The 72,089-nt window shown below is 36.0% G+C and overlaps 3 protein-coding genes, 2 long non-coding RNA genes and 1 other non-coding gene across 10 annotated transcripts; 3 read left to right on the top strand and 3 right to left on the bottom strand.

The window, feature by feature from the left end:
* Positions 1–16,074: 16,074 nt before the first annotated feature.
* LOC124439046 (protein ALP1-like) lies at positions 16,075–17,091 on the bottom strand. The gene is given in 2 exon segments (XM_046989247.1): positions 16,075–16,491; positions 16,494–17,091. Coding segments are annotated over 2 exon segments (780 nt in total). The 5' UTR covers positions 16,948–17,091; the 3' UTR covers positions 16,075–16,165.
* Positions 17,092–21,455: 4,364 nt separating this feature from the next.
* Positions 21,456–21,800, bottom strand: LOC124439225. The gene is made up of 2 exons (XR_006946318.1): positions 21,561–21,800; positions 21,456–21,489 (listed from the first exon to the last, which is right to left on the bottom strand). It is a non-coding gene; the product is annotated as an uncharacterized LOC124439225 (long non-coding RNA).
* Positions 21,801–22,511: 711 nt separating this feature from the next.
* Positions 22,512–41,173, top strand: LOC124438833. Of its 2 annotated transcripts, XM_046989046.1 has the most exons (12): positions 22,512–24,311; positions 24,895–24,954; positions 26,129–26,188; positions 27,627–27,905; positions 30,086–30,130; positions 31,079–31,159; positions 32,773–33,051; positions 35,212–35,256; positions 36,214–36,444; positions 37,162–37,197; positions 39,520–40,226; positions 40,355–41,173. In XM_046989046.1, the coding sequence occupies exons 1-11, from the start codon at positions 22,706–22,708 to the stop codon at positions 40,161–40,163; spliced, it is 3,366 nt and encodes a 1,121-aa protein (XP_046845002.1). In that variant the 5' UTR covers positions 22,512–22,705; the 3' UTR covers positions 40,164–40,226; positions 40,355–41,173. The 2 variants fall into 2 exon arrangements, with proteins under 2 accessions (XP_046845002.1, XP_046845004.1); XM_046989048.1 differs by lacking the exons at positions 37,162–37,197; positions 39,520–40,226; positions 40,355–41,173 and adding an exon at positions 36,513–36,632.
* Positions 38,757–38,831, top strand: Trnaa-ggc. The gene has a single exon. It is a non-coding gene; the product is annotated as a tRNA-Ala (tRNA).
* Positions 41,174–45,509: 4,336 nt separating the features above from the next.
* On the top strand, positions 45,510–46,251 carry LOC124438756. Its single transcript, XR_006946163.1, has 2 exons — positions 45,510–45,891; positions 46,101–46,251. It is a non-coding gene; the product is annotated as an uncharacterized LOC124438756 (long non-coding RNA).
* Positions 46,252–48,798: 2,547 nt separating this feature from the next.
* LOC124438813 lies at positions 48,799–61,137 on the bottom strand. Of its 4 annotated transcripts, none has more exons than XM_046989026.1 (13): positions 56,827–57,134; positions 55,946–56,086; positions 55,747–55,866; positions 55,352–55,556; positions 54,966–55,063; positions 54,601–54,621; positions 54,068–54,143; positions 52,896–53,203; positions 52,322–52,667; positions 50,982–51,151; positions 50,486–50,705; positions 49,871–49,941; positions 48,799–49,583 (listed from the first exon to the last, which is right to left on the bottom strand). In XM_046989026.1, the coding sequence occupies exons 4-11, from the start codon at positions 55,446–55,448 to the stop codon at positions 50,586–50,588; spliced, it is 1,236 nt and encodes a 411-aa protein (XP_046844982.1). In that variant the 5' UTR covers positions 55,449–55,556; positions 55,747–55,866; positions 55,946–56,086; positions 56,827–57,134; the 3' UTR covers positions 48,799–49,583; positions 49,871–49,941; positions 50,486–50,585. The 4 variants fall into 4 exon arrangements, with proteins under 4 accessions (XP_046844982.1, XP_046844981.1, XP_046844983.1 ...); XM_046989027.1 differs by lacking the exon at positions 48,799–49,583 and adding an exon at positions 49,701–49,758; XM_046989029.1 differs by lacking the exons at positions 48,799–49,583; positions 49,871–49,941; positions 50,486–50,705; ... (4 more) ...; positions 54,601–54,621; positions 54,966–55,063 and adding exons at positions 57,418–57,521; positions 57,816–57,966; positions 58,056–58,180; ... (4 more) ...; positions 60,857–60,907; positions 60,981–61,137 and having other exon boundaries at positions 55,426–55,556; positions 56,827–57,139.
* Positions 61,138–72,089: the final 10,952 nt, after the last annotated feature.

Genomic DNA, 72,089 nt, shown 5'->3' with positions numbered 1-72,089 from the left:
TCTCCAGAAGTTCTAAAGCAGATGGAGTAATTGTGTAGAAATGACTGTTAATAACAATATATAGAATCAAATTAGGTACATAAACATAAAAAGACAAAAGATATGGTTGAGGTTTGATTAAGTACCTGAAAAACGTTCTCTTTATGGACCACCTTCATCTAATGATGGCTCTCCTGAAAAAATGACCTTCACCATCCTTTTTGGAGATGGGTTTTTCCACTGTGCTCTTTTAAAATCCTGCCAATTAAACTTCCACCTCACCGTAATCCACTTTGGTTTTTCATCACTCATTTCAGCTGCAACAACACTACAAACAGCTTCTTTTTTACATTCTCCCAAGTCATCAAGAGGCAAATTAGACAAATTGTGAGAGCAGAACAAGTTTTTTCTGTTGTTGAATCATAAGTGCCAGAAGGCTTCTTTTGACTGTGTTCCTTATCTTCAACCAGCCACGTTGAGCAGCTGTCAGCATGTCTTTCAATTTCATGAAAAGTATAGTATTTGCAACAAATGGGGCTTTGGATATTATCTTTTAATCTTGTGGTTAATGGAGGTGAATTTAATCTTAAAAATTCATTTCTTTTGCAATAGATTCGTCACAATAAGATTGGGTGACTTCCAGTTTTGCTGTGTTCAGCAAAATCCCGCTATATTCTTTGCCTGTCAATAGTGGAGATTTGGATTGTTCATCTTCAATTTTGTTTTCAGTTGCAGCAGATTTAGAAATACAAAATTCTTAAACTTCCTCGTTTTCCACTATTGATTGATAAACTGTTGTGTTAGCTGTTGCATTGTCTATTGATAGGGCAGATTTTGATCCTTGGTGCTCATTTTCATAATCAGTAAGTGTGACAACATTGTCAAACTGAGGTAGTGTGGCCCCTCTTTTTATAGATAGCTTCGCCCCATCTTTTAAAACCATTTTATCGACAATGATTTTAACTTCAACATTGACTTCACTTCCTTCTTCGACTTTTTTCTTTCAGCTTAAAGAGTTTGGATCTTTCTTCCTCTTTTCGAGCGCCAAATGAACTGAACGAAAGCACATTGGAATGATTCTTTGAGTCTGTCGACTCATCACTTGCAGTGCTTGTGCTGAAATTTAAGAGTACATCAACATGTACACCCCTTCCACAACTATGACAAAATTTTGCTCTTTCAATCAACTGCTTACCACATCCAGAACAAAACATTTTTTAGATAAAATGGGAAACAAAATTTTGCAAAACTTGGTGACCGAAAATTACGATTTATTCACAACATTGATAATGTCTCCAATATACCATAGATTAGATGGTTTAGGTCTAAGTAAGCCTGTGCGGGTGGGCTCATATCTGTTTAATAAAAATGCATCAACGATAAATAAAAATAGAGAAACAATGAACAAAAATAAGTACGCGATGCGTACACGTGGATAGCCTATCAAGTAAATAGGGCTAAATGAAGTTGGTAAATGAACATAATTGAAATAAAATTGTATATTTAATATCATTTACACGAAACTCGTTCAATATTTAAATATTGATTTTAGTTATATGACTAAGTAAGTGTTTAACCATTTCTACATTTTTCGAACGCTTTAGCTCAAATTGCACATAAGTGCATGTGCTCACATGAATCGCACATTTCCTTAGAAAGTAACGTCATTTAGATTTCTTGCGACTTTTAAAGTTTTTTTCTTCACTGAAAACCATTTTTTCAAAAATTGTGTTTCAAAAACGTTTTCTGACTTGTCGTAGATGTCGTTCAGAGAACGTTTTTCCCCGTAACGATGAATACTGTATTTGTTGGAACAAGTACAGCAGTGTGCTAATTTTTTTCACCACGCGTGCGGCGTTTAATGGAGGGCAACGCTAGCTAGGAGGCGGTGCTTGTTCGAACAAGTAGCGAGTTTCCGAAATCACAACCGTGACGTCGGCGGCGACGTGTGGTCTGTAATTTTTTGAAATTACACATGCGCGAGTCAGACGAAACCCCCCAAAAGACGTTCTTGCCTCACGTGACTGACGTGAAATGAGTATACATCATGTTTCAGCGACGACTGGAGGCAAAGGAAGTAAACTTTGATACAACTTTTAGCAAAGCATAATGAACTCAAGTAAATTTTCTATCTTATGATTTCTTATTTATGTTTTTGTTGGATAAATTTTGAGAAACTTCGTGAACTGTTGATATTAATGCATATTTTTAAGAAATAAGACTGTAAACATTTATATTTCATGAAGTACATTTAAGGTGTTAATAAATTTATAATGTAACCAAACTATTGTATTTTTAAGGCAGAGGGGGCTAACTTGAAGGCCTTTGGGAGCGTACTACCAACTTGTATGTATAAAATGTGTCTTAAAATATGTCTTGATAAAAAAATTATTCAAATGTTTCTCATGTAATTTTTTCATAAAGTAAATGGTTTGAACCCGGGAGTAAACGCATGTTTACGGAATTTAACAAACATGTAATTTTTTCATATTATGTAAATTCAGACAAACATGACATAGTCATCCCAAAGAAAAGAATTGAAATATTCTTGACTAATGGTGCCTTACACTCAAATTACATGGAAGTGGTTGAACCATAAAAGCAAAACCTTGCATTTTGCAAAAGTACATCTTACTCGCAGCACTTAATTGAATCTTCAGATTTTTATGAAAATCTAAAACTTGAAATAGTTTATAATATCACCAAACACCTATTCAACAAAGTAACGAACAGCACTCATAGCTTTGTTCCAGTTCTTCTGCTGTTTTGTTTCTTGTGCCCTCCTAAATGGTGCTTGGAGTTGCAAACGTATGGGTAAGCTGGATCATCGTAAATGCAAAGAACAGAACCATCAAGTGCTCTTGAATGTTGTTGAAGGGATTCTAATAATGCTGATCTTGTAAGCATGGTGCTCTCGTGTTATTTCCCTTCTACAGGTCCATAAAGATTAGCACACAATACATTAGGTGCAACGACAGATTTGAATTTAATTGCATGTACTTTTTTATGTCCATTGTATAACACCCTTTGGTGTTGACCTGGTCGACACACTGTCCTTACCGTTCCATCTATAAATCCCCAACAATTTTGCAAAGGTGCACCATGATCATGAATTTTCACAGCATATTGTTGTAAGTTTGCAGGTGAAAGCCATTCTTGTTTGAAGCAAATAACCCCAACGTTCATAGACAAAGTTTATGGCGAAGTTTGTCATCATTGAAAGTTGTTGGACAGATAGAGCAAACCTAGGAATAATATCCAAATACCTGCAAGGATATGCAAATCTTCTAAGAACACAGAGTGCATTCAGGCCCTAAACTTTAAAACCATTAACAAATTACATTTCGTCGGGCATTTGTAGAACTTCGTAAAGTGTGTATATGTCATTTTTCCAAAAGCGAAACTCAGCTTTGCACTCGTCGTTACATAGGTTATCCAGGTCAAATTGATCGTTGTCCCAATATTGCAAATCATAAATTTTTTTGATCTGTTAACGTCATAGAACATCAAGAACTCTTCATCGTCAATGAAATTCTGATCATGAGAATGCAGCAAAGCTATTCTATTTTTTTTAAAACTTGCCATTTATTCTAAAGTATAAATAAAACCAATGAGTGTCGTACCACATCGTTTTTACGTTTTACAACAAATTAAACATTTGATGGAACGAATAACTTCTGCGACGGCGACGGCAACGGCAACGTTATGCTTTCGGAAACTCCCTAATACCGTAAACACAAAGTGGGTTGTGTTTTTTTTTGCTACTTTTCTTTCATCATGTTTTGAAAAGTCAATATTTCTCCAAAGATTTTGGGCTTATTGCGAACCATGGTTGATAGTAAACGCTTTGCTCAATGATTGCAAGTGATCGAAATTATTTTGTGTTTCCTGTTCTTGGACTTTATAGTTTGACACATATCATATTTCACTAGATGTAAAATTGTAAACCACACAAATAATACTTATATTTCGCACAATATTCGAAAGCATAATTAATTTATTTGCTTTCGACATTTGTTTAAGCTACTCTAACTCTGGTGAGTAAATCAAGCGATGTATAAGCAATGCGAATCAGGGGCGGATCTAGAAAAACGTCGGATGTGCTCCGCACCTGAGGGGGTCTGAGGGATTCTCCCATGAGAAATTTTGAATTTCAGAGCCTTAAAAATGCCATTTTCAGCATTTTAGAGCATTACAAAATGTATTTTTGGGCATCGTTTCTGCGTAAAAACAACACATTTTGTTTACGTTTTTTTCAAAAAAAAATAAAGTGAACAATACTTGAATGTTTTGCCAAATATTTAGGCTCATTATCATGCTAAATATATGGCACAATAGCATGTCTAGGAACGTAAAATTTATTTTACAATAAAGCTATTAAAAAACAGATATAGTCTTTAAAAATTTCTACCAAGTTGTAAGGCATAGACCCCCCTAGAGACCCCCATTCAAACCTCTATGTAATGAGTTAAGTTAGAAATTTGGTACTACAAATGACAGTTCATAGATATAGAAAAGCTCAGACTTCAAACCATGCAAGTTTATTGTAACCCTTTACCCATCTCCACATCAGTGCCAGCAAATTCACCTTTTGAAAAAAAAATCATAATTTTTTTCTGCCAAAGATTAAGCAAAATTTGTCAGAGTGAAAATTTGCAGTTAATGCCATAAATGTTTATTAGGTATTTCACTAGACTATTATCTTCTGCAAGGTGTGCTATATAGCAATCACTAGTAGCATTGTATTATCAAATACAAATAGAATGTAACTAACATGTCTTTAAATATATAATTACATGAATGTTAAAATTGGTTCATGTGTCATGCTTACTGGTTATGATAAATATCTTTTCATATGATCAAAGTTGGTTTAAATGTAGATCTGAAATAATTTAGTTTAGAAATTATAATGATCATCAGAAAAATTACCTAGTGATCATGAAAAATACTTTGCTGTTTTGCCAAATTTCAAAGTTTATCTGCATACATAGGAAGACATTTTTACTTTATAGAAAATGCTTTTCATACATCAATAGCCCTTTGGTTTTATACCATTCTAGTCAAATTGTCAGAATAAAAGGCTTCATGGATCAGAAGACTCAAAATTACAGGTTATAGTAAACAGCTTCTCATGTAATCAATGTTAGTTTTCTCAAATCCTAAACAATATGTAGTATAACTGTCTAATGATTGAATGATCAATGATCATAAACTGAAAAGCCCCGAACATTTGTTTATGATAAAGTAAATAATAGTATGGCGCCTTATGGCTACAGATTTTTTGTCCATTGAAATATATTTGCAGGAATGTAGGATTTCGCTGCTATATAAAGGCTACGATTCCCCAAGCACTAAAGAAATCATAGCTAAAAGTCCTGTCGGCAACAACAATTTTAAAAGCATCAATCTGCTTACCATACGCCATATTAACATAAATCGCATCACACACTCGCATAAATTGACTTTGATATATTACATTCATGCATACACTTCAATAGTCCTTTACTTACGATTTTGGATGTAAATTTCTGCTGATAAAACTCAAAACAATGTTGGCTTGCTTTTGAACATCAATGACTGTAATGTCGCTCGCGAGATCGTCTTTGCCAAGCATTTTCAATTCATCCATAAATTTTATGCCCTCTTGAAAAAATTCCCAGTTTGGAAAGCAGCATTCATGTCAATATATGAATTTGTAAAAGAAATCCATAAATTCCATCTGATTGTAGTTTAGTTTCTATCATGCTTTAGAAAATTACTATAAAACGATCAAACATTCAATTCAGACAGTGAGCTTGACTATGTTAGTTCAGTTGGCTATCAGTCGAAATCGGTCATACCAATCACAGTAAGACAAAAATTTAAACGAACCAATTACACGATAGCAATTGGACTCCCTTATGGGTCCAGCCACCCCGCTTATCGGTCGAGATTATTCCAGATAGTCCACTGATCTGCCTATTGACCAATGAAATAAGTGTTTTGGCGTTCATAGACTCCTTTATCAGTCGAACCAGTCAAGCCACCCCGCTTATCATTCGGTTATTCCAGGTCAATTAAAATTCAACTGATCTGGTTACCAACGAGATATTCATTGCATTAGTCATTAGTTTTCAATAATAAATAAAGCTGGATTTTTATCACGAAGTAAGTGCGATAATAAAGTAAGAATAATTAATGATTTTTAATTAATATGTATAAGTAATTTTTGAATTTCAAACATCAGTCGCGCGACGGATTTGACATGCTCTAAATCCGCCCCTGATGCGAATAATGCCAATTGGACCTTTTACCAGACAGTAGATTGTATTATATACATGAATTGCCTCTTCGCCAGTCAGCCAGCATTTGTATGTTTTAGATGTTATTTTTTTAAAAAAGTTTCATATTATTGAAATTTCGTTGGTATAATCGATGAATCGGGCTCATGTTTAGTTCCGCTTGACTGAGTAAATAGCAACAGGCAATAAAATACAAGTCAATTTTTGAGTCGTAATATTTCTAGATATTCAAAATAACAACATTTTCACATGATTATGTCACCAATTCTTTGCTTGTTATATATAGCTTCACAGTTCACATATATCTTATATATTACATACGTACTATATGTGCGCTCTTAATCACTGTCATATTGACCTTACGCACATTACAATTTCACCGTAAACTTTCGATTAGAAAGTAACGAAATGAGAAAACTTAATGACAAAATTCCCTTTGATACTACACAAACTCATCGGAAAATTCGGCGAGCTCATATGAAACAAGCAGTATGGCTATAAATCTTAATAACGATTTGTCTCAAGGAAGTGTCGCGATGTGCTGTGCAATCGTTAAGTGTTCGTTCATTCGGAAGATTGCCGAAGATGATAATTTATGCCGCTCGCAATGATGCCTAGGTGCGGACACTTTTCGACTCTCACTTAGCTATCGCATACGCTGCGGCTGAACAACAAAAACGCAGCAACGATGAATAAAATATTCCTGGTGGGACATGGATAGTCGACTCAGGTGCTACCCGTCACATGGGCAAAAACAAACATCAATTAGAAGACTTTTAAAGTATGAAGATCATATGCATGTAATGATCGGAGATGAAAAAATCCTAAGTGAAATCGGAATTGGTATTGTAACTTTAAACACAAATGTTCAAAATGGAATGGTAAAAGAATGTAAATTGTATAATGTACTGTATGTACCACAACTCAGCTACAACTTGATAAGTGTTGCAAAAGTCGCTGATGCGGGAAATTCTATCAATTTTAATCATGCAACATGTAAGATTTTTCGCAAAGATAGAACAGTGATTGGTACTGCAAAGAAAACTAGAAGTTTATTTGTATTGAATTGCAAGTGCACGTTCGAACACGTAAATGTAATGAATGAAGAAATTGGAATATCTAATGAGATACTGTGGCATCGACGTCTGGGTCATCTTGGAGGGTACAGATTGAAACAAATGGTGAATAAAAGTTTAGTGAAGGGATTAAATTTTGACATCAAGAAGAATTTAAAATTCTGTGATGAATGTGCAAAAGGAAAGCTTCATCGTAGTTCGTTTCCTCATGGTGAAGCGAACAGAGCATCTGATCCTCTTGGTCTAGTGCACAGTGACGTCTGTGGGAAATTAAATGTAAACTCCTGTGGTGGTGCAAAATATTTCTTAGCGTTTACTGATGATAAAACTCGATCTGTTTGGATTTATCCTTTGAAACAGAAAAATTAAGTATTCAGCAAGTTTCAAGAATGGAAAGCTTCATTCGAAAAAGCAAGTGGGTATAAACTTAAAATCTTAAGAAGCGACAACGGCGGCGAATTCACGTCGAATGAATTCAAGAGCTACCTAAAATCAGAAGGAATCAAGCAAGAGCTCACCATACCAAAAAACTCCCGGGCAAAATGGTGTAGCTGAGCGTCTTAACCGAACGCTAATGGAGTCTGTTCGTACCATGTTGATTCAAGCGAAGCTGCCGCAAAGATTTTTGGTTGAAGCACTTACGACAGCCGTGTATCTACATAATAAAAGCCACACGAAAAGTCTATTGAACATGACACCATTTGAAGCTGGGTCAGGTGTGAAACCAGACGGCAGTCATTTAAGAACATTTGGTTGTATTGCCAATGTTCATGTACTGAAGAACGAGAGAAGAAATCTGGATTCAAAAGCTAAGAAGTGTATTCTGCTGCGATATAGTGCAAAAACTAAAGGTTATCGTTTGTTCGATCCAGATTGTTCTAGAGTCATTTTTACACGTGACGTCAAATTTAATGAAATGCAGTATGGATTTGAGAAGGAGCCTGAAACAAATGAGAGTCCACCTGGACGCGTGATCTTACAGCTTTCTGATGATGACGAGAACAATGACGATGGTGAAAACAGCGTAGTTAATGACGCACCACTGGTTCTTCCTGTAAGACAACGACGCCTACCGGATCGTTACGGAGAATGGGTTACCATTGTCGACAAAAATAACACAGAACCGAAAAATTTTGGTGATGCACTTGCTGACCGAAATGTCGATAAATGGAAAAGGGCTATGCAGGAAGAGATTGACTCGCTCAATTTATATGATGTTATGGAACTGACAAAACTACCTGAAGGACGTAAGGCTGTTGGATGCAAATGGATCTACAAGATCAAACGCAATTCAAATGGCGATGGTAAAAGATTCAAAGCTCGATTAGTGGCGCAAGTCTATGCACAAAAATATGGAGAAGACTACGACGAAACGTTTTTTCCAGTAGTGCGATTCAAATCAATTAGAAGTGTAATTACCTTGTCAGCTCAGAGAAAATTGCAGTTGCATCAAATAGATACCACAGCAGCATTCCTGAACGGTGAGTTAAATGAAAACGCGTATATAAAGCAACCGCAAGGTTTTGAAGACAACAATAGAAAGGACTACGTGTAGAAGCTAAAGAAGAGCTTGTATGGGCTCAAACAATGGTCTAGATGATAGAATTCTGTTCTGCATGAACACTTGAAGTCTATGGGATTTTGTCAAACGGCTGGCGATCTTTGTATTTACATCAGAGATGACAATGGGGACATATTTATTATTGTAGTTCATGTTGACGATTTAATTATGGATGGCACTAAAACCTACACTAAAACCATTTTAAACAAATTTGGAATGGAGGATTGCAAACAAGTGAAAACACCTGTTGAATCATGTTCGAAGCTTATGAAATGCACAGAGGAGAGTGAAATGTTTGATAAACACAAATATTAGTCACCAATTGGTAGTTTACTCTATTTATCTTCGGTTACATGTGCTGATATAACGTTTGCAGTAAACAACGTCACAAAATTCAGTTCCAATCCTACACAAGAGCATTGGACAGCAGTAAAGAGAATTTTCCGATATCTGAAAGGAACATTCCATTATGGCTTACATTACACACCCGAAACAAGTTTGGACTGCGTTGGATTTTCTGATGCAGATTGGGGTGGAGATATTAACGATGGAAAATCAACGTCTGGTTGTATTTTTCTAATGAACGGTGCTGCAGTCAGTTGGAAAAGCAAGGAACAAAGCTGTGTAGCATTGTCGACTGCAGAAGCCAAATATATAGCGTTGGGATCAGTTGTTCAAGAAGCAATTTGGATTCATCAATTATATAAAGATCTCGATGCTGATAAGAAAGATCCTTTGAAAATTTACGAAGATAATCAATCAGCCATCTCCATGAGAAAGAATCCTCAATTTCATGAAAGATCAAAACATATAGAAATAAAGTATCATTTTCTTCAAGATCATATAGAAAAGAAATCCGTGAACATTCAATATTGTGCTACAAACGAGATGTTGGCAGATTTGTTGACAAAAGGAATAAGTAAAGAACAGGTTAAAAAACTACGACAAAAGATTGGAGTCGTATCAGAAGAACAATTAGATATATAACTGTGAATGAGAAGGAGTGTTGGTGTTATTTAAAGTAGCATTCTTATTAAATATATTAAGCGCCGACCATATACCACATATGGTGTTATGAACAAAACGCTCGATATACGTATTTCTAGAAGAGTTAATGGTTTTCAAACGGTGTTTGGGTTGGTTTGTGCGACAACCTGGACTGGACTAGTATTGTCACTAACTAGAGGAGTAAATCGAAATTTAACACAAGTGAACCAAGAGAGAATGTAACTTAACAATTTTTATCTCAAACAGCTGCACCTTTCTAAATATCAGGATTTTTTCAAAGTGTCATAAATTTCACTGATAAATTTTGTTATCGGCGAATGAGCTAACTTGTATTAACTTACAACTTCTCAACAACATCGAATGAAACGAAATAATTGAATTTTTGGTGTTATTTGAAGTTTATCCAGACATTAAAGGAAAGGTTGCTCAAAGATCTTTATAAATGATACAAGACTTTAACAAAATAAGATTTACACAACATTTTGTTATATACATTACTGAGGAGCTAGTGGGAGATTAGAGAGCCCTGGGTCAAAAGTTGGCGATACGAATTTTCGAATTGGACAAGATGCACGTTGATTAGATATGTGTGAATGAGAATGCATCTTAAATGCTTTTACAATAACAGGGTAAAAGGATAGTAGCCACAAAAAATTAACTGTTTACTATGTAAGACAAAGTCTAACAATAGATTTCAATCATTAAGAGGAGCGACTTAAATTGCTGCATTGTAATGCGGAGTAAAAAGAATACTTATAGAAATGTTTCTTATTATAATTTCACATTTAAAGGGTGAAGAATAATGAAATTTGATGATTTGAGTTTTTAATCTGCCTACTCAGTCAGCAATCATACTTAACAGCAGACAACGTCACAAAAGGTTGTAAAGAACATAATTATAGGTTTATAGAGAACAGAACAAAATCTTCATAAACTCTGTTGCCTGTTGGAATTACAATTTTGGTATCAGATATGACATTTTAGTAGGCTTTTGTAGGCCAGTAAGACCTTATATCATACCAATCAAAGTTCTAAACGCTGACCTTTAAAAATTCGAGTTCATAGCTTGTTGACATAAAGTTCTAACTTTCGGGATGTTGTGAAAATAGTGTGTTCAATTTATGGTTGTAAAGATTATGGGCATATAGTTTTATTTAAAGAATAAACTTTTAATTTTACGCTTATAATTTCGCGTTTTACTGATAAAATGCTAGTTTTCTATGGCTATGCGGGTGTTACCCTAAACAACGGTAGCTGCGTGACACAAAATAATTTGTATAAATCGCCTCATAAATTTCTAGCCTGTTATATAGTATTTCTTGCATAGCTGTCATTTTTCAAAAGTTTAGTTTCAAATCATTTTCATTTAGCTATATTGATGTTCTTAGTGAACCAAAATTACATGACTGCTAAACATTTGAACAATTAGATTAACGCATTGACGTGCCTGTCAGACTATAGAGAGCCATAAATATTTGTACGTATTTGCAATGCAAATTCAGTGCAAAGCTACACCTGCTTTAAGCCTAGTTCTCATTCATGGCAAAACGTCGCTAGTATCGCCGATGGTCGGTGTCGATGGCCTTGTGTTCTCATTAATCGGAAAGCATCGCTCACCATCGGCGATGGTCGGTGATTGCTTTGAGAAAAAAAATGGCTCCTAGTCCAACACATTGAGTTCTATAATAACTGGAGCGGCTAAGTGGACTGGGAACTGTTGTAAAAAACATGGCGGCCAACAGACGTATTTCCGCTGAAATGATTGCTTTGCAGAAAAATAATATTCTCGACCTCCCCCTGGTGTCTATAGTAAATTATAAAGAATTTTTCAAAAACAAACACGATATCACAGAATATGGATATCGTTAGTTCCTAATCTGTGACGATTCTTTTGTCATTTCTTTATAATGCCAACACTTCAATCGTTCAATTGTTGGATGTCGTAGTTTCCACAAAAAGGAACATATCGCTTCTCACAGGTGAGGTAGTTGTTTGTTTTGTTAGTCCGTCAACGATTGAAAAGCAATTATACATGCACTTGAAAAGCCATAAAATACATATTAAAGATCGTATTTTTTAAGACAGACTTGAACGCCAAATATACTGATGTTTTCCTGTTTATAAAACTCTGTATACTTGTAAATTCTTATAAAATTCTGTATACTTTTCTGTCATTTGTTAATGCATGAAATCGTAAATTTACCCATCTATTTGCAAAATAGTTTCCCTAAAGCAAAAAAGACACTGCACACATTTTGCTCTGTATCAAAAATGTGATCTGGTATCAAAAAGAAATGATCAGCCCCAACGGTACCCATGATTTGGAGCAGAGCTTGTTATGTTCTATTTGCTGACAACATGCAGGGAAGATCAAGGAGTAAAGATGACTGGAAGATGTTATTGACCAGGCAGAGTCTTAAAAAATGATAATGCTGTAAAGATAATTGATTTATTGTCTTCCCTCTCCAGAGTTATTTAATTTGATTGTGGTCAAATTCTATGGATGGAGACAATGGATTCACTAAGGATGCCTTGAATGCTTTGAAGTTAAAGTTCATGATCCAAAGAAAGATGGCAAGAAGGTTGTGTGTGTTTTGATGCTTAATGAAATGTCAATTCACAAACATGTAAAATGGAAGGCCATAAAGTTTGTGTCTATGTAAACATTTGTACTGAGATTGATGATGATTCGATGCAGATGTGAAGCTTCAAACTGTATAAGCCATTGGGTTTTATGTAACTTAATGTTTAAATCATGTGATATCTTTATCAAAATATTTTAGTTGAGTGTTGTTTGAATGTTACTAATATCTAATGCACTATACTGAAGCATTAAAGATTCAGTGATGAAACCTTTAAAGTTATTGTACTGTATATTTCTTATATATTTCTTATATTTCTTCAAGAAAAATTTGAGCTTATTTACCTATTAGAGTACAGAATGGAGATTTATCATATGCATTATTGCTGCTTTTTTAAAGAAAAGTTTTTCACTTTTCAAAGCTTTTCTACAAATTTTTTGCTTCTTATTTCTTATCATGAAATTGATGATATAGAGGTAATATAATCCAATAACTTTCTAATTTCTAAAAAGCTTTTAAGCTTCTAGCATAAAAGTACACTATAGGTATGTAATTCATTTGGTTTTATTGCCTTGCTATGACATATCTACTTGCACTTCATCATTCTTGTATGAACAAAACACCAGATGTGGATACTCAGAGAACAAAATGCACTACCAACTGCTTATGAAATTTATTATTGAGGTGAAGACTGTGTTAATCATTCAAATTATAGTGCACTTATATTGCAAATATAGGAAAAACAAAACAAAGTGAAAAAGTAAGATAGAAGTATTAAAACTACAAATGAATTATAAACACCATTGGAAGCATAAGTGTTTTGATGATTATTTGCATTTTGCCCAATTCATATATCAATACAACAAAATCAAAATGTGCTACAACTTCACAAGTATTTGATGCAGTTGCACTTCAGAACATCACAAAAAGGTTACTTAAAGTAATTTCTACACAATATTGTTTGTTTTATTTACCAAACCTATGCAGACTTGAGTCTTTTTGAAATTTCATATGAAACTCAATTACAGAAAATCCGTAAATATCCAGAGATTTAATATGTACTTTTTTAAAGAAACAAGTAAAAATCCTACAATTGTGGCGAAAAAAGCCATTGCCCATTGCATGAAAAGAAGCAAAATAGCAATGATAACAAATAAGCTGACTTCTCTCGTGAGCCGTGGAGATGAACTATGATATACTTTTTTGTATAGACTAAAGAGTTTAATCGATCAAACAAATTTGACGCTGGTAAGAAAACGACGCACATCTGCATTCATACATGTGTAGCCGACATATAGGTCTTTCGTCGATAGTTATAAATGCATCCTCGTAGGAGCAGATAACTGACAACCACAGTTGACTCGCTGTTATGAATTTAAGGTTTTTACCTTGATTTTCATCAAAAAATTGCTTGCCGAATCCCAAATACACATATACATTTTCCTCACTCTTTCCTCAGGAGGGAGTGTGAAATTGTGAAATTTTCGGAAAAGCGGTCAATTTCGGTAAATCTCAGCGGCAACGGACGAAATCCGCCATTTTTTTTACAACATCCGATATCTAAGGCCGCGCTTGAGATAGCCGCTCCAGTTATTATAGAACTCAATGGTCCAACATGGCTGCTCTTGAAAAAAGACGAAGAATCAGACTTTGTTGAGTCATGCTCATAAACCACAAAAACATGTTAAGGAAATAGTATGTGCGTAGTTTAGTTTATCAATGTATCCGTTCCCACACGGCTAAGAGCCAAGGAACAGTTATTGACGTTAGTTAAATTTCCTTATGTACCATATATAGCTTAAACAGAGGAACTACTCCGACCAATAATAATATTTGTTGTTTGTAATAAAGACTATAAATACTGCTCTGTAAAACAATAAAAATCAGTTCGATCATTAAATTCACTCGTGGTTGTTACTGAAGGTATAGAGTATATTAAGAAATAGATATGGCGAGTAACTCGAACACAACAGACTTCGATTCAGTGCAAGCATTAAATGTTCTTGCTGTTAAAGCAAAGGACAATGATAGAAGCTTTATGGAAATTATTCGTGAATTTCCCACGATATACGACAAGCGAACAAACGGTTTTCGTGACAAACGAAAGAAAGCTAACTGCTGGCAACGAATAGCTGAATTGCTTGAAACTACAACAGAAGAAGTGGAAAGGAGATACAAGACTATTCGTACTGCATTTTCTCGTTATCTTTCAAAACAAAAGTTAAAGTCTGGGTCTGGAGTAAGCGATATTCCGAATATTGATCAAAGGTTCGAGAATCTTGGATGGCTTACAATCCATATGACTTCAAGACAAGGGACAAGTAACTTGAATGTATCACTTAGTCAACCAAACATAACCAAAGACAGTGTCTCAAATATAGTTACACTTGGTGCAGAAGATCCCGACTTGGTTGAAGAGTTATCAGATAGAGAAAATGATCAATATGAGGAAACTAATATAACATTAGATATATCTGTAGATGACAATTTTCAAGGCGAAGCAACTGAACAAATTTGTGATGTTGCAGAGGAAATAAGAGACACAGAAAATGGGACCCACCAAAAGCAGCCAATAAAAAGGCAAAAAAGAGATGGTAGTGGTACGAGCTGGGTTGGAGCTAAAATCAATAACAAAATGCAATTGAAAAAAACTGATGAACAAATTAAAGAAGCCATGTCAAAGTTGGACAAGTCCTTAAAATGTTTGGAAAACAGCCAAAAAGATAAACCTAATGTGGAGAATGATGAAGACTACTTTTACTGTTTGAGTTTAGCCCCCAGACTGAGAAGGCTTGATGGAAAAAAAGGCTTTAATTAGGAACTTAATTGAGAAGGCTTTCATGGAAGTTGAGTATGGAGGTTTTCAAATCCAAATTACTTGAATTCATTTCCAACTTTTGTTGGTTCTGTGCCAAATAGACAAGCAAATTATGGGAATAATTAAAAGTTTCATATCGGCTATTGTCAAAACAGGTTTATATCATTTAGTTTGTTATTTGATGGATAAGACATTTACTTTATTTAGTTTCAGAAGAAATTGTTGCTTACAGTAATAAAACTTCATTATTTTGTGTGATTACCATGAAACTACTCAGTGCACTAACTTTATCTAATTTTCCCAAAAATACAACTGTAGAACTTTCAAAGATATTAAATCAAATATAAGCACTTCCAGTTGCTCTAAAATAATCATTTCCACACAAAGTAAGTTACTGCACTGTTTAGTTTGTTGATAACTCAGTTTTTAGCAAGTAGAGTAAGATACTCATTAACTCATTATTGTTTACATAGTTTAAAATTAATGTTCATAATACATGTTAGTTTCAAATATATATTTTACAATGTCTAAAATCTTGCAATGCAGTGTAAATGTTGTAGATAACATTGGAGTCAATAGTCCTGGAGCAAATAATTTCATTTGCCATCAAGCATAAAAAGATGTTGATAGGATAAATTTTAACTCAAATGCTTATTTGCATACACACAACTATGCTAAATTATGCTGCAATGAGGTTGGCTTTTTACAAATAACTATCACTGATCTGTGAATAAAAACCATGTGGTCAACTATTGTAATAACAAGGCTATTAACAACTTAATAATTTTATTTATATGAAACCTGAAATTAGTGGTGCAGATTATGGTTAGACTATACTCCAAACAATATGTCAGTTAACTTTAAAAACTATTAACATAAGTGACTTGCCAAGACAAGGATCCCTCTTTGCTTGTGAAATATTTCTTGAATTTTTCTCTAACTTCAATAGCTTCAAAGGAAGATCTATTATTTGCCCTTCCAACTGAGAATGCTTCCATTGCACCATTATCACCTGATGTAATGCTTCTCCAGTTACCAGGTACGATATTACCTGTAGTATCTTCAGCATCTACAAAACCAGCTGGGATGTAATGGGCATTGTATGTTAGCTGTAAATAATTATGCAGGCATAAGCATGCTTTTATAATCAAGTCAACTGTTTCAGGCTTGGCTTTGATTGGCGAAAAATCCTCCACCTTGCTGAAAGGATGCCAAAACTGTTTTCTATTGTTCGTCTGCAACGACTAAGTCTGTAATTAAATATTTCTTTATCTTGTGGTAATCCTTTACCACCATATGGCTTCATTAACCATGGTTTGAGTGCAAAGATTTCATCGGCTACAACAACATAAGGCAGTGTATGGCCAACAATGGAACTGCAGGATGGAACATTTAATTCATTATTTGACAAAGCTTTGCCCATTGCTGAATTATTGAAAATTTGTGCATCATTGTCTCTTCCATTATTTCCAATATCCACCAATGTAAAACAGTACCTAGCATCACACATGGCCATCAATACGATACTATAAAACTTTTTGTAATTAAAAAAATTAGATCCACTATTGGCAGGGCATTCAATTGCAATGTGTTTTCCATCCAATGCACCTATGCAGTTTGGAAAATTCCACTGAGTAAACATTTCATTTGCGATCTCTTTCCATTCATGCTCAGACTTTGGAGCCTTCAGGTATGTGGTACATAAAGAATTCCATATTCCACTACATGTTTCTTTTATGATATTACAAACTGTGCTTTTTCCCAATCTGAAATTAAAGGCTTGGGATTGTTGGGAATCCCCGTAGCTAAATATCGCAAAGTAACGACAAGTCTTTCTCCTGCAGAAACTGGTATTCTGCTGTTGCATTTCTTTTTTGTAATGTAGGGGGCAACAAGATTTAATAGATGCTCTAGCCTCTCTGGACTCATTCTTAAAAACTTGAAAAAATACTCTCGATCGTGCAATTTTAACTCTTCAACCAAAATATGAAATTGACTTTCCTGCTGGCGTTTCTTCAACATTTCTCTTATCCAAAACCTTCTCTTTCGTGGTTTGTTTAATCTGAGTAAAATTTGCTTTTTCCTTATTAACAAAGCCAATAAATACAATTGAAGCTGCACAGAAATTACAATATTCAATTGCAAGCTTCTATCGAAGTCTGTTGTGTTCGAGTTACTCGCCATATCTATTTCTTAATATACTCTATACCTTCAGTAACAACCACGAGTGAATTTAATGATCGAACTGATTTTTATTGTTTTACAGAGCAGTATTTATAGTCTTTATTACAAACAACAAATATTATTATTGGTCGGAGTAGTTCCTCTGTTTAAGCTATATATGGTACATAAGGAAATTTAACTAACGTCAATAACTGTTCCTTGGCTCTTAGCCGTGTGGGAACGGATACATTGATAAACTAAACTACGCACATACTATTTCCTTAACATGTTTTGTGGTTTATGAGCATGACTCAACAAAGTCTGATTCTTCGTCTTTTTTCAAGAGCAGCCATGTTGGACTAGATTATGGAAAGTTGTCGGTAATGATCGGCTATGATCGCAAGAAACAAACCGTTTTGTTTCTTGCGATGGCAGCGCCGACGCTCGGCGTTCGTCACAAAAAATCGGCGACATAAATTTTAACGCGTTCTCATTAATAGTAAGCGCTCGCCGACGTCGCAAAAGCTCTATCGCCGACGTTTTACGATGAATGAGAACTAGGCTTTACGCCACTTTCTGATCGTGACTCAGTTAGTTCACTTTCAACTGTTCGATTTTCTTGATTAAACTTCACCGGTCACTGTTCAAAACTTTCGTAGCTTTCATGCGTATATTCTTACTTGGATTTATAAATGTATTTATAATGTATTTCCCGATAAAATGTTAGTTTGCCAAGGTCGTGGGTGTAAAACAATTGATGCTTGCGTGCACCATACTATTTATATAATCTTTTAACATTTTAATGTATTTCTTATACATCATTGTCTATTTTTAAAATTTTAACTCCAGATCATTATCATATTGTTCAGATATTATGTTCTTATGGCGAGCAAAAATTATGACTGCTAAATATTTGGACGAAAAATGTTTTAGAATACAATGACTACAGCAAGCATGAATGATTTTTATGTATTTGCAATGTAAGTTAAGTCCCAAGTTTATTTTAGAGAAAAAATGAAATAGCGAACAATAACAAAATAAAGTTAAAATAATAGCCAACATTTAATAAACTACATACATATCATATATCAATTTAAAGTTAATATAATGAAGAATTTAATTGTAGTGTTCAAAATAGGATAAAAATCGTTTCCATGGCGACACATAGTGTCAATTGCCGAAGTGATAATATTTTCAAACTAAAACATTCAATGTAAAGATAAAGTTCTCGGAATATTCTTTAGATGTAATTGCTTACTACTGCTCACAAAAAAGCCTGTATTATAAGCTTTCAAATGATGTATAACTTTTCTTATTTAGATACTAGAAAGCTCAAATAATTGGAAAATTGCAATTGTACTGTGCCAGCAAATATAGCAATAAAATGAGAAATAATTTCAAAACTATCTACGAGCTTGAACAAACTTATAAGTTGCACTAACTTAGGGTTTTATTGCATAAAATGTGTAATTTTTAATACCATGCTTATATTTACCAACAATTCTGTTGGAAAAAACTACTGCCTGGAGTGGAAAATTTTAGAGCAAGGTGCTACACATAGTCCCACGTCGCAGTCTTCACAGAAATAGGAAGTCCTTTTTGGTTTTTCTTTTGTGGAACATACTTTGCACCTTCTTTCCTTAGTCTTTCCTTTGCTGTTGGATGGAAGTATGCTGGGAAAATGTCTATCCCGAAATCTAGCAGGCGATTCAATAGCTGGTCGAACAGCATGTGTCCGAGAAGAAAACTCCCCAATAAGAAGTTTGGAGACTTCTAGGCGGAAATTCTTTGAACTCCTCATGTTATGGTTTGGTGACAGCCTTTCCAGGATGTGACTGTTTACAATGCATCTGTGCAGTTGTTCAAAAAATATTCTCAGCCACCATTTCTTCCACCTACAGTTGATACCATAATATGATTTCACCTGGTCATTCCCGCCAACTCCACCCATTGTATGATACAATGATATTTGAACATCATCTGTATTGCCATCCTTCTTTCATCGCTTTACTGGAATTGTAGCAGTATCAGATGGTATTGCTTGAGATGAAACCATATTCACAACACGGTTGTCCATCCATGTTACCGCAGTAATGGGTCCTTTGAATCGAAAAACAGATTGCCCTTCCGAAGACAATCCTTCTGGAAGAATAGTAGCAGGACCAACATCTTGTGTAAAAGCACCACGTCGTATTTCTCCCTCGTATTCATCGTTCGACCATCAATTGTTTGAAAAGTTGTATGCCAGTATTTTGCCAGACTGGGCGATCGTTTCCTATTCCTCATCAGTTTCAATTAGGTCGACATCATGTACGTTGCTGAGGATTTCTACTTGTTCATCTTGCACAGAAGACAAACCTTCAACATCAGGTTTCGAAAAGGCAGAAAGCTCGCAATCAATATCCGAGCACACTCCATCATAAGAAATACCATAATCTTGCTCTAGGAAGTCTACAACTTCGTTCAATGTCACGCTGTTGGGTTTATCCGCCATTGTTTATGTCTTGCCAAAACAAAATTTAAAGGGCAAGAAAAAAACTTCACAAAAAATCGCCCAAAACTAGTTTCGTAGACAAACTATATATCAAAATGCTCGCAAACACCTCCGAATGGTGTACTTTAAAGCGCATGTCCGGCTTTTGTTTATGAGTTAGCTGGGCAAAAGAAGCGCTGGCACGTGGTGTTCGATATATCGGACACTGGGACTTAAAGGGTTAAGGCACAGAATAGATAACATACAGAAGGGCCACTTGGCGAAAAATGCGGTCCTAAATTTTAATGCGCATGCGCTACTCCGCCATGTTGGCAGCAAGATAAACTTGCTACATTAAATAAGGGTAGCAATGTACAACTCAAAAATCTTGGCGTTATTACTTGAAAAGTTGAAATATTTATCCTGAGACGACCAAATCAAAGCTGTTGTTAATAAAGGCAATCAAGACCTACCCTCAGCATCGTGCTGAAATGGGAACATACAATCAACATATTTTTATGCTTTTTCATGTACAACCAATGTGTACAATTCTATCGAGACCTGTATGAGAAAGGCTGTGCCGTGGCCGTGTGGTCAAGGTTATTCGTATTTATTTATTTGTAAAGAACGGAAGCGGAGAAGCGCTTAACGAACGTCTTTAAATCAGAAACAAGAAGGAACAATAAAAAAGATATTTCGTATGACATTGGATTTGGTGCTTTAGAATTCAGACAAATTTAGTTATATCCCGAACACTCGATAAATGTTCATTGAGAAATTGCAAACTTGTGCAATTGTATTTAATGCCAATGCCATATTGTGTTGGGAAAATTCTTATATTGTATGATTGTAGCTAACTTCCAGATGCTCTTAACTATATGTTCCTAATATTTGTCATGTTTTAGATAATATAAAGTATTGATTCCGTTGTAAGGAAATAAAATTGTCCTCTTGCTTCTATTAATATATATATATATTGTTATTTTCGTTACATCGCTGTCGCTGCATTAATTCAGATTAATTTTTCAAGTTAAATATGCTGCACAAATATTCAGCCACACCGTTGCTGCATCAATTTGCACATATTCATCAATTGGAGCACTACCACCATCAGCCTTGGGTACAGCTGAGTTGCTTTTAAAATTTGATTCGCTTTTCGATTGCGTCAATAGTTCCACACTGAAATCAGCAAAAGAACAAAGAAGTGCAATAAGCAACAGCAATAATCACATTGCTTTTCTCAAAGAAGCAATGTCCTTTATCCAGGGAATCAAAGTGGTAAAAGATGGTAAAAACATCACAGGCAGAATCAAATCACTGAAGGGATGGCTTATATCTATAAAAGCCATTATCTGCCTCTGGACCTATCTTCATGCCTCACATAATTTTGCATTCTTGCTTACCAGAAGATTAAACACAGATGCTCTAGAGAATTTTTGGAACAATATGCCAGCAAGGAGGTAATTCTGACAATCCCAATACAATTTATCAGAGCTTTTCGAAAGGTTTTTTTCAGTTCACTTTTGACCTCTTCCAAAGGAAACTGGTCTAAAGATATGGACACTCTGCTAACACAATTTTAAAAAAAAAAAGCCCAAACCATTTAGTATGCTACTTACCCATGCAAAAGCTCCAAGTAACTCACTGTTGATTGGTGAAAATGACTACCGAGAACAAAATATTAGCAACAATTTATTGCTCAAAAATGCTGCTGCCTATGTTTCAGGATATTTGCTAAGCAAAGCATTCAAAATCCACAGCTGTCTCCAATGTAAGAACGTTTTGACTTCAAATAACATAAACAATGATGGTAATTTGCTCTGCTATTTCAAGGCATATAAAGAACTCAACTTTGGTGGGCTGACTGCTCCTTCATCGTGCTATTTAAATTACATTATGCAACTTGAAGACACCTTCGTGGATTGTTTCTCAGTCACAACCAAAAATCTGAATGTTGGAAAGAGCATCTTGAAGAGTCTTAACATGATACCAGTGCCATTCCGTACATGTTCACAGTTTCCACTGCAATATTTGGTCAAACTTTTTTTAAGAATGCGAATTTATTACGGCATCAAATTTGCAAATCGCGAGTTTTCCTCTTCTAATAAAAGATCGCGAAAGTACATTAAAGTCAAGCATTTGTAACATTCTACAAACTTACTACAAGGAAAATTCCATAGACAAAGTTGATGATCCTTTTCATTGTAACTCGCAATACAAGCATAACCATGATTGAATGTTGGCAAGTTGGCAAAAGCATCAGACCACAATAACAAATTTTGACTCTAAAACGTGTATTCTAACGATGCGATTCGACCTAAGTTGTCAAAATTACCTTCTTTGACATTGCTCGTGATGGCATACACAAAACAAAAAAATGGAATAGCCATATAATTATCGAGGACGCGCCGAACTGTTTCTCATTACTATATTTTCTATTACGAACTTGCTGGAGTTATCTTGCTGCTAACATGGCGGCGATGCCTGATTGCGGGCGAAAGGTTGACAACAAAATCTTCAAAGGTTCCGACGAGAGTGGCCCTTCTGTATGTATCTATTCTGTGGTTAAGGGTTAAAGGAACACTTGCGTGACGCCATTTTTCTGGTGACTCAGTTCATAACTTTCTAAAGTTCGTTTGTTGCCACGTATCTGCCACTTTTTGGTTTAACTTTGGTGTTCATGTTCTTATGCTTTAGTAGCTTTAAAAAGACGTTATAATCTTTGGGTATATTTAGCTTCTCTTTGAGCGTAATTCTTTTAGTGATGAAAGCAATAATAAAATCAGCTTTGGGCATAGTTGTGGATGTCGAGGAAGGCCAAAATGGAACGCATTTTTTGGATGCATTTAACGATGAATTAAAGAAAATATACGAGGAATTGGCAAATGATCTTCGTTGCAGTTTCATTCACTTTAAGGAAGGAGTTGAAGAGCTGAAACGCATGCCAGAGTCGACTGAAAGTGAAACATCGTCATCGACACAGGTACCAACAATAAATGTATCTCAATCATGTCGAACGCGTTTCAAATTGGCCGGAGAGAAAGCGAAAGAGGCGTTTGAAAATGATTTGTCAAGCACTGTAGAGAAAATAAAAGCAAGCAAGATACGCATTGCAAGCGCTATTCTTGAACATTCAGATAACTGCGGTTTAGCAACAAGGGATTTCATGCTATGTCTGAAAGATTTAAACTCCTCGATTGTCGCGGGAAAAAAAGCCAAATATCACGACTACATGGGAAGTGAAGCCCTTGACACAATAATTGATATCAACTTGTCGTTGGCCAATTTCATCTTTAAGCACACAAACAAAAGGATGCCTGTTTTGGAATGGCCCCAGATTCAATATAATGAGCAGTTGATTCATCCTTTTTATTGCAAGAAGATTGAAGAAAACACTTCTACCTTATTACCTTGGTACTCAACTCACTTTACAAAGAATACTTACCTCGAAAACATGATCGTAAACAAAGAAGGAGAATTACTAATTTTTGATAGAAATGAACTCCAAAAACTTAACAGCAAACCCGAAGTGTTTGAAACATGGTGTAGGTTTAAATGGTCGGATGTTAAAAATAGGCAAGTAAAATGCATGAACGTTGATGAAAATGGCGTAGTATATCTACTTTTGGGTTGCAAAGACAAATCGAATTGCGATTATATATTGTTGCTTTGTTTGGAAGACAAAATTGTTCAAAAATGTTCCTTGTCCTTTCCTGAAGTAATACAATTTAGTAAGATTTTTCTTGCTGTAGCACCAAATGGCAGTATTGTCATTGCTACTGCTGCAGTCAAGAAGGATCAAAGCTACGTCATGATGTATGTGTGTGACAGTAAAGGCAACCTTAATACGTCATTTGTAGCAAAGGGTAAACGTAAACCAATTGATGATGAAATGAAATATTTGTCCATTTCCTCCGACAACAACATAGTCATTTTGACGTATAAATCACCCAAGATTTACCAAATTATCATTAGTACGATGGACGGAAAATTTGTTAAAAAAGGGAAATTTCAACCACACTATGGTGAAATCAGTTCATACAATCAAGTCATTTATACTCCCGTTTCCAACAGTGTCACAGCTTTTTTCTTTGACAAATCAGAGCTAGTTATTGAGACTTACTCTGTTGAAACAGAAAAATTTATGTTGCCAATAATCCTGAAAAACACAGGATATGACTCGGAAATTTTTGACGATTCATTACGCATCGTTCAGCATGCTGGCGAAAACGTGGCATTGGTGTCTAGAAAAAAAGGTGTAGCTCGTTTTATTAAAGGAAACCGTAGGTGCGGAGGCGTTGACGCAACGTTGAAGTGGATGAACATGGAATTGAACACAGATTTAGACTCAGTTCCAGCTGTTAAAAAAGGTTTGAATGATTGGTAGATTTCAATATCCGGTTTATTAACCTATTTTAACATTGCATCAACCATAATCAGTTTATAAAAGTATTAGAGCATGAACTCAATTTTTCACATTAAATTTTAATCACGATGTCCATGACCTCTGTAAAAACTTTTTTGATTGAAAAACTTGCTAGTCATTTTATGTTGTAACTATATGACTTCCTGTTGGGCTTTAGGAAAAAGCTAAAGTAAGTTTTGTTACCTGCAAAAGAACACTTATTTGATCTTACTCACCATCTTAAAGCATGCAAGCATACAGAAAGAAATTCTTGACACTAGAATAAATTATTTATGTTTAATCAAGGAAAAAATTTTTTATGTGTAATTAAAGATCATTTCCAATGACGTTACAATATTGTACTCATGGCATTTTTAATATCGGTAGATGTTTGATACAAAGAATTAAATTATATTGACATCAAGTAAAACTGATTTTTATGCTATTGCGTATACTAATCTTTTTTTTTTAAACTGCATAGTTGTACCATGCTATTCTGGTTGTTTCGTTATAGTGGTAAAATTTCTGTTATTTTATATTTAATTTAGAAAACCCGTCTTCAAATGCCAACACATCGTCCACTGCTTTTATAATTTCGGAGCCATCTGGTAAGTTATTATAAAACAGCGCAAACAATTAAATCTTTAAGAACTTGCCAACTGACATTTTATGTTTTCTGAGACCAGGGGCATTGGAAGTGGAGATGCCGGGGCTAACCCTCCCTTTTCTCAGAAGAGGAATGTCTTCCTCCCTACTTTGCTTCGAGATAGAAAAATTACCACCAAGGAGAATATTTACTAATAGTTTATTTGACTATAAAACACACATATCAACAGTGCAGTGAGTGGACTCTAAAGAATCACGTAGAAATCTTTTGCAATTTTTTCCCCATTAGTTTATTACGTTCGCAATTAAACGACCAGTGTTGCTAAAATTCTAAATGGCGACTATTAGACAACATGTTGCACACATCGGCACTCATCATTTTTAAAATGTGCCCCCTCCCTTTTTATGTTCCTTCTGACGCGCCTGTCTGACTCACTTAAAAAGGTGCAAGTTAAAAAGTTCCTTTGAATGTTAAAATAGTGATGAATAACGTGAATTCTGTTTAATGCAATGAACTTTAAATGTAATAAAATGAAAGTGATCAATACTAGCGTGAAAATTTCTTGTATCTGAATCTTAACCAGGAAATATGCTTCATTTGTAATTAGTATATTATGTGTCGCAATGAATAGCTACAATATATATTCTTCACTATAACTATGCAGACAAGTATGTTTTACAAACATAACAAGTTGCATTCATTGAAGTCCGTCAAGGTTTTTATTAGGTCTCTATAGCTCAACACCTTCATATATTGTTCGTGTAGCTATAGTTTTAAAAATTAATACAGTAAACAAAATTTTTTCAGCGTACTATGTCATTGTGACTCATTAAAACAGATTTTCGAAAGCTTAAAAACGTCTTTTGCTTGCTAAGCAAGTGTAGACAATCTCCTTCCTGTAATGATATCAATTTTCTAAATTCAAATGTTCTCATTGACTTACAAATCCATATAAAACAAACTTTGTGAGAATACCACAAATTTGTTAAATTGCGTCCAACTTGATAACATTTTTCAATTTTGCAACGATCAGTTGCATGAAGTATTAAATTATATATGCACGAAGTAAAACTGATGCTCTACCCTACACTAAGTCAGTTTCCATACTGATTATATCTGTATTCTATTTCTTTGTCTTCAATTGGTAAAATTTCCTATTGTTTTCTTGAATTTAGAAACCTCGTCTTCGAATACCAGCACATCGGCCACTACTTTTATCAATTCGAAGCTATCCGGTAAGTCATCACAAAACAGCGCAAACAAATGAATCTTTGAGAACTTGCTAACTGACATTTTGTGTTCTCTGAGACATTTGATATGATGTAGTGCATAATTTTCAGGTAGAGATTTCTGGTAACAATCGAAATATTACCATGAATAACTCGATAACATTTTTCAATTTTAATAAGACCTAGCAATTTTTACTTTATATTCCCACATTTATGTTCTCTGAGAAACGCTGCATGCGTGATGAGAAAAAATTAGCACTGCTCTACTTGTTCGAACAAATACAGTATTCATCCTTACGTGGAACAACGTTCTCTGAACGACATCTAAGCCACGTTAGAAAACGTTTTTCAAACAAAATCATAGAAAAAATGGTTTACAGTGAAAAAAAGACTTTAAAAGTCGCAAGAAATCTAAATGACGTGACTTTCCTTCGTGCGATTCTTGTAAGCACATGCATTTATGATGCTAAGGTGCAATCTAAACTAAAACGTTCAAAAAATGCAGAAATGGTTAAACACTTACTTAGTCATATAACTAAAATCAATACTTAAATATTGAACAGGTTTGGTGTAAATGATATTAAATATACAATTTTATTTCAATTATGTTCATTTACCTACTTCATTTAGCCCATTTACTTAATAGGCTACCCACGTGTACGCATGCATACCTATTTTTATTGTCATCTGTATTTGTGCTAATATGTTTATTAAAGGCAAGTTTATCGCGTGATATTTTTTTAATAAACATCACTACATTTGAAGAGATTTTTAGTGCATTATGCTAGTGATCCGATTTTTTATGACATTTAAACGGTTTTATATTATTCATACATGTTTTCAACGTTTGGAGTGACGATGTGATTTAACGTTGATTTGTGTTTTTTCTAAAATGTTTTCTTAACGTTGTGAAAATCCCTTCTCATAACGTTTTCTGAATAGACTTTTATAACGTTGAAACAACGTTTAGACTTTTACGCGTTGACCTTTGAACGTCGTATTTCGGTCGTCTTCGACCAAACCAAATGTACTACCAAAAATGCAACGTTATGTAAACATCGTATTTTGATCGTCTTTGACCTAACCAAACTACAACCAAGGCACGACGTTGTATAACCGTCGTATTTAGGTTAGGTTCGACCTTACCACAATTTGACCAAAATATAACGTCGCAATAACGTGATGTACTGGCTGGCAACAGCTTTGCAACGGTTAGGCATGTATAGTGCAGTGAGTTGATCAGGCTTTGGCGACGATAGTTATAGAACAAGCTCGAGCAGTGCTTTTTGACTGCTTATATTGTTTATCTCATCATATGATCAATTTTGACAATGCTTGTTTAAATGCTTTATTTAATTATTGAAAAAGATAAACTGCTGAAATTAATTGGAAGGGATGCTATTATAATTAATGTCCTCATGAAATCTGCTTAATACGTGATTAGAATGCAAAGATTCTCCAGAAAGGAGTGATGTTCCAAAAGATTGTCCTCTCTACGAATATGCCTACAAAATGAGTTCTCTATGGAAAGAGTTTGCTAGAATGTTACATGTACATGAAGAAATACTGAGCAGAGTAAATATGGAACAAAATACAATGGTAGAAAATGCATTTCAAATGCTTCAACTCTGGAAGAGAAGCAATGGAAGAAATGCAACAGCGACAATGTTGTTGAAGCTTTTAAATAATATTAACCGTCAAGATGTTGCAGAATATTTACAAGGTAAATTGATTTCTTTATTCGTTATCATATAAAGGGTTGGTAGAAAACATTAAGAACATTGAAAAGTTTTTTCTGTCGAATATTTTTCTAATAGAATGTGCTTTATAATTGTATAAATAGACTGAATAGAATTAGAAAATTTTGTGTTCCTGTCTAAGTTCATGTTCTTTATGTAAGTTCTAGTAACGGATTGTGATTGCATTTTTGTGTTTAGTAAATTAGCTTTGTTCTTTTTCGTACGAAGGTTAACTTATGTACTTTAGAGCACTACTACACTTTGCATGGTATCATGTTATTTCCACTTGTCGTGCAGTGCCGTAGACAAGGGAAGAGGGGAAAAGCAAAACTAGGGTAGAAATTAGAAAGGGGCCAGCAATAAGTATTTAGTCGAACACCTTTGTTACTACTAATTCCAAAAGTTTACGAAATCTTTTAGATTCTTTAAATCTAAAAGTAGAAAATAATTTCTGCATTGGTTACTATGTGCTTTCTTGAGTAAATGAAAATATAATCATTAAATAAAGTATTACAATTGCTTATGAGCAAAAAAAGGCTACAAAGTCTTATGTTTTAGTCATTCGAAAACCCAATTAAACATTTTATTGATATGTCCCCAAGTAAAAGGAATTTGGCATGACAATACCAAGTGTTGTAGTCGTCCTCATGGCTCTAGTAAAAGCATTTTTATTTGAGATACTAAATTTCTTTCAGTGATGCGCTAATTACTTTCGAAGTCGCAACATTAAAAATCCTGTTTTTCCTGTAGCAAATACCTTTCAGAATCACGGATCTCGAAATAAAACTGGATCAAGCATCTAGTACAAAAGTTAAAGACAAAAAATAAGGAGCGCCGCCATTACTAAGAGACAAACTTTCGAAATTAAGGAGCAAATATATTGCGGATTTTTACGAGAATAATCAAGAATTTTCAACATTTAACTACATGAACATAATTAAGAAATAAATCATTTTATAGAAAAGCTTAAAATATGATAAAATGTGATGAAATACGATGAAAATGTAGCGATTTTTGTCATCGCTAACTTTACTGTGGGATCGAAAAATAGAGGAAAATAGCCCAAAACTGCATGGAAGTACTTAGAATTATTGAACTTACTATTCAGAAGTATTAAATGATTAAATATTTTCATTTACGACCACAAACTGATCACTCCTTTAAAATAACAAGCCTTTTTTACGAGTGATTCAGAGTAAAACTTGTATGGAGACTGTTGTTATAGGCTGGTTATTCTTCCCGACTCTCTTTACTATCGCCACAAAGGTTGTTTTTCACCTTCTTCATTATTTGAAAGAATGATTTGGCCATGTGTTGCTATGTTTTCCATAGTTTTGTCAAAAAGTCTTTCGATTTGCTGGTACCTTAGTAATGGCGGCGTTGGCTTCAAAATTTGTTTACCACAAATAAAGAGTTGCTTGATCCAGTCTTACTTCAAGATTCAGACTTTATGCAAAATCACTATTGAGGGACTCAATCTTTAAAAACTTAGGAGGGAAGGCATATGCTCTGACCTCCTTCGAAAGGCACGCTTTTAGCGTTCGGAGTTATGCCCCCACCACGTCAAAAAATGAATGGCTACGCCAATTTTGATGCTGTCACATGGGAAATCTTCAGGTTGACTGCACTTACTTTTGTCTTCGAGTTTGGAAAATATTATTTAATTTTGCGTTGATTTATGTGCAATGCGAATACTTAAATTAAAGTATCAAGACTCATGTCTGTATAGTAGCTTTGTTATTTTAATTTTTATTGCTTCTGGGTAAGCAATCGGGTTTTGTTTTGTTGTTTTGCTGTTGTTGCACATTTGCTTTCACCTACGATCTTACACGAGAGTAAAAATTGGTTTATTATGGAGTTTTGATTTGACATTTCACTATTTCACTGAAGAGTTGTTGGTATTTATTGATCTTGAGTGCATTTGTTGAGTAGCTATAGAACAAAAGTTCTTTGGCAATATAACTTCTGAAAAACAACTTCAAATTAAAGATTAAGCGAAAGAAAACATTGAGAGCTCAATGATTCCCAAGGAGGTCATTGAGTGAATTTGGATTTTAGATTGTGTGTAGCTGTATAGAAATGATAAATCATAAAAATTTTCAGCGTTTATGGAACTATTCTCCATGGGAGTAGAAAAATCATCTTAATTTTTATGCTGTTGTAGATAATCGTGATATGACAGAAAAGAAGTGCCAACAGCCATATAAAGGTAATGCATCATTATTTAATTCTATCGTCACTATTATACAACCCGTAGATGTATTACAAATCATTACTTAGAGAATGAGTGTCAGAGTTATGCTTTGCAAGCTTGGTTGGCCGTTGTATTTGACCACGAAAATGGCTAGATATTTGTGTACAGCGTATAAGACAAGTTTAAATTAAGTAAAAGTAGCGTTCTTAATCTTAGATTTCTACCACTGCAAGACTGCACAATATAACTACGACCGGTAAATAAACAAGATTACGTAACGTGGAAACAAATATTTTACCAAATATACAGTGAAGTAAATGAAAGAGACAGAACCACGTAACCTAAGGACGTAAAATCATTGTAGAATAAGTTAAAGAAAGTGGGCTTTGAATAGATGTATTGTACTCTCCATGCAGAGACCAATTGAACTAAAATACATGGGACGCTATCTGAAGCAAATAATTCAAGCCAAATTTTAGACGCAGACACGTGAGATTATAACCAGACACGCGTGTGTAATGTTTGCGATTCTTTAGCGGGATGACAATTGATTGATTACACCCGCGTATCTGGGTGTAATCTTGCGTTTCTGTGTGTAATCTTGCGTTTCTGGGTGTAAGATTTGGCTTCAAAAAATTATTAGACGTTTCTATTACAGGTAGCGACTGCGTTCCATGTATTTTAGTTCAATGAATTACACTCTTCAAAGGAAAGTTCTCGGAAGATAATATTAAAATAGGCGTGCAAGGCATGACCCTGATTTTTTCATCATTTTTAGCTGCTACTGCAGGATTGTAGTTAATGCAGAGCCTTTTTTCATTTATTTCACTCATAAATTGGAGGTTTTTAGTCTTTTCTTTTAGCTTGGCACATTTACTTTAATAGATTGACATAGGGAGTAAATATCTAGATTTTGATGATTGTTTGAATAAAACTTGTTGGAATTATAAATGAATTCTTTAGTAATGGACATGGCCAAAGAGCTACTAGAAGATTGGAAAGCACTGGGTATAAAGTTGGAAATAAGTGAATTAGAATTGGAAGGTATAAATGCTGATTATAACCATTCTGTGAATGAGAAAGCATGTCAAATATTTTGTAAAAATGGCAAAAGGAAAATGGAAGAGATGCCACTTCAAATAAATTGGCTGAAGCTTTATTCAGTATTGGTCGTCGAGATCTTGCAGAAAAATTGCAACAAGGTTAAAGTCATTTTGAGTTGTCGCACACCTAAGAGGTTTTTCATGCATCATACATAAAAAAATCTCAGACAACCCCACACGATATGTGCTGAACAACTGGTTTGATAGAAATGGACAACTTGCCAATATAAAAGCACTGCTCCTGGCATTACTAGAGTGTAAACAGGGAGGTTTAGTTCATGAAATAGGAAGAGATATAAGTGTTAAACTATCTGATCAGGTTGATCAAGACACCGTGTATGGAATTGGTAGTAGCCTATGCAATTTCTTTTTCTTCTGCTTGGGAATACCAAGTTCGCCGATTAGTGTCAATTAATTATTTAATGATTTTCCAATTCAAGCTTGTATGATTGTCATACATATATTTGTCATACTTCATCTGCATGGTGCAGTCTAAGCTAAAACGTTCAAAAAATGCAGAAATGGTTAAACACTTACTTAGTCATATAACTAAAATCAATATTTAAATATTGAACAAGTTTGGTGGAAATGATTTTAAATATACAATTTTATTTCAATTATGTTTATTTACCTACTTCATTTAGCCCATTTACTTAATTGGCTACCCACGTGTACGCATTGCATACCTATTTTTAATGTCGTTGTTATTCAATATTTTGTGCAACATAATTATTTAATATGTGAACATGGTTATTTAATATTTTGTGAAAATGAAAACCTTATCAAGTCAAATTCGAGAGCAATCGACGAAAACCTTGTCCATGAATGTTGAAATCTATAGGGAACGCGTGTGAAAAACTCCGTTTTATGCTAATATGCTTATTTAAGGCAAATTTATCGCGTAATATTTCTATGATAAACATCACTACATTTGAAGAGATTTTAGTGCATTATGTATGCTATTGACCCGATTTTTCAAGGCAGCTAAAGGGTTTTATATTATTCATAACATGTTTTCAACGTTTGGAGTCACGATGTGATTTAACGTTGGTTTGTGGTTCTTTTAAACGTTATCTGAACGTTGTGAAAATCTCTTCTCATAACGTTTTCTGAATAGACTTTTATAACGTTGAAACAACGTTTATACTTTTACACGTTGACCTTTGAACGTCGTATTTTGGTCGTCTTCGACCAAACCAAATGTACTACCAAAACGCAACGTTATGTAAACGTCCTATTTTGGTCGTCTTTGACCTAACCAAACTACAACCAAGACACGACGTTGTATAACCGTTGTAATTAGGTTAGGTTCGACCTTACCACAATTTGACCAAAATATAACGTCGCAATAACGTGTTGTACTAGCTGGCAACAGCTTTGCAACGGTTAGACATGTATAGCGCAGTGACTTGATCAGGCTTTGGTGAGGATAGTTCTAGATCAAGCTCGAGCAGTGCTTTTTTTAATTATTGAAAAAGATAAACTGCTGAAATTAAGTGGAAGTGATGCTATAATAATTAATGTCCTCACGAACTTTGCTTAATACATGTTTAGAATGCAAAGATTCTCCAGAAAGGAGTGATGTTCCACAGGATTGTCTTCTTTACGAAATTGCCAACAAAATGAGTTCTCTATGGAAAGAGTTTGGTAGAATGTTACATGTACCTGAAGAAAAATTGATAAGTGTAAATATAAAACAAAATACAATGGTAGAAAATGCATTTGAAATACTTCTTTTCTGGAAGAGAAATAATGGAAAAAATGCAACAGTAAAAATATTGTTCACGGTTTTAATGAATATTGGCCGTCAAGATGTTGCAGAATATTTACAAGGTAAATTGCTTTCTTTATTCGTTATCATATAAAGGGTTAGTAGCAAACATCTAGAGCATTGAAAAGTTTTTTCTGTCGAATATTTTTCTAATAGAATGTGCTTTATACTTGTATAAATAGACTGAATAGAATTAGAAAATTTTGTGTTCCTGTCTAAGTTCATGTTCTTTACGTATGTTCTAGTAACGGATTGTGATTGCATTTTTGTGTTTAGTAAATTTGTCATGTTCTTTTTTGTACGAGTTTTAACTTATGTACTTTAGAGAAATGCTACTCTTTGCATGGTATCATGTTATTTCCACTTGTCGTGCAGTGCCGTAGACAAGGGAAGAGGGGCAAAGCAAAACTAGGGTAGAAATTAGAAAGGGGCGAGCAATAAGTATTTAGTCGAAGACCTTTGTTACTACTAATTCCAAAAGTTTACGAAATCTTTTAGATTCTTTAAATCTAAAAGTAGAAAATAATGTCTGCATTGGTTACTATGTGCTTTCTTGAGTAAATGAAAATATAATCATTAAATAAAGTATTACAATTGCTTACAAGCGAAAAAAGGCTACAAATTTTAAGTTTTAGTCAGTCGAAAACCCAATTAAACATTTTGTTGATATGTCCCCAAGTAAAAGGAATTTGGCATGACAATACTAAGTGTTGTAGTCGTCCTCATGGCTCTAGTAAAAGCATTTTTATTTGAGATACTAAATTTCTTTCAGTGATGCTCTAATTACTTTCGAAGTCGCAGTATTAAAAATCCTGTTTTTCCTGTAGCAAATACCTTTCAGAATCACTGATCTTGAAATAAAACTGGATCAAGCATCTAGTACGAAAGTTAAAGACAAAAAATAAGGAGCGCCGCCATTACTAAGAGACAAACTTTCGAAATTAAGGAGCAAATATATTGTGGATTTTACGAGAATAATCAAGAATTTTCCACATGTAACTACATGAATATAATTAAGAGATAAATCATTTTATAGAAAAGCTTAAAATATGATAAAATGTGATGAAATATGATGAAAATGCAGCGATTTTTGTCATCGCTAACTTTACTGTGGGATCGAAAAACAGGGGAAAATAGCCCAAAACTGCATGGAAGTACCTAGAATTGTTGGATTTGGTATTCGGAAGTATTAAATGATTAAATATTTTCATTTACGATGGCAAACTGATCACTCCTTTAGAATAACAAGCCTTTTTTACGAGTAATTCAGAGTGAAACTTGTATGGAGAGTGTTGTTATAGGCCGAATATTCTTCCCGACTCTCTTTACTATCGCCACAAAGGTTATTTGAAAGCATGATTTGGCCATGTGTTGCTATGTTTTCCATAGTTTTGTCAAAAAATCTTTTCATGTGTTTGTCCCTTAGTAATGGCGGCGTTGGCTTCAAAATTTGTTTACCACAAATATAGAGTTGCTTGATCCATTCTTATTTCAAGATTCAGACTATATGCAAAATAACTATTGAGGGACTCAATCTTTAAAAACTTCGGAGGGAAGGCATATGCTCTGACTTCCTTCGAAAGGCACGTATTCAGCGTTTGGAGTTATGCCCCCACCACGTCAAAAAATGAATTGCTACGCCAATTTTTGATGCTGTCACATGGGAAATCTTCAGGTTGACTGCACTTACTTTTGTCTTCGAGTTTGGAAAATATTATTTAATTTTGCGTTGATTTATGTGCAATGCGAATACTTAAATTAAAGTATCAAGACTCATGTCTGTATAGTAGCTTTGTTATTTTAATTTTTATTGTTTCTGGGTAAGCAATCGGGTTTTGTATTGTTGTTTTGCTGTTGTTGCACATTTGCTTTCACCTACGATCTTACACGAGAGTAAAAATTGGTTTATTATGGAGTTTTGATTGGACCTTTCACTATTTCACTGAAGAGTTGTTGGTATTTATTGATCTTGAGTGCATTTGTTGAGTAGCTATAGAACAAAAGTTCTTTGGCAATGTAACTTCTGAAAAACAACTTCAAATTAAAGATTAAGCGAAAGAAAACATTGAGAGCTCAATGGTTCCCAAGGAGGTCATTGAGTGAATTTGGATTTTAGATTGTATGTAGCTGTATAGAAATGATAAATCATAAAAATTTTCAGCGTTTATGGAACTATTCTCCATGGGAGTAGAAAAATCATCTTAATTTTTATGCTGTTGTAGATAATCGTGATATGACAGAAAAGAAGTGCCAACAGCCTTATAAAGGTAATGCATCATTATTTAATTCTATCGTCACTATTATACAACCCGTAGATGTATTACAAATCGTTACTTGAAGAATGAGTGTCAGAGTTATGCTTTGCAAGCTTGGTTAGCCGTTGTATGTGACCACGAAAATAGCAGCTTTTAATAAACACTGTGTCTAGATATCCGTGTGCAGTGTAAGAGACAAGTTTAAATTAAGTAAAAGTAGCATTCTTAATCTTAGATTTATATAACTGTAAGAATGTATAATATAAATACTACCGGTAAATATACAAGATTACGTAACTTGAAAAAAATATTTCACCAAATATACAGTGAAGTAAATGAAAGTGACAGAACCACGTAACCTAAGGACGTAAAATCATTGTAGAATAAGTTACAGAAAGTGGGCTTTGAATAGATGTATTGTACTTTCCATGCAGAGACCAATTTAACTAAAATGCATGGGACGCTCCCTGAAGCAAATAATTGAAGCAAAATCTTAGACGCAGACACGCGAGATTATATCCTGACACGCATGTGTAGTGTTTGCGATTCTTTAGCGGTAATTCTTTGCGATTTTTTGATTGATTACACCCTCGTGTCTTTGTGTAATCTTGCGTTTCTGAGTGTAAAATTTGGCTTCAAAAAATTATTAAACTTTTCTATTACAGATAGCGACTGCGTTCCATGTATTTTAGTTCAATGAATTACACTCTTCAAAGGAAAGTTCTCGGAAGATAATATTAAAATAAGCGTGCAAGGCATGACCCTGATTCTTTAATCATTTTTAGCTGCAACTGCAGGATTATAGTAATGCAGAGCCTTTTTTCATTTATTTCACTCATAAATTGGAGGTTTTTAGTCTTTGCATTTAGCCTGGCACAGCTACTTTAATAGATTCAAATAGAGAGTAAATATCTTGATTTCGATGATAGTTTGAATAAAACTTGTTGAAATTATGGATGAATTTTTTAGTAATGGACATTGCGAAAGAGCTGGTAGATGATTGGAAAGCGCTGGGTATAAAGTTGGGAATAAGTCAATCAGAATTGGGAGGAATAAGTGCTGACTATCATCCTGTGAATGAGAAAGCATGTCAAATGCTTTCAAAATGGCAAAAGAAAGATGGAAGAGATGCCACTTCAAATAAATTGGCTGAAGCTTTATGCAGTATCAATCGTCGAGATCTTGCAGAAAAATTGCAAGGTAAAAGCCATTTTGAGTTGTCGCACACATTAGAGGTTTTTCATGCATCATACATAAAAAATTCTCAGACAACCCCACACGATATGTGCTGAACACCTGGTTTGATAGAGATTGGACAACTTGCCAATGTAAAAGCACTGCTCCTAGCATTAAAAGAGTGTGAGCAGGGAGACTTAGCTCATGAAATAGAAAGGGATTTGGATGTTAAGCTACCTGATCAGGTTGATCAAGACACCATGGATGGAATTGGTAGTAGCCTATGCAATTTCTTTTTCTTCTGCTTGGGAATACCAAGTTAGCCGATAAGTGTCAATTAATTCTTTAATGATTTTCCAATGCAAACTTGCATGATTGTCATATATATATTTGTCATGCTTCATCTGCATGGAATAATGTAATATTCTGAGTCTTTACTTACTCTGATCCTGCATACCAGTCATTTATTACTATACAGATATATGTTTTCCTGTCACGGCTACAACTGAAGTAGACTTAGAATTATAAAGAGTGTACATGAATGATTAAAATGTATTTATATGTATGGCGATATTGTTGTATAGTTTGCCTTGTCAGTAAATTTTTCCGAGTTTTATACTAAGGGGATGATGATGTAAGCTTTCAACTAATTTAAATCATTATCATCATGTACATGCACAAAAATTTTTATCCGCTAGAAATGAAATATGATTTTAGTTAAAAAGTAAATTTTTCTTTTAGATACTGTAGACGAAGAGAAAAAAAGACAATTAACAGGTACAATAGTCAAATAAAACTTTATATACTGAACTGGGTTTTTTTCTTCAGTTTTAAACACAAATATTTTTTTGATGACAGAAATTTGCTTCAGCACATCTTTTTAAATTCCTTATTGCCATCATAAAATGTTCGGATCATTTATTCATGATTGATCAATGTTTTGAGATGTACTGGATTGAAGTTTCCTTTAAACTTTTCCTGGCTGGGTTATCATTTAGCTTTGTATAACTGAAAAAGAGAGTAGAAGTCATTTTAATATACATATAAACTGCAATTAGTGTCTACTAACTCAAAAATGTTTGTACTGGAATTTTTATTGTGTACTAACGAGGCAACATTGTACCGTACCTAAGAGGCCTTCGTGCATCTGCAGTTCACAGTGCGGCAGAAGATTGTTAATTGAGAGAGACACTATATTCATTAGTCTTGCAATCTGTAAACACAATAGATTCAATGAAAAATAATACAGTAAGACAAATATATACGAATATATCATATAAGGATTTCAAAATAATTTCGAGGTAACCAATTAGTGTGAAGTGTTATGTCTTTAGTTGATCGTTTGTTTGTATTGGGAATTTGTCGTTTGTAAGGTGCCAGTAATTGCTGTGATCTGTTCAGGGGGGTTTGTTCCAAGCTGGTATACCAACTTTCTAATGTAAGCCGTTGTCTATAGTCAGTGCTGTAAGTAATGCATTTTGCCGAGTCTCAGTCAATGTTGTGCTTTGTGATTCGGTGATGTTCGGCAATGTGATTAGTTTTGTCTTGTTTCTTAGTAGCTCGTTTGTGTTCAGTAAATCTTATGTTTAAGTTCCTGCCAGTTTCCGCGATATAGGAGGCGTGGCAGTCGGAGCAGTTTCTTTTGTAAACTGCACCTTGTCGTTCGTTGGGTTGTTCTTTGTCCTTTATGTTCGTTAGTACTTGTCGTAACGTTGTGATTGGTTTATGTGCGACACGTATGTTGTATGGTCGTAAGATACGCGAGATAGTCTCAGACATACCTTTGATGTAAGGTATCGTTGCTGTTGTCACTGAGTTGTTTGTTTCGTTGTGTTCGTTGGGTTCGTAAGTGTTGCGTTTAAGAAAGTCAGAGTTATAGTTGTTTTTGTCAAAAACACGTTTGAGATAGTTGTTTTCGTTGTGTAGAGCGTCCAGTGAATCACATATGATTTGTGCACGTCTTGTTAATGTTCTGATTGTGGTGGCCTTGTGTGATTTACTTTATAAGAAATATTGATATTTTTTAACTAAAAATAACTGAAAACAAAATTTAGAGTTTTAGCATAATTTGGTGAGCATAAAAACGAATTGTAACAAAACATCAAACATCTAAACGGTTTGAAGTCCTACTCCCATATAATAAGGTTTGTCGTAGAATGTTTCCGTTGAGTCACCTGATTTTTTCAGGTCCTGAGACGATTGCTTAAATTGTCCAGCAAAGTGCGAAGATCATATCTTCATTTAATTTCAATTACCGCACTGCATAAAAACATTCATACGACATTCCTTTCACGAGAAAACATGAGCCCAACAATATTGACCTGCTCACCACTGTGTGACTTCATAGCTCAGTTGGTCAGAGCACTGCACTGGCACCGCAGAGGTCATGGGTTCGAATCCCGTTGAGTCACCTGATTTTTTCAGGTCCTGAGACGATTGCTTAAATTGTCCAGCAAAGTGCGAAGATCATATCTTCATTTAATTTCAATTACCGCACTGCATAAAAACATTCATACGACATTCCTTTCACGAGAAAACATGAGCCCAACAATATTGACCTGCTCATCACTGTGTGACTTCATAGCTCAGTTGGTCAGAGCACTGCACCGGCACCGCAGAGGTCATAGGTTCGAATCCCGTTGAGTCGCCTGATTTTTTCAGGTCCTGAGACGATTGCTTAAATTGTCCAGCAAAGTGCGAAGATCATATCTTCATTTAATTATTTTAACTTTGATGATTGATTTTTTGCTAAGGAGACGCGTAAGATATGCAAGCGAGATCACTTGCAAGTAATTGTTGAAAACAATCTACGTTACGGTTAAAGACGAGTACGTGTCTGGCGGTTATAGCCCCGTCTTTTTCAACACGCGACATGGATCCCTCATTAAATTACAAACCAATATGTCGGCCATGGCCTAGTAATATAAGGTTATGGGTTAGAGTTTGTATTTGGTTTCGATTTTGCGTGTTTGTAGAACACGGAATCATTACCAGCTATAGGTAATTTATAACAGAATACACTAACAAGTTTATCGCAATGTATGTATACATGCCTTCATTGCTGTTTCCTCAATGGTTAATTTTTTTTTTAAATTTAAGGCATACTGTCTGAACCTTGGACGTGCATTGATAAATCATTAATGCATCATGAAAAGTTGAAAAAGATGGAGGAATGTCGTAAGACAAATCCAACAAAGCTTAAATATGTAAATGATGTATTTGTAATTTTCTTGGAGGAGTTTTTACTTGGCAAAGGAAGTGATGGAACCCGTGTTTATCTTGGACTGGGAAAAGACGGTTATGGAAAAGCCGTGAAACGACTTAATCGAGATAGTTTCACTGAACAAGCCAAGCAAGAAAAAGATATTTTGAACGACTTTAATGCAAAGCGTTCAAAATACGTTGTGAATTATTGTTACCTAGAAGACGAACCAGGGGATGAATTTATATATTTTGTATTAGATTTATGTGAAGAATCGTTGGAAAGTTTTGTGAAATCTTCTACTTTAGATGAGCTTCAAATAGCGCTTCCCAAAGTCATGAGGCACATCTTAACAGGTTTAGCAGATCTTCACAGTGGCCCACATCCTATACTTCATCGGGATTTAAAACCCTCAAACGTTCTTCGAGATGTACAAGGATATTTTTTAATCGCTGACTTCGGTATAAGTCGAAGATTATTAAATGAAACTTCGACACATCTGAGCACACAGAGAGGAGGTAAAAATTGGATAGCTCCATAGTCGTATAATGAAGGAAATAAAGCAATTGACTCATCCCGCTACAAGAAACAGTCTGATGTTATGGTAGGTATTTGTAGTGGAATTTCAAATACTGCTGATTTCTGCAACTAACAAATAAACTCGACTTTTTAACGTTTCACTATCAACCATTTACGTTGTGACTGATATGATATCTTTTTTATTGAAAATAGAACGCAGGAATGGTGGCTTATTATGTTGCAACAAAGGGGGAACATCCTTTTGGACCTGAACGGCATTTACTGGGTAACCTTCTGAATGGAAACCCTGTTGGCTTGAATAAAATCAAGGATGCCACGCTCAAAGATCTTCTGTCGTGGATGTTAAAGCGACAACCTGAAGACAGACCATTAGCAAACGAAGCGTTGAAGCACCCATATTTTTTGTCGGATTACGAGAAGTTCGAAATGTTGTGTAAAGTTGGAAACCAACAACCAATAAAGACAAATGATGCCCTTTCAAGTGTCGTTCAACAATTGAATGGCGAATCCTCAGATTGGAAAAGTCAAATGGATGATGATGTCTATGATTATTTTTGCACATATGAAAAAAATGGAAAAATCAATAAGGTCCAGTATAAATCTTCATGGACAGAATGCTTAAGACTTATTCGAAATGTTGGCCAGCATTGGTACGATCAACCACGGCCAAGACCACAACCAGAAACATTTTATAAAATTGGTGATCCAAAGGAATACTTTCTCAAAACATTCCCTGATCTTCTTATTCGAGTGCACACGGCTGTAAGGTCAAATGATGAGTGGAAAAAGAAACCAGAACTCAAGTTCCTTTTTAATTTTCAATCAAGTTGACACGAATCAATGAATATTTCACAATCATTTCATTCGCGAATTATTTTGTGTTTTTCCTTTTTGCAGTGCATATGAGAGGAAAATTGTCTCATTTAGATTATATTTTCGCTGAACATAACGTTGAAAAGGACAATGTAATTAAACTTGCTTACTTCCTTAAATAAATTGCTTTTAAAAATACAGCTTCCATGAAAAAATCGGTTAAAATTAAAAACAAATGAGGAACACAAAACAAATTGTCAGAAGAGATAAACAAAAAAATTGGTCAATCTGAGTCAAACGAAGTAATTAACCTTGCTATAAGTGTTTGTTATATAATAATTTTTAAGTATAAGAAGGGTTGTGGTTTAATATCATATCAACACCAGAAACAAAAACAAATGCTAACATCAAATATATATGCATGAGCTTACGCAGTCAAAAGGCAGATATATAAAGTGAGTACTTACCTCTAAAGTGGCTTCAAGTTGAGATTCGATGGTTCTTTTCGTGAATTTTGGCTTCAAGAAGTTGGAAACCATCACAAAAAGAATTTGAATCACATAAAACTAAGCGACCATAACCAGAGAACACATAAAATCACAACAATTTTTCTTAGACAGAACCCCATGCATGTTATGCTTATGAATGCTCCAGTCTTTGTGGATTGTCGACGTATTAATCGATGTCTGTTCAATAATCCATCCTTTCTTTATATTGTCCCTTAAACGAATAAAACATTTTGAACTACATGAAATTGTCGACTTTAACTGGACTTTTAAAATATGGATTTAAACAACCAACTATTGATATACTGCATGCATACAATAACATTTCCGGGGAAGCTCAATTCTGCCACGTGCAAAGCTCGTAATGATTCCCCAAACGCAGTTTCAATGAATCCATAAACTTTATTTTTCAAACAAAGCTATTTATATACTCGTTACAATAAAAGAATCGTTATATATACAGAACGTCTCCCTACCTTCCCAAAAAATAGAACCCACATGAAATTATTGTAGGCACTGCCATTATTGCGCCCAATAATGCAATGTACTTGACAGTTCTGGCCCTTTGCCAGGCACGTAGCTAGAGCAATAATTGGGGGCTGGGCCATATTCATATATGCATGACATGCCGTATAAGGGCCGATTACATGAGGCGAATTGTCCTGCTTAAACGGGTGAACTCGCCTAGCCGAGACGAGTTCAAAATTGCAATTATATGATAGTTTCATTTTCTAAAAACGCCCAGAAATCTTTTATTATTTTGCCATCCCAATTAAATTTCTGGGCTCGAAATTTTCCTGTGAATTTTTGGAGCTCGTAGCTGCTGTTTGAACAGACAGGCATACATCGTTCTAAAGTCTATGTCAATTAGAACTGACCAATAAACGCACGCGCGAGTCCAATTCCCTGGCCCGCTTTGCCGAGCCAACTCAGCAGATTGCAATTATATGGGAATTTTCATGCCGCTTAAGCGAGTAATTCGGCAAGCAACGACTGGGATCTCGGCAAGGTGGGACAACTAGCTTGCCATGTTATCACACAGTAAATAATATATAACAATTATACACAGAGAGTCAACTCGGCAAAGCGGGTCAACTCGCCTAGCCGGGACAACTCGCCCAGCCGGGATAACTCGCCCATGTAATTGGTCCCTCTATTGAATTTCATTGTTTTTTACGGATTATAAAATGAGTATCAGCATCCCCAACTACAGTTGTGGCTAAATGCCTCCCCTCTAGGATTTGATTGAGTTTGCGAAGTATTAGTCAACGCAAAACAGTACTAATATCATACACTGATTTTTGCCTCAAAAGCTTCTTAAAATGAAAGTGACATTAACTGAGTAATAACTGCGACCAAAATACGGTCATATTTTCGATACGTTGCATCGACTATGAAAAAACATAGAGTGCGACTAAATTAAACTGGCGTAACAAATAACTATTCTTGACTTGCAACCATTCTCTTGAGATTTATTAAACAATGTTGCTCGCCCGCGTCGGCTGGTGCCAACAATAACACTGATAAAATATTCTTTGTATCAGACCACCAACATGGCTGAATTGCAAGTCAAGAATTGCAGACTATTGTATTATTGCAGATTTCAATTTATTACATACGTAATTTTTTGTACTGGGCTTTTTGGGACACTCTGAAGATCATTTATAACGAGCATACATACCGTGTGCTCTACGTCTTGAAGGCCGGGAACGAGTTCAAACTCTTCAATAATTAAGAAAATTTTGAAATAATTCAGCAAACTGTAAAAGTACAGCCACGCTATCGGAGGAGAAAGGGGGGTTAGAATTGTTTGTGATTATTTACGTGTACTATGCTAAAAATCTTCATTTTGAAAGAATTATGATCTAAAAAAATGTAGATACAGATTACACTAATTTACACAACAACATCCATCTACTCTGAGTTATTCTTGTGTCACTGTTGCAATCAAAAAAGCGCTGCTACAAAACTGCCCATTTATAACACAACGTGATTATTTTGGGCAACAATGATTGATGGTAAAGCAGAATGGAGGAATGATAAGAAACTTACACGTACAATGAAGACTTAGTAGGTCACACGTCTCCAAATGCTCAAAAGCAGTATTTCACGGAAGGGAAGTCTAACTTCAAATTGCGGTTAAGTCTCTTATGAGAATTTAACATAATTTATAATGTATAGAAACGTGCCAGAAAAATAGTTGTAATAAAATTATGTACAAACCGTCTCCGCCAGACAAATGCAGGAATTTATGGGCGGGATGGGAGGGATATGAACAACATAAACTATATGAAATAATTTTCTGTCAGTTTTTATATATATAAATATATTACATAGAAAAATAAAAACGAAAGGAGAAAATGTAGCTGTGAGCAAGTCACAAATTATTACATCAACTTCAACAGTTGATATCTTTATAGTATAGGAAGCACGCATTCACTCATACACGAACTGAATCACCATAGTTCAAAAAATTCCTTAAAATCCCCTTCTGTCCTTTCAAAGAGAACAAAAATTTGTTTTGTTTTCTCTCAACTGCCTGCATTTTAAAGTTTTTATTATCTACGTGGACATGCGAAACAGTGTTCAACGTTATCCCTCAACGTTCAACTCTTCAGATAACATCTTACACAGTCTGATTGATTATTTCAGCAAGGAAAAATTCATCGAGGCGATGGCTACATACAAACTAAAACAACTATAAATAGTTCTAAAGATATTAAACACCATAGTGAATGGTAAAAGTGATATAATAAGTTGATAGTTCTTAAAACAATTGTTTTAAGTAAAGAGCACTAACCCAATAGTTCTAAATTAAACGACACAACGACATAACTTAAAACTGTTCTTTTAAGAGCTATCAACTTATTAAATTACTTTTACCATTCACTGTGGTATTTGCTATCTTTAGAACTATTTTCAGATTTTTCACCACGATAAAGTCTCTACTTTATTATTTAAAACAACTATTTATAAAAGGGATGTTTTATTCGCCCATTACTCTATCACCACAAGTGAAGATTGAGATATATATATATATATATATATATGGTAATGATAACGATTCTCTGGATTTGTTTTAAATTTTTTATTGAGCTTTCGACTCGTTGCTTCGAGCCTTCATCAGAATGAGGATATTTATTTACACGTGCTTTTAGCTTGGAGACGTTTAGAGCGTCTAATTGGATTAGTGGGTGGATTAATGTGATTGGATGGGGTGAAATGCGTTGCCATGGGTTTTTTTATTTTTAATTTTTAATTTTTGTTTTTTGATTTTTAAATTTTGTTTTTAATTTTTTTTTTAAAAAATTTAAAACAAATCCAGAGAATCCTCATCATTATCATAATATGCCTGGGTTACCAATTTTCAAATATATATATATATATATATATATATATGATGAGAAAAAGAAAATACACAAAAACTACAATTTCATCCCGACAAGCCTGTTTCGTGATTTCTCACTCTTCAGGGGATAATATTATATGAATACAAAGCATGTGCTAGATATATATACAAGAGGAAGTTAGGTTAAAAATTGAGATAGAATTACATAATATATTGAGTGTTCGATTACAAATTACATAAAAGTGCTTTGTGTCTATGGCGACAAGAGGAGATAAGTTCGTTACGTTTGTTGAGTGATGATAGTTGTGGTTGGTAGGTGATGAAGAGTTTTTCTTTCAGGCATAGGTTGCATCTTTTGTTGGCGCTGTTGTACGGTTTGCTGTGAGTGATGATGTTCCATGAGATATTGTGAGCGATGTTGTTGTCTTTTAGTGTCCATATGTGTTTGCTGAGTTCGGTGGAGTTTCTTAGTTTTTTGTGGCGAAAAGAGGTATGGTTTCTGTGTCGAGTCTTAAATTCGTTTTCTGTAAGTCCGATGTAGGTCTCAGTTGTGTTATTGTCTAAACGTTTAACAGTTGCTTGGTAGATGACAGATGATTGTAGGCAGTTTCCGTTAAGTGGGCAGTTTTGTTTTGACGGCAGTTGCATGTTTTGTTTGTGTATTTTGTCATTGATGGTGTCATTAGTATTGTCAGGTTCTCTCAATATGCGTTTGTTATGGTTATTAATAATATGTTCCATATTGTTCATGCAGCTGTAACTTAATTTAATTGTGTTGCGGTTAAATAGTTTTCTGAGTTTGTGGTCTATGGGAAAGTGCTTGTCAATTAGTGAAATGAATTTGTAGCCGATGTTTGTGCTGACGTTCTTGCTGTATGGTGGGTTGTACCAGAGTATGTTATTTCTAAGTCTGTTTTTCCGTTTCGTAGTAGCGTTTGGGTCATATTTCAGCGTGTAATGATATCCATTTTCGTCAAGTGCTTTTTGGTATGGAGGGATTGCTTGGTCGAATGATGCTCTGTCGGATGATAAGGATGAAAGGCGTTTGTTAATGGTATCGGGTATGTTCTTTGTAATGCTTGAGGATGGTTGCTTTCGTGGTGGATGTATTGCAAAGAGGTGTTGGGCTTAGTGTAAGGTCGATGGGAAGAATTCTTTAGATCGAACGTAATGTCGAGGAAGTTAATGACTTTTGTTAGCTTCGATAGTGATACGCAATCCGTTGTTGTTAAATACGCAGCATATCTCTTTAATTTTTCTGTTTCTTTAGGTGTTGCTTTAGTAATGGCTAGTCCGTCGTCGCGATAGAGTCCTATGTTAGTAATGATGTGTTGCAGTTGTGAGAGTAGATAGCTTCCTACGAGTTCGCATGTTTCGGCGCCGTCGAAGCTGCCCATTGTCACGTCGAATGTGGAGTTGTATTTCTTTGCCATGGTTGTTGGTTGTGAATGAGGCATGAGTTCTTGGCATGTATGATAATGTTTCTCTCTTGGTTTGTAATGTGCGCGTTGTACAACAAAATTTAATGCAGTAACTCTACTGTATATTCACAATACCGTGCATGAAACTGTGAGGTAACTGGTCAATAAGCATGCAGACTACCCAAATGTCACCTATCTGCCTGATTTTTTTAACAACTGGAGCTAAGATGAGTGTATTTTTTTTCTCTGAGAAATCATTCAAATATTCTTTTATTTAGTGATTTGTGTCTTATTAAAAAAATTAATTTAGATTATTAAAACAAAAAAGACCAATACAGTCAAAATTTGGTTGTCCCATGATATTGTATTTAACGATGGATCTAATGCCTAGTTGTTCAAGTCTTCAGTGGCGTCCCGCTACTGCCGCCCTGCAGGAGTAGAAATTTCCCAAAGAATAATAGATATTGTATTTGGAGATGAGATGAATATTTTTTCACAAACAAATTGTAATATTATGTTTTATTCGTTTATTTTCACGCTTTTATTCGGTGGTTCGTAATCGTAATATCGCACAATCTCAAGATTTGTCTTGTAACCTAGCAACTGTCTTTTCTCGCACATTTCAATGTATACTCACGCGATTTCTCCACGTATTCCGCCTATCTTCAGAGGACGTAACATACAATACAATACTATATAAGAATTTTTGTATTCTGGTTCGCTAAGGGACTTGGTGCATGCTCAAATCTGCTGTTTTTATAGTGGAACACCCACTATTTTAAATTTGGAGGAGGTTATAATTATTCGACCTTTTAATACGAGTACAGCGGTTAGTGATTATCAAATTACGAGATCATTGTCGGTAGTAATTTTCTGTTGTGTTTGCTCTCAAATTTCTGTTTTGTATTCGTGTAAGACACAATGGCTTCAAGTGCGACTGCAATTTGCTCAACTGATGTTGAGTAGTATATAAAGCATTGCCGCTAGCGCACCTCACACCTTTAGACCTAGTATACGCAAATCTAAGCGCCCCAGCCCTAGTTCGCGTACGTATTTACTGTGTATGTCAGAAAGATATATATAAAGAAAGAAAAAGCATATATTATAATTACAAGAAGCACAAAAATCACAAGACAGCGAAGGTCAAAACCTGGACAACGGCTGGAGCCAAAAACGGCCAGCCCACCCCCAGCGCCCCCGCGGCTGGCCGTCGGGGTCTATTATTTAGAGAGTATTGTAAAGTAGGGTACGTGGTAAGATGAATTGTGAATCCAAAAGGCAAGAGCAAAAGGAAAGAAGAGAAAGAGAGAAAAAATTGAATAATATAATAATAAGACAAAGAGAAGAACATTTAAAATTACATACTAGATTGTTACTAGAAGCAAGATACATACAATAGATACATGCATAGAAGAATAAACACATTAGACTCATGCACTTGCATCTACATCAAGAAAGCGTACTAATGTAGCTCCACCTACACCTCTTCCGGAACAATGTAAGCGCAGACTTATTAGGCCTAATGATGTAGTCGAAATAAGACCACCTGTTATAACAAATTCTGTAGGTTGGGAAGCTGCATATGGGAATATATGAGACTAATCGTTAATAAACAACAACACACATCGATTTCTAAGTGCAGTAAGTAAAATGTCTAAAACGTCTAAAAAAGATTTTAAAGTAGCTCCAACACCTTCAGAGGTTGGCTCACCCCCTTTGCCAAACGTGAAGTGTTCTTATTCGGTTCTAGATAATGAACAAAAAAGCGAAGGAAAGCCTTCGGAATCATCTAGCACTTCCTGTAGCAAATCTTCGTCAAAGAACCGTTGAAGATTCGGGTAAGATGCTTTCTATAGTGAGTGTGATAATTACTCTAGCAGTTCCCATCTGTTGAACAATTAATGCTGCATCAGCAGGTAAGTCTACATCTATAAAGACGCTATAACTACATTCAGAGTTAATATCATCAATACGATGTGTTTTTGTTTTACTTAAGACAAGTAATTTGCTAGGAGTTTGAAGTACTCGTAGCGCTCCTGCATTTGTAAAACATTTTCCACTTAATGATATATTCCGTAGAATCCAGCGGTTTCGATGGTGATTGTAAAAGAATCTGTTGCACCTTTTTCATACATCGCGACATTGGTCCAATCTGAACGCCTTTTTCCAGCGATTGAAGCACCAACTTGAGTGTACACATCTACTGGAATTTCTAGTCGTTTTTTATGTTTTTCACGTCTTCTATGATGTTTCACACCACGGGCGGTGTTGTCTTTTTGCCGGACGTAACAAAGCTTCGAGAGCTTCACGCGTAGGTTTATCTACGTCTGAATAGTTCCAAGAAGATATGACCATTTTTTCAGCATTGGAATTATATACTAGTTGAAATTTTTCAAAATTTTTCTCTCTATTGCGTCGTAAGTATACTTCTAATGCTTGGCGAAAGAGATCGTTTGTTGATTTAAATTCATGAACCGAAATTTCAGCTGCGTTAGACATTTTAATGTTTGTGTGACAAAACACAACTGAAGTGATAAACACTATAAATATAAAGTGAAAATTTATTGTTTTAGAATTAAGAATACTCTAAATAGTGTACCTGATATCTTCGCGTCCAGTTAATGGGTATTGTACTAACATGTGACATCAATTTGTTAGTGTTATCATGTACGAAACTAACACAAGGCCCCCAATTTTGTTCAAACACAGTAGATCTAATGTTGAATCACTCGTGTTGAGACCGTTCAAACCAAATGTTTAATAATGCTATTTTATTATTTTCGAGTGTTTTTCCAGTAGGAAACGTTACTAAAGTTACATTTCCTCCGCTCATACTGGGAGGGTAAAATCCAGTAGGAGAGTTCAAAACAGGTTGATCTCCTTGGTCTCCTTTAAGCCCATCAGCTCCTGGTTGTCCTTGAGGTCCTTGACGTCCTGAAGGCCCCTGAGGCCCTGTGGCTCCAATATCTCCTTTAGGCCCTTGATAGAGTGAGGTAGCGTGCAGATAGGGTGAGAGCAATACCTCCAGTTCCTGTCACGACTGTAAAGGCACTCGATGCAGCAGATAAGGTGTCGAGTGTCGAAATAATGCGCGTGTATTTCTTACGCAGCTTATGACGAGCGTCACGCTCTTGGCGAAGCTCTGCCTCAATGTTTGAAATGCGAACAAGGCGAAAGTTGCTCGTTTCGATTGATGAACGGGGTGAAAGAAGTCTTCTACCCCTTGGTATTCCTATTCACGTTTTAAATCCGGATATATCCATTGTACTGATCTAGGAACGTCTACTGGCTCGACTGGAGGTGCGCTTGCAGGTTCCATTTTTATGGCAGTACTATATAGATGCAGAAAAAATTAGTCTGTTAGTCTGATGTTGTTATATGATAATAGCACTCATAAATTTCGAGCCACCGACCGCTAAAAAATCAAAGCGCCACCATTGGATGATGCCCGAATGCCATTATCTTATCGTAGGCACTACTAATTCCGGTAAAAATTATGACTACATTCTAAAAATGTTCAACTTTAGTTTTTATCATGATTGATACTAAGCTCTTGGACAGAGTACACAAATATAAATATTGTCTCATAATTCACAATAACTTTGATAAATATAATTACTTTAGTACACTTTAGGTTTAAGCCGAGATACCACAAGTCTTCATTAACAGAATGAAATTCTTAGTCTGTATCTGTAATGAAAAACTAATCCACATAAGGCTAAGTTGACAACAATAATTTTCTTATAGAACGAATCAGCACACCCTTTCAAACTGAATCAATAGGAGGAACAATAACAGAGAAAACACCGTAGGATGAGGAATAGATTTAGGAGATTGGGGAGAGAAAATACTAATATACCAAACAATTAAACAAAAACAAACTCAACAAAAGAAGTTTGACATACGATTAGAAAAAATGGCCACCGAAATCTAATCCAAAATAGAGGAACCTCTTTCAAAACCATAGTGCATCCATCCTTGCCTTGGATTAGCAAAACACTTAACAGCTGTTGCTCCGATAAAAACATAGCATCGAGACAAACTTCAAGAAAACTGGGATTATCTGCCTTTTACAAAAGAGCACCCTAACACAGCAATTTTCCACATCGGAAAAAACACTGTTCAACACAAACTTTCACAAGATTTTCGTTTTGGAAATCATAAATAAGTTAACTTCCTTTCAAACGACATACTATGAAAAGGCAAGCGGAGTAAAAATTTCATTGAAACGCACCTTTCACTTTAGTCTTCTCCATTACCATCCTCCTCCTTTCCTCGACTTCATCATTAATTTCCTCCAACTTTTGCCATTGTATATCTTCTTTCATACGTAACTACTGCATGTGTTTAATCTGCTTGAGTTGCTGAAGCGTGTAGATCTGCTGCATTTCCTTCACTTGTTCTGGTTTGGCAGCTTTAACTTTGGACAACAATTTTATTCCTGCATCGCTGAGCTGAAAAAAGGGAAAAATAAAAACTAGGTTATTAAGGCGAATGATTTTAACACCCAAAACTATCGCTTCGACATAAATTTTTAAGATTTAAGTAATGAAAGAAAAAATTAGGTCGGTATATAATTGAAAAAAAAAGAAAAGGCAAAAATATCACGACGTTGGTGGCCATTCTCTTGTATGAAAATTGTTGTATAATACAGGGTGCAACGGCAAAAAAGGTCGACATTTTAATGTTTAGTAAAATATGCTTCAAGACTCAATCAATACTGCAATCACCTTTCCAAACATTCCTTGGCCAAATCCTTGCACGTTACCAAATACACTCGCTCCTGTTTGTTTGAGCTTACCAAAAGCACCCATTCCCAGGTTATTCGCCTGTCCAAAAACATTGTTGCCAGCGGTCTGTAAGTTACCAAACGCTCCCATTCCCACATCTTTTGCCTGATCTTAACAAACAATAATAGAAAATTGTCACAATACAGATATTCAGTCTAAACTTTAGATAGTTAAAATGACTATAGACTAAAATAAAACAATTCATATAAAATAATTCGATTAATTGCACCAAATTTCACGCCATATTATATTCGTTTGATTTTCACTTCAAAATTTCGAAGCTTACAGCGCAAGTTGATAAAAAATCTAAGCCAAAAAGTGAACAGTCTGAGTTCTTTCTTCTATATAGATAATACTATTATGTACACCATCTGAACTCACCAAACAGTGTAAGTTCTTTCTTCTGTAGATACCATTGTGTACACCATCTAAACTCATCAAACAGTCTGAGTTCTACCTTCTGTACATAATACTATTGTGTACACTATCTAAACTCACCAAACAGTCTGAGTTCTTTCTTCTGTAGATAATACTATTGTGTACACTATCTAAACTCACCAAACAGTCTTTGTTCTACCTTCTGTAGATAATACTATTGTGTACACAATCTAAACTCACCAAACAGTCTGAGTTCTACCTTCTGTACATAATACTATTGTGTACACCATCTAAGCTCACCAAACAGTCTGAGTTCTACCTTCTGTAGATAATACTATTTTGTACACTATCTAAACTCACCAAGCAGTCTTTGTTCTACCTTTTGTAGATAATACTATTGTGTACACAATCTAAACTCACCAAACAGTCTAAGTTTTACCTTCTGTAGATAATACTATTGTGTACACTATCTAAACTCACCAAGCAGTCTTTGTTCTACCTTCTGTAGATAATACTATTGTGTACACTATCTAAACTCACCAAACAGTCTTTGTTCTACCTTCTGTAGATAATACTATTGTGTACACTATCTAAACTCACCAAACAGTCTTTGTTCTACATTCTGTAGATAATACTATTGTGTACACCATCTAAACTCACCAAACAGTCTGAGTTCTTTCTTCTGTAGATAATACTATTGTGTACACTATCTAAACTCACCAAACAGTCTGAGTTCTACCTTCTGTAGATAATACTATTGTGTACACTATCTAAACTCACCAAACAGTCTTTGTTCTACCTTCTGTAGATAATAATATTGTGTACACTATCTAAACTCACTAAATAGTCTGAGTTCTACCTTCTGTAGATAATACTATTTTGTACACACCATCTAAACTCACCAAAAGTATTCACGCCACTTGTCTTTGCCTTACTCATGGCATCCATGACACTTTTCCTTTTTTTATCCACAGCATCTATGCCACTTTTCTTTGTCTTATCAACGACATCCTTGGCAGAATCTTTAACTTCATTGACGGCATTCTTTCCAGTCTCTTGTGCTGTATTAAACGTTTTCATCCCAGCATCCTTCAATTTGTTCGTGGCATTCGTGATAGCAGTTTTCGCTTTAGACACAGTATCCATGGCAACAGTTTTGGCCTTGTTCGCAATATTTTTACCCGTATTTTTAGCCTGTTTAGCTACCTTTTTCCCAATACTTTTTATATCTTTCTGCGCACTGTCAACCTCAAACAACAATATATGCGTTACGTATTTACTGTCGGTGAGATTCGTACTGAAAAACATTTTCACGAGGTCTCAAAAGAGACAAGAAAACTATCTGCAGACGACTGCGTTAAAATCTTTTTTGAAATGAAATCGTCAATAAATCTATTACCTCGCTCTATATATCCTCCTTCAACTCCTTAGCTTTATCGATAACAAACTCCGTGTACTTCTTTATCAACCTCTTACCTCCCTTTCTATATCCTCCTTTAACTCCTTAGCTTTATCGATAACAACCTCCGTGTACTTCTTTATCAACCTCTTCATCTCATCAATGAAATCATTGAGCTTTGGTTTCGCTTCCTCGACGATATCCCTGACCTTATCAGTGTCCACATTGTCAAGCAAACCATTAACACCGTCAGTGTTGTACTCGTCTATATTGCCCGTAATTTGACCCGTCAAATCACCGGCAATATTTTTTAATGAATCTGTGAGTTTCTCTTGTAAATAACGAAGTCCCTTCATCGTCAAACTAATACCAATATCTAGGTATTCTGTAGAATAAAACGGCAGTTTGAGTTGAAGGTAAAAAATGAACTGACAACTTTCACCATTATAGATTTCTTAAGTCTCCACTCCAGAGATAATACCAAAACAATACAATTCAGCATGTATAAACAATTAAAGTACCTATGTCAGGGTCAGGAAATAACTTCTTTAGAAGTTAAATTTAGGAAAATTTCATGCGTCGAAAATTTTATGTTCATATGCTTTTGGTCTAGAATAAAGCCCTAGTCACACGACATAAACCCAGGCTTAACAAAGGTTTATTTTTTTGCGAGTAAGCTCTACTAACCCAGGTTTGACCTAGGATAAACTCAACCTACCTCTTGAGATCGGTTGAGTTTAACCAAGGTAAAACCTGGGTAAGTGGTGTTTACATGCAAAAAAATTATCCTCGGTTAAACACAGGTTTATGTCGTGTAAATAGGGCTCAGGTGACTCTTCACCGAAAGTGACCTAAAATGAGATATATTGCAAATGTTCTTAAAATCGACTACGCTATCGAGAAAGTTATTTCTTTGACACTGATATACAGACACTTTAAATACGAGCTGTTCATACATAAGCTATATACTAATAACTATGGACCGTAAAAGCAAATTTACTAGTTATAATTCTGTCTTCAGCAAAGTCAATTTCAAGTTAACTTCAGACATATTTCGAAAAAAATTTTTGTAACTACTATAGCTCAGAAGCAGTTGTTGTTATCATAAACAGTGACGAAGCATGCAAATTTTTATCCTGCTAAAGATATTTTTCTTTGTTCACTCACAGCAAAAACATTTAAAACTTGTGGGCTGGCTATGCTCCTGAAAATCCCCACACAAAGTGAGGTGGTCTGATGTAAACGATACCTTTTCCCGTGCTTAAATATCCTTCCTCCATAAACTTATCTTTATATTCTTTCGCTTTCTCGTAATATTCTTTAGCCTGCATTATAAATAAGCCTGAATACAATTCTAACAATAACAATTATCAGTCGATAGTTTTCGTATGTTATATAACCAAGCAGAGTGCGAGAAAATAGAATACAGAGGAACAAAGGACTCTAAACAACAACGCGGGCAAGGTTATGATTACGAAGTTTAATAATTAAGGTTATGGGTGAGGGACGGGCATGTCGGTAGCTAATTAAGTGTAACGCAGGATATTCTATTACTCCAAGTATGAGAACTCTTCAACTTCTGTCATTTGAAAGACTTCCACGATCTGAAATGTCTTGATACATTTACCGTGATATTAATTTGACTTATATTTATTTTCAGAATCCAAAAATATTATTCCATCCTCCTATTTTTTATAATTTCAACGGCTGCGCACAAAGTTCACCAGATATCTACTTCTGAAACAAAACTTTTTATTCGTGCACGAACGTGACCACACTTACCTTGTCCAAGAGTTTTTTGAGCTGAAATAAAAAAAAATATTATTCCAACTAAAATGTTGAAAATTCCACCTAAAAGGCGTGTTTATTTGTGTCTGTTTATAAAATAACAATTTTTCTTTTATCCTATGCACAAACATCAACAATTCAGATGAAGTGTAACCAGCTGCAGATAAAATGATAAAATCAACGTTCTCCGGTTTTAAATTTTATTGATTTTTCTCACGAACTTTCGACTAAAAAAGCTGTAACCTTCGGTGGGTGTGTGATGAATGATTATGAATCAGAAGATGATATATGTATGATACAAAATTAGTGAAAATAAAGGTTACGGAGAACGTATATTCTATAATTACATCAACAAATACCTTGTCTTTTAATGTATCTTTTTGTTCATTCGCCTGTCCTTGTATGTCGTCGACCAAAACTGAACCTTGATTTCGCAAATCTTTAGTCAACTTCTCACCTAGGATATCATGACTTTTTAATCATAATTATCATTAATTGGGAGATGGCAATACATAATGACGTGGCGAAACAAAGAAGTTATGATGTACATAAAATGACCGTTATCATTGGTTGAGGTACGCCGTTAAATCACGATAACAAAGGTAACAGATAATTTTCGTTAGAAAAAGAGCCGAGTTAAGACCTCGGAAAAATATACAGTCAAATATAAATTCACGTCTCGAAACACATGAGAAAAAAATAGGAAATATTTTTTTTCTTCTGTTAACTTAACATATGTATGTACCTTGTCCTTGTAATTCCTTGGCCACCTTCATTCCTTCTTCTCTTGCTTTGTTTGTCATTTTTATTCCCTTTTGCTTCACCCGATTAGCTATGTCCATCCCCTTTTCCTTCACTTGGTTAGCTATCCCCGTTCCCTGACTCTTTCATCTGATTGGCCAAATCGAAACCTTGCTGTTTTAATTTTTTGACATTGGTAAGATCTTGACCTGAATAAAAATGGGGCATAGTCTCGTCGTCACCAATGATTTGCGACACAGAAAAATGAATCTGTGAGGCAAATATCAAGATCCAGTCTAATCTACAAGCTTTTTTTCATTCACGCAACATCTTCCCTCCTCCTCTCCACATCTGCCCTTCACTTTTCGATTAAAAAACTAATACTTAGCACATACATACCCTGCTCTTTAAGATTGTTTAGCATTCCCATTCCTTGTTTGCCAAGTCTGTTGAACATACTTAGACCTTGGCCTCCAATATTGTTCAAAAAGCTCATGCCTTGGCCAAAGAACATTCCACCTACAAACACGGAACAGGAAACTCTCAACGTTTGTAAAATGAATAAAGCAAACGACATAGTACTCATGAAGGCTGTTACCTAATTGTTGCTGTCCTTCCTGTAACTGGCCAATAAGACCTCCAACGAAAGCCTCTGTTTTTTCACCGTTTTCAGTAATACGCGCTCCGGTCTTTAGACTGTCGGCGATGTCATCCAGTTTGAGTTTGACAATTGTATCAGCTTTGAAAGTAAATTTAATAAAATACTTGAGAGTGAATATGGATGAAATGCGGTTAAATTGAAAAAGGAAATTTCAGACAAAGAAAAACTTTGGAGTTTTTGGAACGAAGAAACTACTACTAAAGACTAAGATTACAATTCTAGACCATTACCAAAATAATACATCAAAATCACAAAAACAAACAAACAAACAAACAAACAAACGTTAATCACCTTGTAAAAAGCAGTTGAAATTTCAAAACTATGATGTAATATGTACATTCTAAGTACACAAGTTTGCTCTTTACATTAATCTTGATCCAGTAGAAAAGCACAGTCTGGCTGCCGAAAGCTCGTTAAATATAAATAACTATTTTGGATTGGTGAGCGACTGCTTATAGTTAATAATTGTGATAAACCAGGGATGGTCTAGAATGATTTTGTAGGGCGAGGGGTGCTCTAGTTTTTATAAGATGCCGTTCGGTCAGTGTTGCTTGGATTTGACTTTGGTGGTTGGTTTGTGGGAGTTGTTGCGTGATTTTAGCCAAGACTTGGGAGGGGTGGATGGGTACCCCCCTCCACTAAATTCATCCCTGTGATAAATGGTTCGTGAAGGAATTCCCACAAAACTGACTTATAAGTAATTAGTATGATGTAATGTACATGAAAATTTATTCATAACCACGTAGCATATGAATAATCAAGAAAAATCTACAATCTACAAGAAGCACCTACACAATCTATAAAAAATCATATCTTACCAACTCCAATCACTGTCACCTCACACAAGGCCAGTTGCACTTTCAAGGCCCTTATATTTACATAGCGTCCAACACTATTGTTGCCACAGACAACAGTACGAATCTGAGATTGCCGTATGGTGTTCTCCAAACAGCAAACAGAATTATTGTTTCCGTTGTTCTCAAGGCTCTCCAACACGTACTTCAAATTCACGCATGTCCAAGGCATTTCCGTGATCATGGTTTGAAATGAATAATTCTTTCACGTAATAAGGACGACGCAGATCGATGCGCAACCATGGATAGGTTTCATTAAGAATATGTGTACAGGTTTCTAAATGAAAATTATGATGAAAATCATTAAGCATTTTATTTCAAAGTACTTTAAAGTTGCAAAATTCCTATTTGAACGTGCCCCCTACAAAATCATCAATAATGTAATGGCAGATATTCGTATGTATTGCAACACTTCACATGTCATTCTGTCATCTAATGACAAATTCTTGTAAAACTCACCATATTTACCAATCAGCAATAGTAAACATAATTTCATTGCAAAATGAAATAGTACTTAATCGGAAAGAGCGAAATAATTTTACTCATCAAACTTACCGTTGACAGAATTTGACCCAAACTTTCCATCAACTAATTCTGGTGACAGTTTTGCGCTACCATCGATATTTGAGAGATAAATGGGTTGGTTTTTGCAACATTCACTAGAGAAATAATGAGCATTGCTTAGTATTGACAAGCTAATAACATTTCTACGAAAAGTGTTTCAGGTTTCATAAACGTGCTTGGAAATCAACTGAAGATTAGCTTGGTATGTATTTTTGCTTTTCGGTAATGTTTATTGTCTTAAGCCCAGTCGGCTACTATCTTTCGGGTATCATGTATCGGAATCAGAATGACAACCTATCGGGCATTATATACCGGCATCAGGGTGACAACCTATGGAGTACTATGTACCGGCATGAAGGATGACAACCTATCGATCCTTAAGTACGTACCAGCATCAGGATGACAACCAATAGCTTCAACTCTCATGCACATCAATTCTCCATGATAAGATCTTGGTGTTAAAATCAAATATCGTGCCACAATTCGGGTAGGAAAGCTAGCAACAGCGATAGAGTTACGATCTTTGTTCCCTTTGAATACCTATTGAAAAATATGAAATCATTTTCAAATGTATTGCTCCAAACTATAGCCGCAACTTTGAACCATTTTTTCCTCTATCTGCATCATACCTCTTTGATATGATCCCAGTATCTGGGATGCTCGTCAACGCCATATGAAATATTGTATGCTGTAACCCAATTGTCAGAATCTGATCTTCCCTGAGTTAATACTCCTTCCAGTATGTAAATATTACCTGTATAATGAAAGCTACACGAATTAAATGATCTGCAATTGAACAAGTAAATTGGTTAATCAATTATAACACGCAAGCAAAAAGCTCATACAATAGCCACCAATTTCACAAACATTTCAATACCATCGTTTACAGGTACATTGATAAAAGAAAAATGGTGTAAATATTGGTGGATCCATCATTCCATTGTTACGCAAAATATATTACAACAGCTCATCGATTGGTCAGATTTTAGCCTTTAGAAATTTATAACCAATGAAATTGTTGCGTTGTTTTGCATTTTAAATCAGCGGTTGTAATTATTTTGCCACACACATGCATCCCCTACTATAGCATACCCAGGTCGACAACCAAACGCTCCACTTTTAAAGGATTCGTACACCATGAGCCCTCGTTGTTTCCAAGCCTCCCATCAGATGGAGCAGTTTTATTTCCTTTTATAGTAAAATTGAACGATGAAGATAATGTGGAGGTCTTATTGTGAACTCGCTCCAGTGAGTCTAACGTAGGTTCGATGTATTTCATGAGATCAGAGGTCATTTGGTCGTCTTTGATGAGCCTCATGTTGCTGATACCGAGGTACTGATTGCATACTGCAAAAAAATTAAAGAGATATTATAATTTATTATTTTATTTATGCATGTGAAGTGATATTTTTTTGATTTTCTGCAATCTGATCTGCTGCAGCAGCGGGCGCGTTTTACGATATTTTGAGCAGGCTCCGAAAGTGATACTTTTTCGTTATGTATTTGTTTATAAAGTGAAATTTAAATTTTTAAAATTGATTTGAAAGCGACGTAATTTGTTCCAAGAGAAAGCAAAATATATTCAGATGGTAGTTATCATAGCAAGAGTGAATTTTACTATTCAGACGAAGCGAACTTCGTAGAAAACAATCCAATATCAGAATAAACAAGCAACATGTCGGCGATTATAAAAATTGCTTTATTATAAAAATAAAAAAAATAAAAATATTATTTACTGTTTTGATCGGTACGTACTTAAAAAACATTTTCCGTACGGACATACCAGCTGGTTGATAACATTGAATTCTTTGAGCAATGAAGAAAGTTTGCTGAAAAGGGAGGAAGATGCAACACGCAACCCAGGGGACATTTAAAGCATCATAAGCCAACAGAAATGATCAAAAAATTTAAAATAAAACAAATTTTTGGGGTCCTTATAGGTGGGAGTGAGATAATGAAAGTTTCGCCATGTTGGATGGCATTTGCATTGTAAATAAAGAAAATCCTTTGCTAAAATCATCCAACATGGCGGCTATGAGGCAACTTGCACTTACAAAGAATACGAAAGTCTAAAAGACCGAAATTTGCACTTCTCGTTAAGATGAAACAAACACCAAAGTTCCTTTCAAGATGGAAATGAGTTTAATCAAGTTGCAGAAAGAGCATTAACTAAAGAGTTTACAAAAGTATCATAACTTACCAGGATATAGTATGGAGCTTGGACCAGGATCTTCTCTATCCACTGTAGTCCTATCTACATTCGCATTAACTAAACTCTTCATAATTGCATTCATCAATCTTGTTTTAGTTGCATTCATCGACCCTGTTTTTGTTGCATTCCTCAATCCTGTTTTTGTTGCATTCATCGATCTTGTTTTTGTTGCATTCATCGATCCTATTTTAGTTGCATTCCTCGATCTTGTTTTAGTTGCATTCATCGATCCGGTTTTAGTTGCATTCATCGATCCTGTTTTAGTTGCATTCATCAATCCGGTTTTAGTTGCATTCATCAATCCTGTTTTAGTTGCATTCATCGATCCGGTTTTAGTTGCATTCATCAATCTTGTTTTAGTTGCATTAATCGATCCTATTTTAGTTGCATTCATCGATCCTGTTTTAGTTGCATTCATCGATCCAGTTTTAGTTGCATTCATCGATCCGGTTTTAGTTGCATTCATCAATCCTGTTTTAGTTGCATTCATCAATCCTATTTAGTTATTATAAACGACATAAAATATCTTGGCCATGCGAATTAAATGTGTTTGAGTTATATCTATATCTGAAAAATATAATGTCCAAACTTCTGTGGCAAATTCGTATCTAAAAGTCAATTTTCACAATTGCTAAATGCAGCTTCCAATTCCCTTTCGCTAGCACAAAGAGCCATCTGATATTAAAAAAGTTAGTAATGGGAAAATGAACACTAAGATAGTTTGGATCATGTCTTTCTGTTTTAAGTTTACAAAAAAACTTAAATTTGCAAAGTATGTAAGAACTTACCCCATTTCCTGAAGACATCCTATTTCTCTTTCAACACGATCTGGTGAACTTGTAGGTATGATGTGCTTCAAGGCAAACAATTCATCTGGATGTTCAACAAGATGAGCCTGGTAAACATTGCTAAATGTACCTATTAATGTATAAAGATTTATGATTACTACAATGCATTATATTACTGCTGGACTTTTTAAAGAAACAATCAACAATCGATTTTCATAAGCTGTTTCACAGTGGCATGCTAGAATTGATATTTTTGAGATTAATATAAGAGTAATGACATTTTACCTTCACCAATCTTAGACTTCATGAGGAACATATTTTTTAAAATAGGAACTTTCTCAAATAGTTCGGCGAATTCAACATCTAAAAATTAAAAGTTTTCTATCGTACAAGTGAACTTAAACATGCAGAACAAAAAATGAACGCATACCTGAGTGCGAGCCTGAGTGAGTTTGGTCGACATGTTCATCCAAATCAGTATCTATAAATAAATGAAACAACGTTCCTCAAACCGTCTGTTGGCAAACTAAAAGTATTGATATTTTGAAACTTACTTTCAGTAGAAATCACATTTTCAAAGCACTCATTTTTTGCCATCACACTGCAAATATATAAAGAATTCGTCAGGTTCTACTTCCAACCTTTATATTGCGCTTTATTTTATCAAACAATAAGCAACTATAAAAAATGGCCGAATTTCCCACGCTTTTCTTCAACATTCTTATGCTATACTTTATGTAAGATTATGTAAGATATTTTCAAAGCTCTAGTCTGTCGTTGACTCAGTGGACAATATCAGGGGTGTATTGGAAAGGGGGTCAGGAGGGCTTGGCTCCCCTTGTTAGAATTTTTTGTCAAGTTAGGGGGGTTCTGCCCCTTCTTTATAATTTTTTAACACTTCATAGGCCAAATGCATAAGAGACAAAAATGAAGATAAAATTCCTCATTATCTTTTGTTTTGAATGCAATCGGCTCATGTAAAATGTGACGTACTAAATGACTCACCTCCAATATAAGCTTGTGATTTTGTGATTTTAAACGCTTGATCATTCCTATATGTAAAGAGTAAATGCAAGCTATTAGATGATTATAACATGACTGTTTATTTTAACTGTTTATACAAACCCCTTTGTAAAAACTTTGGCAATGCATCCGTGGACAATATCAAACTCATTTCGCCAATTACAGCATGATTATTTCCAAAATTTCCAAGTCTAGCAATGATTGAAGTGACTATACACTCTTCGAGAAGTTAGGAGTAGATTTTGAAGCTTCATTCAGTTTACGGATGTGTGCTTTAAAACACACGTGTTAGTCTTTCCACAAGACGATAAAAAAGGAAATTCTTGATATCGGACAGTAAATTCAAGAGCTCTTTTTCTTATGACTGAATTTTGAATCGGAAGTAAACAGAGCTCACGAAAACTTAAATGCAATATAATGCTATTAACATCCGTGTAAGGCGCATGTTCAATTAAGTGAAAACATGTATCTAATGACCAAAAGAATGAACATGTTGAAAAGCATGAATCTGCCAGTTAAATTCACACATAATATTAACAGCACAATATTGAAGCAATGATGTAAATTTACCTCTAGACTTTTAGACGTGATCATGTTCTAACTACAAATAACACTTTATAGAGTACACATTCTTCTGTATAACAATCCTAATTTTCTGCTTTTGAGGCCGAGTGTCATACGTGTCAAAAAACCTTATCCTAACCTTGATGTTTTATTGCCAAAGACAAGAACGTTTACAGTAAGTATTAAGTATGGATTGCAATAAGTGTATGAATTGTAGTAAGTGTAACAAATTTAGCAAACGTAGCGAGTGTGGCGTAGCAAATGTAGCAAGAGTAACAAATGTGGCAAATTTAACAAAGGTAGCAACCAATTTTTGTCGTCAATGCGGTCAACAAAAAAACTTTTGACAAATCAAGCAAATGCATCATGTACATCTCAGTGGCGTAGCAAGACATGAACGTTTTTCTGCGGGCACATACTCTAGAACATCAAAGGCGTAAGCCTATCTTCAGCATACTCCCCCTGTGAAATTTCTAAATATGGAGTCCTTCAATTGCGATTTTTCGTGTTTTTAGCGAGTGATTTTACACTTTTCTTAAAGTTATATGCAACAAAAAAAACATGATTTTCAATGAATACTTAAACATAGCTACTGCTAAAATGTTTGGAGTTTTTAATTTCAAACATTCTACTTGAGAAAATTTTACCTATTTTATTAAAAAGGACTTTTGAAGTAAATAATCAATAAATATCAGCGTTGCTGATTTAAATGTTGTATCTCAAATAGAAATGTTTTTATCAGCATTATGAAGACGTCTACACTCTTAGTATTGTCACGTTTAATTCACTGTTTTTGGTCACGTGTCTAGGAAATGTTGAGCGAATTTTCAATGACTATAATCCTTCCATTATTTCTGATTCAACTAACTGATATTAACACATTGGTATTAATCGAGCATGAATAGGGGAGGCCATTTTCATATATTTTACTATGCCTGGCTAATTTCGTTATAAAATAATTTTACAATCAAAAGAAATCAGCCTGGAATAGCAGAACGTATGAATATGGTCACCATACATTCGATTGAGGTCAATGCATAAACATGAGACTTTGCAGTCTTTCTTGCTACACAAGCAATTGTCTTTTATTTAGTTTCAAAGTTTCAAAGTTCGCATAGTAGCCACTGTAGACATTATTTCTGCAGCTAGACTTTAATCAAGCAAGAAGATTTGTTAAGTGGATTAAAGTAGATCATGGTGGAAAAAATCTTACCTCGTTCATCTTTATATTGAATATAAATGCAACAAGGGAACGAAAAATTATAAATAACGAAATATTGTATATCATGCAAGGAAAATTCTTAGAAGGAATAAAAACAACGTTGTAGATTGGTTCAATGGCGATTTGACTGATACACGTCGAAAAGGAAGACTGCAGAAACGACACTAACCAAAGTGTTGTGATAGATATGGCGGAAGCACCAATATCAGTAAAGGTAGCAGCAGGCGTTCTTAGTATATTAACTTATATATAAACAGTCCTACCGTATCTTGGTTCGCTTGACAGCAAATAAAAAACACTTGAAAACATAGCAAGAAATGATCTCCTTGGCAGTGTAAGTTGCTGTAAGCAGGGTGTTCGAAGACTATGTCTCAGTTTTGAAGAGCCATCTCCAAATGGATTCTTGTCACAACAACAAAGCTTTGTTGACTTAAGAGGGGAAGATTTACAAGGAAAATTTGTAGATGACGCATCAAGATATACCAAGATATTTGCAGAAAGTACTCCAGATACACAATCGTTGCAACGGATAAGTCTTACAAAAAATCCTTTGAGCAAGCAGAAAACGAAGCCCGAAGAGCTTTCATATTCATAAATTAGTAATGGCGTGCAGATATGTTTTTGCAGTCGTGCTTCTATTGACTATTATCAGCGTTTTACTTGGCCAATTTACTTCAATTACACCTGAATTCGATCGCTCTACAGTCAGACTCTTCATTGGGAAGGAAATATCTGCTTCACCGACGTTCGACTGTAAGTCAAAGCCTTCGAAATGCACACCTTGCGAATTGAATTTGAAGCTCCAGGCGTTGTTGCGGTTCGTCAAGCTTGGACAATTTTGTCTGTATATTCTTCTATCTGGCGATATTGCCGTTAATCCAGGACCTAATAACCTTCAACCTCCTGTAGGCTTCAGAGGTTTATCAGTCTGCCACTAGATCATCCAAAGACTGACTGACACCAAATTGGAAGAACTATCTCTAATGCTCACCTCGAACAACAACAGTGCTTCTAAACTCGACGTCTTAATTCTCACTAAGACGTTCGGATCAAATAAAATACCAGACAGCTATTACATGATACCCGGCTACACATTACACAGAAAAGATCGAATCGGGAAGAAAGGTGGCGGCATAATTGCGTATGTAAATGAGAAAGTTATCGCTTCACGTCGAAGAGATTTGGAACTGGATGATCTTGAAACTCACTGGCTTCAAATTTGTCCTCATAAATCAAAGAGACCGATTTTGATATCTGGTGTTTACCGTCCACCTTCAGCCAACAAAGATTATAATGAGAACTTGGGTAAAAATATTGGAAATGCCCATCTCCAAAACAATGAGTTGATGATTCTGGGAGACTTCAATTTAGATTATATTGATTTCAACTGTTATTCAAAACATTTTCTCGCAAAGGCACTGAACAGTCTTGGATTAACGCAGATGGTAAATAGAGTAACAAGACTTGCCTCTGATGCGTGCTTAGACCATATTTATTCTAGTCATCCTGCTAAAATTAGAGAAGTATCCATAGGTAAATGTGGACTTTCCGATCACCTTCCGGTGACCATCTTGAGGTGCTACAAAACCATGCTCGACTGCCTGTTGCCGATGTATGTAGTCGCGTGGCGTGTTTGTAGACTTCTTGTGCTATGTTGAAGTGCATTTTAAGCGTTTAAACGGGGACAAGTAACAAGGCTTCACGTGCCGTCCCTGATTTCGACTGATTGCTACAACACGCGCAACACTTCCAAACTTCCAGCCCGAGTTTGGATCGCCCTGGCGCGAAAAGATATGATGATGATGAGCGTTTAAACTCTTCTATTGTGGGCAAAATGGAAATCAACAAACAATCATCTGTCACTGACATTACTCTTTTTTTGAAAAACAACAAATTGGATGAAATTGTCGAAGATTTTGAAGGCATTGTCTCATCCTGAAATGTCGGTCGCATGTGTGAGGGTTGTTGTCTCGTGCATAAATCTAGTGTAGAAAATAATTCAAAATTAGATTTATAGATGACTTGCCTTGTTTACGTTTTGCTAGCAGGCAGATTTGGTCGAGCGCTTTTAGAGGATACCAACAGCAATAACGTAATTTCTTTGACGTTTTGCTTCTTATATTTTTAAAGCTAATCAAGTCGACGGCGAGGATTTTTTCAATTTAGAACCACATGATATTTATCAGATGATTCCTCGAATAAAACTTCACAAGAAGCTTACGTGTATTTGTAATGACGTTACTCAAAACGTAAATTGAAGCCTTACAGGTTTTCTACATAAAATGGTTCAAAATACTTGGTTTTTTATTGGTTTGTTGATTATACTTTTTACTGCCATGTGCTTTGATTGTGTCGTTATAAAATCACCAGAAGTAAAATTTCAGGCTTCATCTATTAATAGGGGTCATCAGCTTCAACAACACACTCTTGTGTCACTTCCAACAACATCAGAACCATCAACAAGGATGTGAATCCAGACATTCCGAGTAATTCAGCTGATCATCAAGAAAATCATGAGGTATCAAGCAACCCAGCTTGACTTGTTTGTCTTGTAATTGTGTGGATCCAGATGAACCATTGCTCCCATTTAGCATGAAATAGCTTAAAAGCATTTAGTCTGCTTACTATATATTGCTTTTATCATAATTTTGATAAGATATATAATTTAAATATGCAATTGAACAAACAAAAAAGCATGAATGTCGTAAAGGGAATAATTTTCCGTTAAGATAACTATTGTTGTACTGTTTTACTTGCTCTTGTTGAATAAGTTTTGGCTTCTTTTTAAGATCAATTTCGCATGCTAATTTTCCAGTTTTATCACGATTAGACCAAATAAAAGTTTTTGATTACTTTGACATTACATACCCTACGTGCATTATAAATATGTTTTTAATATTAAAATAATGTCGTCAATTGAAAAAGTACATCATATTTAAGGTTGCCATGGATATATGGTGATTATGAACCAATTGGTGAAAACCGGGCTATACCATATTCCCATATGCTCATCACAGTCGTTGGCAATGTACAAAAGTCAGACGAAGATTTGAAGAAAGAAATCGACGAAATTTTTAAATGGAGGCATCAAAATTTATCGAATTTAGACGTAAACTTTACAAAGAACCAAAGATTTGACATTTATCAAATTTGTGCTGTAAGAATAGATGAATCATCAAATTTCATGCATGTTTTGAATGATATTGAGGATGAAAACCAAAATGCCAGAGGTTCTCATGGTACATTGACAATGTTCTATCCCAAGAATGATGATTTTTTCGCCTTGACATGCGCCCACGTTCCTCTAGGCGTTGATGATCTGTTTGCTTTAAGTATAGAAGAAAATTTTTTGGCAATTCGTGATGCAGTGGAACACCTAAATGAAGGAATTGAATATTTTTACAAACTGCCAAGTAGTGAAAAGGAAGTTCAACTTCCTTCTTTTCAAGATGGCGTGTTTGGTCAATTTGATAGCGAAGTGGATATTGTTAAAATTCTTGTCGGTGATGGGCGTCATATCAAGCTCTTTGGTAAAGATCAGTTGAAGAGCTTTGCCTTAAATTTGAATGAGGCTAATAGAGAGCTTCGTGAAAGAATCGATAAGAAGAAGGAAATTGTGCATGTAGTTCAAAATAATAACGTTAAGGGTTTTATAAAAAAACGAAGCTGTTCTCATTGCAGTGATAAGCATCCCGCTTTCCACTGGAAAAAAATGAATCTAATATCGATGTTAAACATAGATTGTTACAAGCATCCCGCTTTCCACTGAAGGGCAATGATGTATTGTCCAACATCAACACCGGATTATGTTACTGATATTTAATATGGAATTCAAGCTTTGTCCATATGAACTGTTCAACATGCTTCCAAACAAAAATGAGCAGGAATATTCAGTTGATTAATCTATGATAAACCTTTCACCTTTTAACTCTGCTATACCGGTCACAACCCCTTGGATTTGTAGCGTATAAGGCTCGCTGCTTTTGAGTAGACTTGTCTCGTTTACAAAAAGAGGAGTGGAAGGTTAATTTCTCAAATGTTGTTAGATAAGGTCGTTATTATTTGTAGTTGTTGGTTATAGCGTTGTGCTATCATTCTTTTTGTTTAATAACATTCCAACTATTTAACCTTGTTATAATTTTTCTGCAAAGCAATCATTTCAACGGAAATACATTCGTTAGCTGCCATTTTTTGTCGTCTTCGCCCCATTACAGTTTGCTGCTCCAGTTATTACAGAACTCAATGGTTGTGTTAAGTTCGATGCAAAAATTCCCCTACATCGCCATGTTTTTGACAACTGAGTCCAGGCAAAAGAACTCCACATATATATATATATATATATATATATATATATATATATATATATCTTGGCTTGGCTTCGCGAACGAAGATTTATGAAGGGGGATGTCCACGTCAACTACAGGCACGCTCGTGGCTGACAAGTCCGATGCGAGACAAACAGGTTCGGCCGCAGCGGCTACAGTCAAAGGTCACGTCAGGTACGGCTGCTGAAGCTTCCCAGTTCTTCCTCCTGCGGCGTTTCTCCCTCAAGTTCTCTGTACGAGAGTCCTCAAAGGAGGAGACAGCCTGGTGGACAGTACGATGCCAGGCATCACAGTCAGCAGCAAGAATAGATCACTGGCGGTGGTCGATATGGCAGGCTCTCAGGGACTTCTTCAAAGAGTCTTTGTAGCGTTTCTTTGGTTTCCCTCTGTCATGGTGGCCAGTGGAAAGTTCGCCATACAAGGCAATTTTGGGCAGGCGCTAATCATCCATTCTGGAAACGTGCCCTGCCCAACGTAGCTGCAACTTCAGTAGCATGGCCTCGATGCTGGTGATCTCCGCCTGTGTGAAGACCTCAACATTGGTGACGTAGTCACTCTAGTGAATGTTGAGGATGGTGCGGAGACAGCGCTGATGGAAACGCTCAAGGAGGCGTAGGTGGTGATGGTAGACTACCCACGACTCAGAGCCGTACAAGAGGGTGGTGAGTACGACGGCTCTTTACACGCTGATCCTGGTGCCCTTCTTCAAAGAATTGTTGTTCCACACTCTATTATACAGTCTGCCAAAAGCGCTGCTTGCCTTGGCCAGTCTGTTGTCGACCTCCCTTTCGAACTTCGCATCTGATGTGATAACACACCCCAGGTAGGTGAACTGGTGAACGCTTTTCAGCTCAGTCTCGCCGATGGTAATGTGAGGAGAGCGATACTCTACACGAGGTGCGGGCTGATGGAGGACTTCCGTCTTTTTCAAGTTGACCTCGAGTCCGAAGAGCTGGACAGCCTCTGCAAAACAGGACGTGAGGCGCTGCAGGGCTCTTTCAGTATGGGAAACAAGAGTAGCGTCGTCGGCAAAGAGGAGGTCTCGGATCATCTGCTCATGGGTCTTTGTATGGGCTTGCAGCCTCCTGAGGTTGAACAGGCTGCCGTCAAGGCGATAGCGAATGTAGACGACATCGTCATCGTCAAGGTCTTCTGTGGCTTGCCTAAGCATCATGCTGAAGAAGATGTTGAACAGAGTCGGAGCCAAGACACAACCCTGTTTCACGTCGTTGACGATGGGGAAGGGTTCTGAGAGGGTGCTGTTCAACCTGACTTGGCCGCTATGGTCTTCATGCAGCTCGATAATCATACTGAGGAACTTTGGGGGGCAGCCGAGGTGCTCCATAATGAGCCAAAGTCCCTTCCTTCTCACTGTGTCGAAGGCAGGCTCACAAACGTTACATAGAGTCCTTTGTTCTGTTCCCGGCACTTCTTTAGGAGTTGCCTGAGGGCGAAGACCTTGTCAGTGGTACCCCTGTTTGCTCTGAAGCTACACTGGTTTTCTGGGAGGTGGTCTTTTGCGATGGTAGGTATTAGCCTGTTCAGGAGCACACGAGCAAGGATTTTTCCTGCAATTGAGAGCAGAGTGATCCCCCGGTACTTGGAGCAGACTGACTTTCCCCCTTGTTTTTATACAAGGTAACGATGACTGCATCACGGAGGTCTCTTGGAAGCTTTCCTTGTTCCCAACAACAGACGAGGAGTTCGTGGAGCTTTCTGTGTAACGCTGGACCTCCATCTTTCCAGATCTCTGGTGGGATGCCATCAAATCCTGCTGCCTTGCCACTCTTTATCTTCTCTATGGCTTCTGTAAGTTCTTTCATAGAGGGTTGTTCGTCCAATTCCACTATAACTGGGAGCTGAGGGATACGAAGGATTGCTGAGTCCTGAACGACTCGATCAGCGCTGAAGAGGGCGTGGAAGTGCTCGGACCAGCGACTCAGGATAGACGCCCTGTCTGCGAGGAGCGCCTTACCGTCCGCACTGCGCAAAGGACTCTGGGCGTGGTGCGTAGGGCCGTACACTGTCTTAAGGGCTTGGTAGAAGCCTCTGTAGGTTGATTCACCATTGCCGAGTTGAAGCCATTACTGAGTTCGTTCTGCGAGGTTGATCCACCACTCGTTCTTAATCTCTCGAAGCTTCCGCTGGAGGTTGCTGTACGTGTAGCGGAAGGCAGCTTTCGTCACGGGACAGGACGGCTGAGCCAGGTGAGCCTGGTGGGCTGATCTCTTCTTAGCCAGCAATTCCAGGATCTCCTTGTTGTGTTCGTCAAACCAGTCTTCGTTCTTTTTAGTGGTGAACCACAGGACTTTTCTGATGTCTGCAGTATGGCTCTTTTTAAATGAAGCCAAATTGAATCAGGTGAGGGATCTTCTGGGCAGCCGTCGTTTTCAAGCTTAAACTGCAAGCAGCTCTGGAAGTCAGCTCTCACTACAGCTGATTGTAGCCTACTGAGCTTCAACATTTTCTTTGGGGGCCCTCCCTTTCTTGGTTTAGGTTTGAAGGGAAGTCTGAGTTTGCAGCGCACGAGGCGATGGTCAATGTGACATTCTGCGCTGGGCTTCACTCTGGTATGTAAGACGTCTTGGAGGTCTCGTTGGCGCACTAGAACGTAGTCAATAAGGTGCCAGTGTTTGGACTGAGGATGCATCCAGGTTGTCTTCAGACTGCCCTTTTGTTGGAAGATGGTGTTGGTGATGACAAGTTGCTGCTCCAAGCAAAACTCCAGCAGCAAGCGCCCGTTGTCATTGCAGTTACCAACGCGATGTCTGCCAAGCACTCCTTTCCAGGCAACAGCGGCTTGTCCCACTCTGGCGTTGAAGTCGCCAAGGATTATCACCTTATCGTCTACGGAGGTGCTTCGAAGAACTCTGCAGAGCTCTGAGTAGAACTTGTCTTTTTCTGCAGGCACAGATTGAAGAGTTGGGGCATACACACTGAAGAGCGTGGCATACTTTTCGTTCTTCAGAGGGAGGCGCATGGACATGATGCGGTCAGAATAACCAGTTGGCAGGTTTTCCAACTTGGAAGCAATGGAGGTTGTTACCATGAAGCCGACGCCTGCGAGACGCCAAGAGGGTATATCCGGCGCCATGCTCCTGAAGGCTGCCTTCTTCGGGGAAGCGAACTTCGCTGAGGGCAGCAATGTCGACATCTAGCCTGGACAGTTCATGTGCAATCAAAGCAGAGTGACTTTCAGGTCTGTTGCTGTCAGCTTTGTCAAGCATGGTTCTGATGTTCCAACATGCCAGTTTCAGTGCTTTTGCACCCATACCTTCCTTTCTTTCTTGTTGTTCGACCACTAGTAAAGATGCCCGTTGACCACGGCAAGCCAACTGGGAGGATTAGAGACGAGCTTTGGTTAGGCCACCTTTTCTAGGTCCCTCTCCTTGTGGAGCAAGCAGTGCTGTCCCTAAAAAGGGCTTCTTGGTCGTTCAAGGTGCTGCTGAGTGATGTTGTCATCTCGGGTCAACATCAGGCGACCAATATCTCAAACCGCCTGTATGCAGGATTGAGACTGCGGCTTCCAGTGGCATCTTTCACCTGCCGGTTTCGCCCCTTTCCCATCGTTACAGGACTTCATAGAGTTGAAGGCGTCGCAGACGTGAATGTATCCTTCGAGACTGCGCAGATGAGTTTTAAAGTGAAGTGCAGTGTGCGCAGTACTGTCTCCACCCTTTACATCTTGGTTCATCTGTCATGGCCCAGCGAGCTGGGACGGTGACAGCGAGATCCACGGGTCGTAGGTTTTACATCAGACTGTCCTTGTCCTAGCCTCTGGCTCAAAAACCTACCTTGGAGGCACGAGGACATAATGGCCGCTGAGCTCGTCGTGGAGCCCTACCGCCCTGGTCGGTGACCACAGAGAAGCTCGTTGCATTTTGCCGAAACTGAAGCCGATTTGACTATCACAACCGCCAATGTTAGCACTCTAGTGGCTCATCTGCCGAGCCGTGACCCTGGCAAGGGAGGCAAAGGGTGTACTAGCACTTGCCTAAGGTGCGCACCTAAGGCTAGTGGAGGGAAGGAGGCGCCTTACGGCTCCAATCTAGACCGGCTCCAAGCTAAGTCTAGCCACTGCCCTAAACATATATATATATATTGGAATGATAACGACAATACATTTTATAGATATAAAATTGAAGCCAAAGTCCTAGTCTCTTGCGCGGTTTGTACGTCCGTTCCAGTCCTTCAAAGTCGAATATTCACGCGGTTTGTACGTCAGTATTATTCCCCTGAGTGCCAAAGATACACGGCCAATATAAATTTGAATACAAATAGCAAAAGCATAAACATATAAACAACATCACGACAAACAACACACAAGGCCAACTCTTCGCAAAAGGTTATTTTTTACAGCTGAAACTTTACTACAGTGAGTTCGTTGTAACTTACAACTTGTAACGCTGAAAAGCCAACTAAAAATTAAACTGTATGCTAAAAAGACAATACAATAAGAGAATAGGACAAGAAAATATTGAAGCAAAAATTTTTCTTACATCGGAAGGTAAATTTTCGAACGGTGTCAG

This window comes from Xenia sp. Carnegie-2017, unplaced genomic scaffold (assembly GCF_021976095.1).
Source record: "Xenia sp. Carnegie-2017 unplaced genomic scaffold, XeniaSp_v1 HiC_scaffold_19, whole genome shotgun sequence".
Classification (NCBI taxonomy): domain Eukaryota; kingdom Metazoa; phylum Cnidaria; class Anthozoa; order Malacalcyonacea; family Xeniidae; genus Xenia; species Xenia sp. Carnegie-2017.
The sequence above is the reverse complement of the archived record's forward strand: the minus strand, read 5'-3'. Positions and strand labels throughout refer to the sequence as shown.

Coding starts and splice junctions, on each gene's coding strand:
- LOC124438833 (XM_046989046.1), top strand. CDS start 22,706: ATGAAAGCAATAATAAAATCAGCTTTGGGCATAGTTGTGGATGTCGAG. Junction 35,257..36,213: donor GTGCCAACAGCCTTATAAAG/GTAATGCATCAT, acceptor TGAATTTTTTAG/TAATGGACATTGCGAAAGAG. Junction 36,445..37,161: donor TCTTGCAGAAAAATTGCAAG/GTAAAAGCCATT, acceptor TTTTTCTTTTAG/ATACTGTAGACGAAGAGAAA.
- LOC124438813 (XM_046989026.1), bottom strand. CDS start 55,448: ATGGACATAGCTAATCGGGTGAAGCAAAAGGGAATAAAAATGACAAAC. Junction 55,064..55,351: donor CAAGGAATTACAAGGACAAG/GTACATACATAT, acceptor ATGATATCCTAG/GTGAGAAGTTGACTAAAGAT. Junction 51,152..52,321: donor AAGTGGCGTGAATACTTTTG/GTGAGTTTAGAT, acceptor TTGTTTGTTAAG/ATCAGGCAAAAGATGTGGGA.